Source organism: Zea mays, chromosome 2 (assembly GCF_902167145.1).
Source record: "Zea mays cultivar B73 chromosome 2, Zm-B73-REFERENCE-NAM-5.0, whole genome shotgun sequence".
NCBI lineage: Eukaryota > Viridiplantae > Streptophyta > Magnoliopsida > Poales > Poaceae > Zea > Zea mays.
The window spans coordinates 21,223,178-21,294,648 of record NC_050097.1 but is presented as its reverse complement, the minus strand read 5'-3'; the positions used below and the strand labels follow the sequence as shown (position 1 = coordinate 21,294,648).

The 71,471-nt window shown below is 48.8% G+C and overlaps 2 protein-coding genes across 2 annotated transcripts; both read left to right on the top strand.

The window, feature by feature from the left end:
- Window positions 1-27,245: 27,245 nt before the first annotated feature.
- On the top strand, window positions 27,246-32,257 carry LOC100274578 (Polyketide cyclase/dehydrase and lipid transport superfamily protein). The gene is made up of 6 exons (NM_001148931.1): window positions 27,246-27,725; window positions 28,999-29,158; window positions 29,981-30,157; window positions 30,233-30,316; window positions 31,362-31,443; window positions 31,584-32,257. Exons 1-6 carry the CDS (start codon window positions 27,349-27,351, stop codon window positions 32,018-32,020), a joined length of 1,317 nt encoding a protein of 438 aa, NP_001142403.1. The 5' UTR covers window positions 27,246-27,348; the 3' UTR covers window positions 32,021-32,257.
- Window positions 32,258-34,957: 2,700 nt separating this feature from the next.
- Window positions 34,958-36,199, top strand: LOC103646110 (aquaporin TIP2-3-like). Its single transcript, XM_008670832.4, has 3 exons — window positions 34,958-35,135; window positions 35,239-35,489; window positions 35,592-36,199. Exons 1-3 carry the CDS (start codon window positions 35,009-35,011, stop codon window positions 35,958-35,960), a joined length of 747 nt encoding a protein of 248 aa, XP_008669054.1. The 5' UTR covers window positions 34,958-35,008; the 3' UTR covers window positions 35,961-36,199.
- The last annotated feature ends 35,272 nt before the right edge of the window (window positions 36,200-71,471 follow it).

Sequence of the window (71,471 nt, the reverse complement as noted above, 5' to 3'; positions counted from 1 at the left end):
CGTTATGTTATTGATTCACGTAGTTAATTGTTTACCCTGTGCAATGTTGATCAACTAAAAGTGATTAGGTTTCCATCAGTATGTATAAATATATATAACAGAATTATTTTGTTAAAAACCAATTGTGTCATTAGTGCATAAGATTTAACCCCCTGCGAGACCTTTCCCGTTTCTTTCTAACCATAACAAATGCGTTATCGAATGTCATACTTGATGCATATTCGCTTTATTTCTTATCTTGTATGGTGTACTGTTCTTTTGTATTAAATATGTGGATGGATGTATGTATGTTTGCGCTCGCATAGAGAACGATCCGGTCGAAGAGCCCGAGGAACCCGCAGGAGAAGCCCCTGAGCAGCAGTCGTTTGGTGGAGGCAAGTGTCCTTTGACCTATATATGTCCTATTCATTCTTTAATTCACCTCCCGCATTACACCTTTATACCTAAGGATTGACTAGCTTTTGTTATCCATGTCCTTGTTTACCTATTTGGGTCGGATTATTACTACTTAGTCTGATGCTATCGCTCAACTCTAATCAATGAACATGATGTGATTATCTATGATACGCTGTTTTCCCTTCTCTTATTATGATGTTGTACTTGTGGTATTCAAGGGGGCTCGAGCGGTTTCTCGAGTGCCTCTCCGTAAGGACCTGTTCTATGGATGACCGCCCGGGAAAACAGTGCAACCATGAGGGTGGAATGGGGTGCCCTTAGCTGAATAATTAGAGGATCCGGGGTGTAGTTCACTTAGCCGTCGTGCCGTCAATGGGGCTCGGTGTATGCGGCTCGCTCTGCCAAGGTTGATTTGTCCCTTGGGGAGGAGTGCGGTGCATTTAGGAAACCTAACGGGTGGCTACAGCCCCGGGGAATCTTTGTAAAGGCTTCGTAGTGAATCCTTGGCCATTCACCTCGGGAGTGAATAAGGGTCTTGCAAGCCCGGGCCAGAGAGGGAATCACGGCTTGTGGGTAAAGTGCACAACCTCTGCAGAGTGTTATGAAACTGATATATCAGCCGTGCTCGCGGTTATGAGCGGCCAAGGGAGCTCCAGAGATTAGTGATACTTGATCAGAGATATTTTGGTACAGGTGGCAATGAGATTGATGGTTCTGGTTATGACTATGGTGCTGGTAAGTGGTATTCTTTCCGTTTGGAAAGGGTACATCGGGTTAATAACTTGGGTAATGCTAAAACTTGGCTTTCTACTAGTAAATAATAATCTGACCAACTAAAAGCAACTGCTTGACTTATCCCCACATAAAGCTAGTCCACTACAGCCAAACAGGATACTTGCTGAGTATGTTGATGTGTACTCACCCTTGCTCTACACACCAAACCCCCCCCCAGGTTGTCAGCATTGCAACCACTGCTCAGGAGAAGATGAAGCTGTGGAAGGAGACTTCCAGGAGTTCCAAGATTACGACGAGTTCTAGGTGTGGGTTAGCGGCAACCCCCAGTCGGCTGCCTGTGAAGGCCGTGTTATCTACGTTTCTTTTCCGCACTTTGATTTATTGTAAGAACTATATGGACGTCTCAGACGTATGATGTAATCGACTATTTCCCTTATTAATACTATTTTGAGCACTGTGTGATGATGTCCATATTATGTAACTGCTGTGTACGTGAATAACTGATCCTGGCACGTACATGGTTCGCATTCGGTTTGCCTTCTAAAAACCGGGTGTGACATAAGTGGTATCAAAGCCGTGCTGACTGTAGGACCGCTAACCTAGAGTAGAATGGTCGTTCTAAGGACTATAGACCTCTGTCTCTTCCTTGACTTTGATATCCCTTCAAAAGTTGGTCCTACCGACCAAACCTATGTTCTACTATATATTATACCTTGCTAAAAAAAATTGTGTTTCATTCTGATCCTTCATTTACTTATTACTTGCTGGTCATATTAATTCTGTTCTCACCCTTTTGCTTGCGATGTCTTTTGTAGATGGCTCGACTTAGACACACTGCACGAAAGTCAGTCATCCCCTTCTTACCTTCCCGCCTTGCTGAGCGTCCGCTTCGCCGTCCCGTGGCCGGACAGTCCAGCCACTTGGAGAGACTACACCACCGCCTGCGTGAGGAGCAGGAGCGTCGACGACAGGAGCAGCAGAGCTCTTCCCTCTCGCTCCACCAGGAGATAGAGTCCGTGAGGAGCTGCTCCCCTGTGCTTCCTCTGGAGCCGCCCCCTGCACCACCACTGGGCGCCCCAGCCTCTGGAGTAGCTGCTGGAGGAGACCCAGACGACGGAGATGGCGACGACAGCTCGAGCCACGACACCGACTTCTCTGCTAACCCTGAGCCGGAAGGATGGGTTGCTCGACCCATCACTCGCGACGCTGCTCGCGGGTGTCACTTCCATGATGCGCTCGACACCCTGCTACGTCGGGCATTTGACCGGCATACTTGGTCCGTCGAGTATCGCTGTGTGGTCTACCAGCATAGTCGCGGGGTCTACCCGGACCGCTGGGAGGCAACTTGCTTGGTGCGCTGCCCGGAGGACAGTCTCCAGGGTGCAGAGGCCTGTTCAGAGCACTATTCTATCTCTGAGCGGGACTCAGCTGAGGCAGCCATGCAAGATGCTGCACGGCGTGCGCTTTCGCACTACTGCTCGGTTTTCGGTGGGGCAGCTGACGGTCTTGACCTGAAGTATTACCCCCGCCGTTCATCCGGCAGCACAGGAGGCGTGATTGTCTCACCTGTCGGTGAGGGCAATCCTAGGTTGAGCAGCACAGTCAACCTAGCCGCCGTGCTAAACACGGAGCTGGACCATGCATTAGACGAGCTGAGTAGGGCTCGTGCTGAGATCGCCCTGCTGCGGGCTGAGCGTGCGGAACGTCGTTTTCTGGACGGTGGTTCCCCCGCTCCCGTTGGGACTCAGCACCCGTACCGCTCACCTCAGCGTGGACACCAGTCTTATGGCAATCCCGCCTGCAAGACCAAGATAAACCTAGAACCATAGATCGTTAGAGTTGGATCTTGTAATTAATACGAAATAAATATATACATGGAAGCTTCAGTCTTAGCGTTAGTCTCGGTCTTAGTTAGTTTTAGTTAGACAGGGTAGTTTGCTATATCCTGTGCATTTATGTTTGTCATGATGAACTATGTTTGGTTTGGATCTTTGTAATGATTGTCACCAGAGTGTGGGTATCCCCTGCATTTTGGTTTACATACTATGTCAATAAAGTTAGTTATATAGTTGGGAAACCCATTATTCTCCTTTCCTCTTTATCTGAGAAGCTGTGTGGTCCGTGTTGGAGATCAGTGAAGATGCTCATCTGTTCAGTGCTGTTGGAGAATTCTATACTCTTTTCTTATGCTGCAAGCTTTGCCAGATCAGTTCTGATGTGTGGTTGCGTTCTGCAGATGTCAGAGAACAGGCGTAGAGGAGGAAGGCGTGCTCAGCAGGAGCGAGCCGCTCCGCAGGATGAGGTGCCCCAGCAGCAGCACCTGCCGCCCCCGCCCCCGATGTCGATTGAGCAGATGTTTCTGATGCAGACTCAGGCAGTTCAAGCCATTGGTCAGACTCTGGCCGCCATTCAGCAGCAGCAGCAGCAGCAACAGCAGCAAGCACCACCCCAGCCTCAGATGCCTCAGATGCCTAGAGACAAGCGTGCTGAATTCATGAGAGGTCATCCACCAACGTTCGCTCACTCTTCTGACCCCATGGATGCTGAAGATTGGCTGCGCACTGTGGAGCGGGAGTTGCATACCGCTCAGTGCGATGACCGGGAGAAAGTTCTGTATGGTCCCCGTCTGTTGAGAGGAGCAGCCCAATCATGGTGGGAGTCTTACCTCGCCACCCATGCCAACCCCGACACCATCACCTGGGAAGAATTTAGAGGTAGCTTTCGTCAGTACCATGTGCCTGCAGGTCTGATGACAGTGAAGAAGGAGGAGTTCCTGGCCCTTAAGCAAGGGTCATCGTCTGTCAGTGAGTATCGAGACAGGTTTCTGCAATTGTCTCGCTATGCACCTGAAGATGTCGAAACCGACGCCAAGCGACAGTACCGTTTCCTGAGAGGCTTGGTTGACCCTCTGCAGTATCAGCTGATGAACCACACCTTCCCGACATTCCAGCACCTGATTGACAGAGCAATCATGACAGAAAGGAAGCGCAAGGAGATGGAAGATCGTAAGCGCAAGATCAGTGGACCCCAGCCTGGAAGCAGCAGCCGTCCCCGTTTCTCAGGCAATCAACCCCAGCAGTTCAGGCAGAACCAGCGTCCACCTCAGCAGCATCAGCAGCGTCAGCAGTATCAGCAGTTCCAAAGGCAGTATCCTCAGCATCAGTACCAGAACCGTCAGAGCAATCAGTCAGGAGGTCAGTTTCAAAAGCAGAATCAGCAAGCACCTCGTCTTCCTGCCCCAGCAAATCAGCAGAACAGTCAGGCAGCACCAGCTCAGGTTGGAAACAGAGCGTGTTTCCACTGTGGAGAGCAAGGCCACTGGGTGATGCAATGTCCGAAGAAGGCAGCCCAGCAGCAGTCAGGCCCCAATGCCCCAGCAAAGCAGAATGTGTCTCAGCCTGGAGCAGGCAATCGCTCTCAGCCGCGCTATAATCATGGAAGATTGAATCACTTGGAAGCTGAAGCAGTTCAGGAGACCCCCGGCATGACAGTAGGTATGTTCCCAGTCGACTCCCATATTGCAGAAGTGTTATTTGATACTGGAGCAACACATTCTTTCATTACTGCATCATGGGTAGAAGCACATAATCTTCCAACTACTACCATGTTAACCCCCATTCAAATTGACTCAGCCGGTGGTAGAGTTCGAGCTGATAGCATTTGTTTGAATATAAGTGTGAAAATAAGGGGGATAGCATTTCCCGCCAACCTTATAGTAATGGGTACTCAGGGAATAGATGTCATCCTAGGGATGAATTGGTTAGATAAGTATCAGGCAGTTATCAGTTGTGATAAAAGGACAATCAAGTTGGTGTCCCCACTAGGAGAGGAAGTGGTGACCGAGTTAGTCCCGCCTGAGCCAAAGAAAGGAAGTTGTTATCAGATGGCTGTCGATAGCAGTGAAGCAGACCCAATTGAGAGTATCAAGGTTGTGTCTGAATTCCCAGATGTGTTTCCAAAGGATTTACCGGGTATGCCACCAGAGCGGAAAGTTGAATTTGCTATAGAGCTTCTTCCTGGAACCGCCCCCATCTCTAAGAGAGCTTACAGAATATCTGGACCAGAGTTGGTTGAGCTTAAGAAGCAGATTGATGAGCTGTCAGAGAAAGGTTACATCCGGCCAAGCACCTCGCCTTGGGCCGCCCCTGTCTTGTTCGTAGAAAAGAAAGATGGCACCAAGAGGATGTGTGTTGATGCAAGAGGGAAGAGTTGTGGCTTACTCGTCCCGACAGCTGAAGGTTCATGAGAAGAACTACCCAATCCATGATCTAGAGTTGGCAGCAGTGGTTCACGCACTGAAGTCATGGAGGCACTATCTGTATGGACAGAAATGCGATGTTTACACAGACCACAAGAGTCTGAAGTACATATTCACTCAGTCAGAATTGAACATGAGGCAACGAAGATGGTTAGAGTTGATCAAAGATTATGAGTTGGAGATTCATTACCATCCAGGCAAAGCAAACGTAGTGGCAGATGCTCTGAGCAGAAAGAGTCAAGTCAATCTGATGGTTGCTCGCCCGATGCCTTATGAGTTGGCCAAGGAGTTTGACAGGTTGAGTCTCGGGTTTCTGAACAATTCGCGAGGAGTCACAGTTGAATTGGAACCTACCTTGGAGCGCGAAATCAAAGAAGCGCAGAAAAATGATGAGAAGATCAGTGAGATTCGGCGATTGATTCTAGATGGCAGAGGCAAAGACTTTCGAGAAGATGCAGAAGGTGTGGTATGGTTCAAAGACCGCTTGTGTGTTCCCAATGTCCAGTCTATTCGGGAGTTGATTCTTAAGGAAGCTCATGAGACCGCTTATTCGATTCACCCTGGCAGTGAGAAGATGTATCAGGATCTGAAGAAGAAATTCTGGTGGTACGGAATGAAAAGAGAAATCGCAGAGCATGTGGCTATGTGCGATAGTTGCCGAAGAATTAAGGCAGAGCACCAGAGACCTGCTGGATTGTTGCAACCGTTGCAGATCCCTCAGTGGAAATGGGATGAAATTGGTATGGATTTCATAGTCGGATTGCCTCGCACTCGAGCCGGCTACGATTCCATTTGGGTAGTAGTGGACCGCTTGACCAAGTCAGCCCACTTCATACCTGTCAAGACCAACTACAACAGTGCAGTATTGGCAGAATTGTATATGTCTCGGATCGTTTGTCTTCATGGTGTGCCAAAGAAGATAGTGTCAGACAGAGGAACGCAGTTCACCTCTCATTTCTGGCAGCAGTTGCATGAAGCCTTGGGCACGCATCTGAATTTCAGTTCAGCTTATCACCCGCAGACAGATGGCCAGACTGAAAGAACCAATCAAATTCTTGAAGATATGTTGAGAGCCTGTGCGTTGCAAGATCAGTCCGGATGGGACAAGCGATTGCCTTATGCAGAGTTTTCCTATAACAACAGTTATCAGGCCAGTTTGAAGATGTCACCGTTTCAAGCGCTGTATGGAAGGAGTTGCAGAACTCCGTTGCAATGGGATCAGCCTGGAGAGAAGCAGGTGTTTGGGCCAGATATTTTGCTTGAAGCCGAAGAGAACATCAAGATGGTCCGAGAGAATCTGAAGATAGCGCAATCAAGGCAGCGAAGCTATGCAGACACAAGAAGAAGAGAGCTGAGTTTCGAAGTCGGAGACTTTGTTTATCTGAAAGTGTCACCGATCAGAGGAGTCAGAAGATTCGGAGTGAAAGGCAAGCTAGCACCCCGCTACATTGGTCCGTATCAGATTCTTGCAAGACGAGGAGAAGTGGCTTATCAGCTCAGTTTGCCAGAGAATTTGTCTGCTGTGCATGATGTCTTTCATGTGTCTCAGTTGAAGAAGTGCTTGCGTGTGCCGGAAGAACAGTTGCCAGTGGAAGGTCTGGAAGTCCAGGAGGACTTGACCTATGTTGAGAAGCCAGCTCAGATCCTTGAGGTTGCAGATAGAGTCACCCGAAGGAAGACCGTCAGAATGTGCAAAGTCAGATGGAATCACCACTCTGAGGAAGAAGCAACCTGGGAGCGTGAAGATGATCTGATGGCCAAGTACCCAGAGCTCTTTGCTAGCCAGCCCTGAATCTCGAGGGCGAGATTCTTTTAAGGGGGATAGGTTTGTAACGCCCCGAATTTTGCAGTTGAATTTTTTTTCTTTTCTTTACTCGCCAAAATTCGGGCGTTACCTTTTCCTTTTCTTTTTCCCCTCGCTAAACCTTGACCTTTTCCAAAGTTCTAGCGGGATTCGGTTTGGAATTCCCGTACGTATAAAAACCCTAAATGCTTTATGTTGCTTGATGCACCATGCCGAACCTTGCATTTCTTTTGATTGCTTTGAAAGCGCAATTGCATTCATGTAGAAAGATCGGATTTCGAAAATGTGGAGAAGATCTTTTCTTTCTTTTTTCTCCCTCTCTTTTTCTCTCCTCTTTTTCTCTCTCTCCCGCGCCGTGGGCCGACCCCGGCCGGCCCAGCCGCCCCCTGGCGCCCCCCCCTTGGGCCCAATAGGCCCAGCCGCCCCCCCCCCCCTCTTTCCCTTATTCCCTAACCCTCTCCCTCTCCCCCCTCATTTCCTCCCTCCCCACCTAAGCCGCCGCCCCTACCCCCTACCCGCCCCCTGCCCTAGGTAGCCGCCGCCGCCCCCTGCTTGCCGCGCCGCCCCCTGCCGCCGGCCGCCCCTCGCCGTCGATCCCCGACGCCGGTAAGCCCCCCCCCCCTCCTCCCTCTCTCCTCCCTCCCCCATCCTCCCTCCCCTTCCTCTCGCCGCTCGGCCCCATGGCCGGTTCGGCCGCCCGCCCCACCCCGCCCGCTCGGCCCCTTGGCTGCGCCCCCGGGCCCCCCGCGCGCGCCCCCATGGCCGGCTCGGCCGGCTCGGCCGGCTCGGCCGCTCGGCCGCCCCGCCCCCCCCCCCCCCCCTGCTCGGCCGCTCGGCCGTCCCCTGCCCCGCCGTGGCCTGTGGCCGCCCGCTCGGCCGCCCAGCCCGACCCCCCCCCGCGCCCGCCTGGCCGCCGGTTCAACCGGCCGGCGCAGCGGCTCAGCCGCCCGGCCAGCCCCGCCCGCGCCCCGCCTAGGGCCGGTTCAACCGCCCTAGGGCCGGTTCAACCGCCCCCCCCTTCTTTTTTTTTATTTTTTTTTTATTTTATTTATTTACTTTCTGTGATCATAATTACTGTATTTTAAGTAGGCTAATCACTGTTCATGCTATGGGAAAATAGGAAGTTTAATTTAAAATTCCGTTATGTTATTGATTCACGTAGTTAATTGTTTACCCTGTGCAATGTTGATCAACTAAAAGTGATTAGGTTTCCATCAGTATGTATAAATATATATAACAGAATTATTTTGTTAAAAACCAATTGTGTCATTAGTGCATAAGATTTAACCCCCTGCGAGACCTTTCCCGTTTCTTTCTAACCATAACAAATGCGTTATCGAATGTCATACTTGATGCATATTCGCTTTATTTCTTATCTTGTATGGTGTACTGTTCTTTTGTATTAAATATGTGGATGGATGTATGTATGTTTGCGCTCGCATAGAGAACGATCCGGTCGAAGAGCCCGAGGAACCCGCAGGAGAAGCCCCTGAGCAGTAGTCGTTTGGTGGAGGCAAGTGTCCTTTGACCTATATATGTCCTATTCATTCTTTAATTCACCTCCCGCATTACACCTTTATACCTAAGGATTGACTAGCTTTTGTTATCCATGTCCTTGTTTACCTATTTGGGTCGGATTATTACTACTTAGTCTGATGCTATCGCTCAACTCTAATCAATGAACATGATGTGATTATCTATGATACGCTGTTTTCCCTTCTCTTATTATGATGTTGTACTTGTGGTATTCAAGGGGGCTCGAGCGGTTTCTCGAGTGCCTCTCCGTAAGGACCTGTTCTATGGATGACCGCCCGGGAAAACAGTGCAACCATGAGGGTGGAATGGGGTGCCCTTAGCTGAATAATTAGAGGATCCGGGGTGTAGTTCACTTAGCCGTCGTGCCGTCAATGGGGCTCGGTGTATGCGGCTCGCTCTGCCAAGGTTGATTTGTCCCTTGGGGAGGAGTGCGGTGCATTTAGGAAACCTAACGGGTGGCTACAGCCCCGGGGAATCTTTGTAAAGGCTTCGTAGTGAATCCTTGGCCATTCACCTCGGGAGTGAATAAGGGTCTTGCAAGCCCGGGCCAGAGAGGGAATCACGGCTTGTGGGTAAAGTGCACAACCTCTGCAGAGTGTTATGAAACTGATATATCAGCCGTGCTCGCGGTTATGAGCGGCCAAGGGAGCTCCAGAGATTAGTGATACTTGATCAGAGATATTTTGGTACAGGTGGCAATGAGATTGATGGTTCTGGTTATGACTATGGTGCTGGTAAGTGGTATTCTTTCCGTTTGGAAAGGGTACATCGGGTTAATAACTTGGGTAATGCTAAAACTTGGCTTTCTACTAGTAAATAATAATCTGACCAACTAAAAGCAACTGCTTGACTTATCCCCACATAAAGCTAGTCCACTACAGCCAAACAGGATACTTGCTGAGTATGTTGATGTGTACTCACCCTTGCTCTACACACCAAACCCCCCCCAGGTTGTCAGCATTGCAACCACTGCTCAGGAGAAGATGAAGCTGTGGAAGGAGACTTCCAGGAGTTCCAAGATTACGACGAGTTCTAGGTGTGGGTTAGCGGCAACCCCCAGTCGGCTGCCTGTGAAGGCCGTGTTATCTACGTTTCTTTTCCGCACTTTGATTTATTGTAAGAACTATATGGACGTCTCAGACGTATGATGTAATCGACTATTTCCCTTATTAATACTATTTTGAGCACTGTGTGATGATGTCCATATTATGTAACTGCTGTGTACGTGAATAACTGATCCTGGCACGTACATGGTTCGCATTCGGTTTGCCTTCTAAAAACCGGGTGTGACACCAACCCATGTTAGTCTTAGCAATTAAGCATGTGTTGAGTTCAGCTCTATTAAAATCCACTAAGTATAGCTGACCCTCTAACACACCCTTAAATGCTATTGAATCATCACTTCTTCTAAAGACAGTGACACCTATATCAGTAAAAAGACAGTTGTAGCCCATTTGACATAATTGGGAAACAGAAAGCAAGTTGTAATCTAATGAATCAACAAGAAAAACATTGGAAATGGAATGGTCAGGTGAAATAGCAATTTTACCCAAACCTTTGACCAACCCTTGATTTCCATCCCCGAATGTGATAGCTCGTTGGGGATCTTTGTTTTTCTCATATGAGGAGAACATCCTTTTCTCCCCGGTCATGTGGTTTGTGCACCCGCTGTCGAGTATCCAACTTGAGCCCCCGGATGCATAAACCTACAAAACAAATTTAGTTCTTGACTTTAGGTACCCAAACTGTTTTGGGTCCTTTGGCATTAGATACAAGAACTTTGGGTACCCAAACACAAGCCTTGGAGCCCTTGTGTTTGCCCCCAACAAATTTGGCAACTACCTTGCCGGATTTGCTAGTAAGCACATAAGATGCATCAAAAGTTTTAAATGAAATGGCATGATCATTTGATGCATTAGGAATTTTCTTCTTAGGCAACTTAGCATGGGTTGGTTGCCTAGAACTAGATGTCTCACCCTTATACATAAAAGCATGATTAGGGCCAGAGTGAGACTTCCTAGAATGAATCTTCCTAATTTTGCTCTCAGGATAGCCGGCAGGGTATAAAATGTAACCCTCGTTATCCTGAGGCATGGGAGCTTTGCCCTTAACAAAGTTAGACAAGTTCTTAGGAGGGGCATTAAGTTTGACATTGTCTCCCCTTTGGAAGCCAATGCCATCCTTGATGCCAGGGCGTCTCCCATTATAAAGCATGCTACGAGCAAATTTAAATTTCTCATTTTCTAAGTTGTGCTCGGCAATTTTAGCATCTAGTTTAGCTATATGATCATTTTGTTGCTTAATTAAAATCATGTGATCATGAATAGCATCAATATCAACATTTCTACATCTAGTACAAATAGATACATGCTCAACAATAGATGTAGAGGGTTTGCAAGATTTTAATTCTACAACCTTAGCATGCAGCATATCATTTTTAGTTCTAAGGTCAGAAATTGTAACATTGCAAACATCTAGTTCTTTAGCCTTAGTAATCAACTTTTCATTTTCTACTCTAAGGCTAGCAAGAGAAATGTTCAATTCTTCAATCCTAGCAAGCAAATCATCATTATTATCTCTAGGAGTGGAAATTGAAACATCACAAACATGAGAATCAACCTTAGCATTTAAAATAGCATTTTCATTCCTAAGGTTGTCAATTATTTCACGGTAAGTGCTTAGCTCACTAGATAATTTTTCACATTTTTCTACTTCTAGAGCATAAGCCTTTTTAACCTTAACATGTTTTTTGTTTTCTTTAATTAGACAATCCTCTTGGGAATCCAAAAGGTCGTCCTTTTCATGAATAGCACTAACCAATTCATTCAATTTTTCTTTTTGAGCTATGTTAAGGTTGGCAAAAAGGGAACGCAAATTATCTTCCTCATCACTAGGATTGTCATCACTAGAGGATTCATATTTAGTGGAGGATTTAGATTTAACCTTCTTTTTGCCGTCCTTTGCCATGAGGCACTTGTGGCCGACGTTGGGGAAGAGGAGTCCCTTGGTGACGGCGATGTTGGCGGCGTCCTCGTCGTCGGAGGAGTCGCTTGAGCTCTCGTCGGAGTCCCACTCGCGACAAACATGGGCATCGCCGCCCTTCTTCTTGTAATACCTCTTCTTTTCCTTTCGTCTCCCCTTCTTGTCGTCACCTCGGTCACTGTCACTAGATATAGGACATTTAGCAATAAAATGACCGGGCTTACCACACTTGTAGCAAACTTTCTTGGAGCGGGACTTGTAGTCTTTCCCCCTCCTTTGTTTGAGGATTTGGCGGAAGCTCTTGATGACGAGCGCCATTTCCTCATTGTCGAGCTTGGAGATGTCGATTGGTTGTCGACTTGGTGTAGCCTCCTCCTTCTTCTCCTCCGTTGCCTTGAATGCAACGGGTTGGGCTTCGGATGAGTCGCCAAGCTCGTTGATTTTCCTCGAGCCTTCTATCATGCACTCAAAACTTACAAAATGCCCGATAACTTCCTCGGGGGTCATTTTAGTGTATCTAGGATTACCACGAATCAATTGAACTTGAGTGGGATTTAGAAAAATGAGAGATCTTAAAATAACATTTACCACTTCGTGGTCGTCCCACTTCTTGCTCCCGAGGTTGCGCACTTGGTTCACCAAAGTCTTGAGCCGGTTGTACATGTGTTGTGGCTCCTCCCCTTTTTGAAGCCGGAACCGACCGAGCTCCCCCTCGATCGTTTCCCGCTTGGTGATCTTGGTGAGCTCATCTCCCTCGTGCGCAGTTTTGAGCACATCCCAAATCTCCTTTGCATTTTTCAACCCTTGCACTTTGTTGTATTCTTCCTTGCTTAGAGAGGCAAGGAGTATGGTTGTGGCTTGAGAGTTGAAGTGCTTGATTTGGGCCACCTCATCCTCATCATAGTTTTCATCCCCTATGGATGGTACCTGCGCACCAAACTCAACAACATCCCATATGCTTTTGTGGAGCGAGGTTAGATGAAATCGCATTAAATCGCTCCACCTAGCGTAATCTTCACCATCAAAAGTTGGTGGTTTGCCTAATGGGACGGAAAGTAAAGGTGTATGTTTGGAAATGCGAGGGTAGCGTAGGGGGATCTTACTATACTTCTTGCGCTCTTGGCGCTTAGAAGTGACGGAGGGCGCATCGGAGTCGGAGGTCGATGTTGATGAAGTGTCGGTCTCGTAGTAGACCACCTTCCTCATTCTCTTGTGCTTGTCGCCTTTCCGATGCGGCTTGTGGGAAGAAGATTTTTCCTTCTTCTCTTTGTGGTGAGAAGAAGATTTCTTCTCCTTCCCTTTGTTGGAGGAGCTCTTCTTCTTCTCCCTCCTTTTGGTGCGGGACTCTTCCGATGAAGTGCTCCCGTGGCTTGTAGTGGGCTTTTCGCCGGTCTCCATCTCCTTCTTGGCGTGATCTCCCGACATCACTTCGAGCGGTTAGGCTCTAATGAAGCACCGGGCTCTGATACCAATTGATAGTCGCCTAGAGGGGGGGTGAATAGGGCGAAGCTGAAATTTACAAATATAAACACAACTACAAGCCGGGGTTAGCGTTAGTAATAATAAATGAGTCCGCAAGAGAGGGCGCAAAACAAATCCAAAGCGAATAAGCAAATGAGACACGGAGATTTGTTTTACCGAGGTTCGGTTCTTGCAAACCTACTCCCCGTTGAGGAGGCCACAAAGGCTGGGTCTCTTTCAACCCTTCCCTCTCTCAAACGGTCCCTCGGACCGAGTGAGCTTCTCTTCTCTAATCAAAGCCGGGAACAAAACTTCCCCGCAAGGGCCACCACACAATTGGTGCCTCTTGCCTTGATTACAATGGAGTTGTGATCTCAAGAACAAGTGAGAAAGAAAAGAAGCAATCCAAGCGCAAGAGCTCAAATGAACACGGCAAATCACTCTCACTAGTCACTAGGGTTTTGTGTGGAATTGGAGAGGATTTGATCTCTTTGAATGTGTCTAGAATTGAATGCCTAGAGCTCTTGTAGTAGTTGAGAAGTGGAAAACTTGGATGCAATGAATGGTGGGGTGGTTGGGGTATTTATAGCCCCAACCACCAAACTTGACCGTTGGCTGGAGGCGTCTGCTCGATGGCGCACCGGACAGTCCGGTGCACACCGGACAGTCCGGTGCCCCTGCCACGTCATCACTGCCGTTGGATTCTAGCCGTTGGAGCTTCTGACTTGTGGGCCCGCCTGGGTGTCCGGTGCACACCGGACATGTACTGTTTGATGTCCGGTGCACCGGTATGGGCAAGCCTGACGTCTGCGCGCGCTGCGCGCGCATTAAATGCACCGCAGAGAGCCGTTGGCGCCGAAGAGAGCCGTTGCTCCGCTGGCACACCGGACAGTCCGGTGCACACCGGACAGTCCGGTGAATTTTAGCGGAGCGGCTGCCACGCGAAACCGAGGCTGGCGAGTTCCGGAGGCCGCGCTTCCTTGGAGCACCGGACATGTCCGGTGCACACCGGACAGTCCAGTGAATTATAGCGCGCCGGCTTCCGAGAAATCCCGAGGGTGAAGAGTTTGAGTCTGAGTCCCCTGGTGCACCGGACAGGTACTGTTCACTGTCCGGTGGCACACCGGACAGTCCGGTGCGCCAGACCAGGGGTGCCCTCGGTTGCCCCTTTGCTCCTTTATTGAATCCAAAACTTGGTCTTTTTATTGGCTGAGTGTGAACCTTTTACACCTGTATAATCTATACACTTGGGCAAACTAGTTAGTCCAAAGATTTGTGTTGGGCAATTCAACCACCAAAATTATTTACGAACTAGGTGTAAGCCTAATTCCCTTTCAATGTTGATGCATCAGTACAGTGACTTGAAGCCATGATTTGAACTCACATATGGTGATATGGTACAAGTCACATGGTTTGATTTATGTTTGCTTCAAAAGGTGAGACAAAGATGTTTGTGATCCTTATGAAGCAACGCCATGGAGAAATCACACATGAGACACCAATGACTCAAGGAGTTTACTTAATTATATTTTATTTAACTTGAGTATAGGAATCGTCGTACTATAAAGAGGGATCCAAAAAGAAGGTAGGTGTTTGCCAAAGCTCAAGCCTCTATATTCAAAAGCTATTTTTTGAAAACCAAAAATCTCTTTAAAATTCTATGGTTGACTGTGGTTAGGTTTGAGAAACCTAGAGTGTTCTTGTTGAAAAGCAGCTGAACTTCTTAAACTGCAGCTGAGCTTTTCAGCTGAGCTGAACTTCAGCTGAGCTGAGCTTCTTCAGCTGCAGCTGAGCTTTTCAGCTGAGCTGAACTTCAGCTGAGTTGAGCTTTCTCAACTCCAGCTGAACTTCAACTTCAACCGGGGTCCAGGGCAAGTTCAACCGGGGTCCAGAGAGGTTCAACCGGGGTCCAGGGCAAGTTCAACCAGGGTCCAGAGAGGTTCAACCGGTGTCCAGGGAAAGTTCAGCCTGGGTATTTTCCTCGGACCTCACTGGTCAAAACCGGTTGAACCGGTCCTAGGGGAGGTTCAACCGGTGTCAGGGTCACCTGACCGGTCTGACCTCCTGACTGGCAGACTGACTGCCAGTGTGACCCCCAGGCGGTTGAACCGGCCCTAGGGGCGGTTCAACCGGTGTCAGGACCTATTTTTGCAGTCTGACCTGCAGTCTGCCAGTCTAACTGGCAGACTGTCTGTCAGTCTGCCCCAGGCGGTTGAACCGGTCTTGGTCAACTTGACCAGTGTTGGGGGCCTTCGGCTTACGAAGGTCCTCAAAAACAGTATTTAACAGTATTTCTGGAGTATAATGTGTGAACAGGTATCTTCGGACTCAAGTCGGTATCACAGCAGACCAGAATAATACGAAGGTTGATACAGCGCCGAAGGTGTGAGCAGGAAAGCTTCGGCGTGGTAGCAAAAAATAAAACCGACTTAAAGATGAAAAGGCTATTCAGACCTCGATAAATTACTATAGAATTATTATCAAATGTAAAGGGCATAAATGTAATTTTGTATGGGCTGTGTCCTGTGCCTATAAATAGGTGAACAGTACCCCCGTACTGTTCACGCTGATTTGACATTCGCTTTTGCGTCACGCTTGTACTTCCATCTCCTTCAAGTTGAAGGTACATTTGTAATTCGATGTTATTTCTGTTTCTACATAATAATAATGCAAAGATAAATCAATAATAATATGCAATTGTCTATGTTATCCTTTATATTTCTTATAATTCATCCTTCGTCACTGTATTGTGTATTTATGAAGGTACACTTTTCATAACCTTCGTCCGAAAATCATTATATCCTAAGGGGAATAATGCTTCGAAGGACGAAGGACTTTACCGATTAACATTTTCTATGTTGCCTTGTTCTTAACTCATAGCATTTGAGAACAAGTCCCCAACATTGGCGCCCACCTCCGGTGAACTCACTTCCACTCTTTGAGTTTTCTGAACACCTTCGGCGATCATAAACCTTCGCTATGGCGCCGAAGAAAGCTTCAGCAACTGGCACTGCAGCTCTCCAACCGCTGGACCACAATCAGGAGACTGTTTCTCTGCGGGAGGCCCGAAGCCAGAAAAGGAAAGTTGTTAGCCCGACATCACCAGAGGATGAGATAGACCAAGAAATCAGAGACATGGAGATGCTTCATCAACAGGTGCAAAGGAAGAAGGAAAAGATGGCCAGGCTAGCTGAACTGCAAAGGCAGATAGACGAAGCCTCTGAGGAAGTTCGTCATCTTACTCAGGATGAGCAACACCGAAGGCCTCAGCACCAAGACCTTCATCAGGAGGGTTTCCTCAATGAAGATGACTGGTATGACAATTTCCATCATGGGAATTTTGTTTTTGATGATGCTTCTCCTCTGTCCGCTGAGCTGCAGGCTACACCTTGGCCTCCGTCCTACAAGCCGCCTCAGCTTCCCATATTTGATGGCCACTCAGACCCGAAGCAGTTTTTGATGAGCTACGAAGCAACAGTATCTTCGTATGGTGGCAATGCTGCAGTCATGGCCAAATCCTTTGTTATGACTGTCAGGAGTGTTGCTCAAACCTGGTACTCCTCCCTTCGACCAGGAACGATCACTTCGTGGCAGAAGCTGAAGGACTTGTTGTTAACCAGCTTCCAAGGGTTCCAGACGAAGCCGGTCACGGCTCAAGCTCTATTCCAGTGCACCCAGGATCACGAAGAGTACCTTCAGGCGTACGTCCGGAGGTTCTTGCGTTTGAGGGCACATGCACCAACGGTGCCCAACGAAATTGTCATTGAGGCCATGATCAAGGGGCTTCGGCCAGGACCGTCAGCTCAGTACTTCGCTAGGAAGCCTCCTCAAACTTTGGAGAAGCTGCTCCAGAAGATGGACGAGTACATTCGGGCCGATAATGATTTTCGCCAAAGAAGGGAGGAGGCTTTCAGGTTTTCTGAAATGACCAGGGGCTTCGGAGGGAGGTTCTATCCGAGGCACGTTAGATCAATTCATAACTCTACTCAAAATGATGATAGAGGGAGCCAACAGCAAAGGCCACAGTGCTCCTCACAGGCTTCGGGGCAACAGCAAGGCTCCTTTCGACCACCAGCTCCGAGAGGCAGAGGCGTCAGGGGCTTCGGCGGAAGATTTGGCGATCAACCGAGAAGAATCTTTTGCTTATTCTGTGGTGAGAACAAAGGTCATACCACCAGGATGTGCCATGTTACCATCCAGAAGCAAAAGGAAATAGCCGAAGCTGCAGCACAACAGGCTCAGCCGAAGCAGGTCATGCACACTGCTTCGTATCATTCGCCTTACATCCCAGAATATGTAGGCAATCATCCTGCAGTTTCTGTTGCTTCGGCGAGTCAACCTCAAGCTTCTTGGCAACAGCCTCCGCCTCCACCACCGCTGCAACAAGGCCAGCAGCCAGAAGGGAGCCAATATGCTCCACACCAAAGGGACTTCAGAGAACAATCCGAAGCTCGCACAGTCAACAGCACTGTGCCAGAGTCAAAGCACATCTATTGACAAATATCCTACCTTAATAGCAATCTTTTTCATTCAGTTTTATTTTCTGTGTAATAAAGGACATTGTTTAGGTTTCATGTAAATAGTTTCGTTGATTCCCACAAGGAAAATATATTTTCTTCACAGGCTTAAGTTGTTGAAGTTTAAAGATCTGTGATAACAAAGAGGACCTTCGAATTATCGAAAATCCTTCGAAGCAACAAAAAGTCGTTCTAAGGAACGCAGAGTAAGTTTGCCGAAGTCACAAAAAGCCGTTCCAAAGGGAGCGCAGTGTAAGTTTTCTGCTCCAAAGTCGTTCCAAAGGGAATGTAGAGCATACAGCGAAAAGTCAACGCTGATACCGCCTAAGTAAAAGGCGAAGCGCGAAAAGTCAACGCGAATACCGCTGAAAGTAAAAGGCGAAGAAGCTCCTAAGGGAGGCTTACAGCGAAAAATAAACACTGATTCCGCTGAAGTAAAAGGCGAAGAAGCTCCTAAGGGAGGCTTATAAAAGATTATGTGTTTTATTGCAGGGATGTGTGTGTATCTTCGGAATAAACACCACCTCACATAACATAACATCATCGCATCATTTCGCATAGCATAAGCATCATACATCATGTTGCATATGGCACAAGAGGCGGACACAAATATCGATCTGCAGAAGAATGTTTTGAAAAAAGGGAAAAATCATGATGTCACAAGGAAATACATTATTGATCTTCGGAAGTGTAGCTTCGGAAAATATCTTCACGAAGCCGGGATATTATTCATCAGAACACTATGGATATTGTTGTGACAAAGAAAAATTCTTCTTCACGAAGCATGAAAAGAAGGGAAGGTGTTTTTTCGTCAAAGACTCAAAAACGGTACGTATAAAATTTCATGCATCGTAAAGAATTGAACAATAAAAACAGGTATATTACATTCAGGGTTACAAAATGTTACAATATATTACATTTCAGAAGTTTTTACAATAATACTTAATCTTCTCTCAAAACAACTTCTGCAGCCTCGTTCAGGAGCCGATTAACAACGTCATCCATGATAGCTTCAGCCATCTTTTTAATTTCGTCGTCTCCTTTCGGGGGGGCCCGAAGACGCTTTAGTAGGATCTGAAGGAGGACATGATACGGCTACATTGCTATTACAAATTGTGAACAAAGTTTAAAATCGAAAATTACAACACAATAAAAACCATTAGTTGATACCTATTTGCCCTTCGGATTCTGCGTTTTTTTCAGCAACCTCAGCCACTTCTCTAGCATCGTGAATGCCCTTTTCGCTTTTTCGAATAATTTCTCGGGCCATTTCTCGGCCACCATTATCCCAGACGTCGGTGAAAAATTTTCCACCTACCATGCTAGCTTCGGCCGAAGGATCTCTTGCATCTTCGAAGGACAAGCCAGCTTCGGATTGCGCTAAAATTTTTACGTGCTCGCAACCCTTTTTCTCTAAGATGGTGGCAATTCCCCTGGCACCCGAGAAAGCACATATGTCTCCGCGGCTGTTTAAAATTTCCTCGAAAGCCTCAGCTTCGTGATCGATCCATTCGATAGGACCTTCGGGGTTGCCCCTTGTGAAGTTTTCTTCACTCGAGAAGGCGCCGACACTGGCGAAGCTAGTTTTCAACTTCTTGACACACTCTATAGATTTGTTATAACATCTTTTCTTGGATGAACGGAGCTCTTCAACAGTTCCCTCTAAATGATTTGCCCATTGGTCGCTGAGTTCTTGCTTCGTTTCTTCAAGCATGCGTTCCTCTTTGGCTCTGGCCAGTTGTTTCCGAAGATCTTCAATTTCGCGCTTCTGAGCTTCAGCTTGACCTTTAAAAGTAGCTTCGTCTTCCTTTATTCTAGCTATTAATGAATGCAATATCTTATTTTTTTCGAGACCTTCGTTCCTCAGTTCAATTACTTCGGAACGAAGGTTGCTCAGGGCTATAGCACACCCTTCGTCTTCAGCATCTTTTTGGGCCCTGAGGGCATTGCTAAGTATCAGGCCCTGCAAAGAAAAATATGTGTACATCATTAGATTTAAGCAAACGAAAAATTTTGGTCTCAACAAAAAAAATACAAAGATCCCATTTATTGCACCTTTAAGCTATTATATGCCAGGCTGTCGGCCAGATCGTTCTTTGACAGCACCGAGAGCCCGTCTTCAAGTGTTGGGAATCCGAAGCTCTTGCTCATCTCCCGACAGACAGAAATCTCCTTGCTGTCAGGGAGACAATACAAAAAGTCTTCTTCTCCACTGCCATTGAATATTAACGCCCCCTTTGGATACTTCAGTTTTTGGGCGTAAAGCTGGGCCTCTTGTTTTTCTTTTTCTGATAATTGTTTCCCCGAAGCATGACGAACAATATAATCAAGGACTTTGGGGGATGCTTCGGGGGCAATGACACTGATTTCTTCAACAAAAGTTGGCTCTGTTATTTTTTCATCCTCGGTTTCCAAGGATTTTATCTTCGTGGGTTCTGAGGACCCAGCTTCGGCTTCAATTTCTTGCTCTGGAACTTTAATATCAGAAATTTCAGTTTTCGCTTCGGGAATGGCAACAGTTTTCTTCGGAGGTGTGCTTGAAGATTTAATTGTTTCCAGAACATCTAGCACGTTAGCCATTCTCTTTCTTTTCGGAGTCACTGCTGGCACCTTTTGATTTTTTACTGTCTCAACATTTGCTGCAGGACTCAAAACTTCTGATGTTTTTTCCTCAGTTGGTTTTTTCACTTCTTCCATTTTTTCTGTGGATGGCGCTTCGGCCATCTCTTTTGTTTCTGGTAACAAAATCTTCGGTTCTTCCAATTCTATCCTTGTTGGCTCTTCGGCCATTTCTGCGACTTCTGGCAGCAAGGTTGGTTTGGTTGGCTTTCCAGCTTCGGTGGCCGAAGAAGTTTCTCCGGTGAACTCAGGCACCGAAGCTGGTTCAATATAGCGCGGCCGATGTGTGAGGACCTTTATCCTCTTTCTTTTCGGTTCTGGCTCGCTAGGAGCAGTTGCAGCTTCTTCTTTCGCAGAGGTTGTGTTTTTTCTTTTCTGCCCTCGAATGGGATAACGATAGTCAGGGTAGACGAACCCGATTGCATCAAACACCCGATTCAGCCTCTTCTTTTTTCGGCCTCCGAAGGCTGCTGACAGTGCAGTATCTTCGGCCTTCGAATAAGCCCCAAGCAGTTCATCACTTAAATTTTCAATGCTTTTTAACCAATCGTCATCTGGCTCAACGAATTTATCTCCGAACTTAAAAGTATACTTCAGCCTGATAAGTCCACCTTCGTTGGCCTCTTTTATGGTTTCTTCGGCATTTCCCATTTCTCCGCGAGCGGCCATACCCTGAAGGCAATATGCTCTTGTACTAAATCTCTTGTTCCAATAAAAGAACAGATAACGCCGAAGGCTCTCTGGCATTCTTCGGCAGCTTCATTCATTTCAACCTTCGGCCTCCGAAGGCCGAAGCTTTGCCAAATAGGGCGCATAATTATACCTTTGATATCTTCTCGTACTGTCAGGTCATTCTTCACATAAAACCATTCTGTCATCCAGTCGTCGGGCCATCTCTTCCGAAAGGTTGGCACGGGACAGCTTGACCCGGACCGAGAAACGAAACTGTAGCAGCCAAAATTATTGTGATACTGTTCTTTACCCCAAGGTTTTGTTTCGTATGATAATTCGTGTATATTGCAGAAACTTTTTGCATCAGGCTTCAGACCTTGGCTTCTCACGGCCCACACGAAGATATTCAGCCTTATGATTGCCTCGGGGGTAAGTTGGTGAAGATAGACTTCGAATATTTTCAGCACCTCTACGACAAACTCGCTCAGGGGAAATCGTAGTCCAGCTTTCAAAAAGCTTTGGTACACTACGACTTCATTTTCTTCAGGGTGTGGACAAGTTTTTTCCACTTCGTCGGCCCTCACAATGGACAAATCCCGGAAATACCTTCCTCTCATGTTGACAAGATGATTTTCTTTGATAGTTGATTTGCCGAAAACCGCATGGCTTGGTCGCCAAGGGCGATCTTCGGAGTCTTCACCACCACTGTCCACATCATAACTATCGCTGTCACCAGTATCTTCAGACAAACCTTCCAGAATCTCCTTGGTGATTTTTTCTGTGTTGGTCTTCGACATCGCTATAAGAAACCCCAAGTTCTTCTCTTCGTCGAGACTCAGCTTCATCTCAGCAGCAGCCTTCTTATCTTCAGACATCTTCGGAAACGCTAAAAAACTGTTTTCAAAGCCGAAGCTTCAAAATTAAAAGCTCAGCAAATTTTAGTACGCAAGAGCTAAAAATTGAGCGAGCGGGAGCAGATGGCAAGAGAGCGTGCCAAATGAGTTTGCGGTATGACCGTATTTATACGCCCAGTGCGTTGAAAATTGAAAGACCCCGCTTGTCAGTGAATGTTGCTATTCTAGAAAAGGGAAGGTGTTTTTTCGGACCTTCGGCGTAAAGCCTTCGTCCATGTCGCAATCTAAATTTATTATTTTAAACAAATTAATATTGCGAGGGGCTACTGTTGGGGGCCTTCGGCTTACGAAGGTCCTCAAAAACATTATTTAACAGTATTTCTGGAGTATAATGTGTGAACAGGTATCTTCGGACTCAAGTCGGTATCACAACAGACCAGAATAATACGAAGGTTGATACAGCGCCGAAGGTGTGAGCAGGAAAGCTTCGGCGTGGTAGCAAAAAATGAAACCGACTTAAAGATAAAAAGGCTATTCAGACCTCGATAAATTACTATAGAATTATTATCAAATGTAAAGGGCATAAATGTAATTTTGTATGGGCTGTGTCCTGTGCCTATAAATAGGTGAACAGTACCCCCGTATTGTTCACGCTGATTTGACATTCGCTTTTGCGTCACGCTTGTACTTCCATCTCCTTCAAGTTGAAGGTACATTTGTAATTCGATGTTATTTCTGTTTCTACATAATAATAATGCAAAGATAAATCAATAATAATATGCAATTGTCTATGTTATCCTTTATATTTCTTATAATTCATCCTTCGTCACTGTATTGTGTATTTATGAAGGTACACTTTTCATAACCTTCGTCCGAAAATCATTATATCCTAAGGGGAATAATGCTTCGAAGGACGAAGGACTTTACCGATTAACATTTTCTATGTTGCCTTGTTCTTAACTCATAGCATTTGAGAACAAGTCCCCAACAACCAGTCTGCAGGTCAGTCTGCCAGTCAGTCTGCCTGACCCGCCAGGGGCGGTTCAACCGCCCTAGGGGGCGGTTCAACCGGTCTCAGACAGAAAAATCTGCCCAACGGCTAGTTTTGAGCTCCACCTATATATACTCACTCCTACCTCTCTCCCCACACACAAGAGCACGACCCAAACTCCATTTCTAACTTGAAGAACACCTCCCACTCTCTCACACACTTCTCTTGCCTCTCCCATTTCAAATCTTTGGAGAGAAATCTTTGAGTGAGTTTGAGAGCTGCGGTTTTTGTGCTTCATCTCCACATCTCTCTTGCTTTTCTTCATTCGAGCTTTGGTACTACATCGAGTTCTTTGTGGATTCATTACTCTTGGAGCTTCTAGCTCCTAGACGACTAGGTGTCTCTTGTGAGTCTCCAAATCTTGTGGAAGATCACAAGAAAGTTTGTATTACCCGCTCGTTTGAGCAAAGATTAGTGTGTGAGCTTGACCTTTGTGGTCGACAAAGGGAGGATTAGGGTTGAAAGAGACCCGGCTCTTTGTGGGCGCCTCAACGAGGAAGTAGGGCACCATGGTGGTGTGACCGAACCTCGAGATAAATCTTGTGTCTTTTGTGTTCTTGTTCATTGTGCTTATTCGTGTTCTTCGTTCTCTCACCATTGTGTGGAAGATTTGTTTATATATTTTTGGTGTGTGGATTTTGAGAAGTGCCCTTCTCAGATCTACTACTTTGAACCCTGTGGATCAACTAGAACATCTCATTTCCAAAGTTAACTAGGTGAATTTCGAGATCAATTCAGTTTTACCCAGTTTGCTTCTAGTTTTGTTGAAAAAGTTTTAACTTGCCTATTCACCCCCCCTCTAGGCAACTTTCAGTGCGCCCCTCACGATGGCCAGCACTTGCATCTTCCATAGTGCGTGGTTGTGTTTGGTTAGCTTCTCGGAAACAACTTGGCCGACCAAGGGATTAATGGCGGCGACATAGGAGGTTGACATGGTGGAAGATAGATTTAATCTATTTTGATGGCTCTGATACCATGTGGAAAACAATCAGAGGGCTGGAAACGTGCACTTGACCTCGTGCCGTCTACGTGTTATATTTAGCCAGGAAGAGCCCCTGGCGTGGCTTACAATAAAGGAGACAAATCATGTGCAGGGAAGGTTCTTGACTTTCCTGATTACAGAAGATTTATAGCATATTCTATCTATAGTAAAGAACCTTCTGGATACATGCGAACAAATTCATTCAATACACAATACATATTCACCACTGAATGTTTTAAGAGTACTACTTTTTCTTATCCATGAAACATCTTTGCAAGCATATGAATGCGTGTGTGTTTGAGGGTCTTAATCCTAGTGTCCCTTTAGTCTGCCAAGAAGTTGGTAAGGAGACCGATCTTTGTTGTCTTGCTGGTAACACGTCACTCAAGGAGCTGCTTGGTGGGGCGAGTAAGCTGGACACCTAAGTTTATCACGTAGGGTCGTTTGTTTGTCATTGCGTGTGGCGCCCTTGTTCTCTAGAGTGTTGGTGTGGTGAGGGGCAGTCCACATGCCTCCCCTCATGTGATGTACTGTTATCTTTCTTTCTTAATAAAATGACACGTAGCTCTCCTACGTCGTTCGAGAAAAGAAAGCATCACATTGTGTTTTCAGGTTGTCAAGACAGCCTATAAATTACACATTGGTAGGCAACCTTTGTTTTTTAGTAATTATAACTCCTACTATGGTGTCATGCTGATATGTAGCTTTAGTGTTGAAGCATTTGCCAACTGTCTAAATACAAAACAACGGTTCCATGTAGAAAGAGGGAAGTCGTGGAGACTGGTACTGAAAAGAGTGAAGAATCGAATACTGAATCCGAAGAGGAGGAACAAACATGGACTAAATCAAGCATAGTTGAGTAGAAAAACTTGTCTGGAGAAGAGAATGCCCTAGCATATACAAGTGGCCTTTAATCCGATCTTATTTGTTTTTAGTGTTAATAGTTATAACTATTGGAATAACTGCAGGTAGAAAGAGCAAATTGAGCTGGTAATGGAAAGAAAAGGACTGCAGAATGTGCGGCTTCTGGTCTTGAAGGTTTTCCAACATGGTTCGTCAATGGAAAGGTAGTTCCCTGTAGTTTTCATCTTCCCATGAAGACATGATGTGTCCCTTCTGTAGATATCGTTGTGTGCAAACACTATGACACTATGTTGATAAGGCTGCGCAGATACATCATTCGTTCGTTGTCAGTACAGGGCACATCAAGCACTTCAGTGTATCCAGAGCTTTGGTTGATCCCTTACATCTCATAAAAGGTACAACCAAGCTTCGCAGTGAGCTAGAGGAGTTGGCTGCACGTTTTGTTGGAAAGCCTGCTGCTGTCGTATTTGGCATGGGTTATGTTACAAACTCTGCCATCATTCCACGCCTAATTGGAAAGGTTTGATGAAATGCTATGTTATATACACACTTAACTAAAAATGTGGTTAAACTGATGTAATTATTACTATATCTAAATCGATCGTAGTGATTATTTATTTTACCCTTTTGCAACATTCTAGGGTGGTCTGATACTTAGTCAGATTCAAGAAATTAAAGAGGCAGTTGAGCTTCCCTTGACTTTCCCTGAGCTATATTAATACATTGGTATTAGGCCTTCCAAGGGAGTCATATTATAAGGAGAACCTGGAACAGGAAAACCTCTTCTTGCCAAGGTCAGTGTTCTGTCTTACAAGCGTACAAGATGCCAATATATTGCTAAGTATTGCAGGGACAGGCTTCTATCCTCAATGATATCTGCCTTTGTCTATGTTTATCCGAATTACACATTCTTTTTCTACTTTCAGTTTTCAAATGACATGTACTTGGGTAGTGATTAATTGAAACTGTCTTCTGTTATTACATGAATCAGTATCATGAGACTCAGTTCTGTTATTACATTCTTTCGCTGAATGGTGTCACGATCACGAAACGATATACCTGGTTAAAAGCATCATGAGACTCAGTATTGATATTGTTAGTACATGAATCTGGAACAGGATCAGTATCAGGACTAGCCGTGTGAATAGAGTCGGAGCGACGAATGTAGGTCTAGATGACAGGTGGTTTGGAATAGTAAGGTGGAGATAACATGAAGGTGGAAGGCGGTGTTATAGGAATGAGGACATCAGGTGTAGATTTCATTATGGTGTAGATGTAAAATCAGGAATAGAAGGAAGACACATGAATGAGGTGGACTCTGTGGGACAATATGAGGAGTGAGTGAACTTGTTGTAAAAGGAGTGATTTTCATTAAAACTCACATCTCTAGGAATATAAATACGGCGAGTAGATGGATCATAACAACAGTCTTTGTGTTTAGGATTGTATTCAAGAAAAACACACTTAACAGACTGAGCAGTCAATTTAATCCGCTCATATGGTGGTAACAAGACATAACACACACATCCAAACACTCGAAGGTGATCATATCGTGAAGGTATCCAAAAAGAACTTCACTAGGCGTTTTGCTAGAAAGTTTGGATGATGGCTGTTTATTAGTGAGATATACCGCAGTAGAAACAACTTCACCCCAAAAGCGTGAAGGAACAAAAGAAGATATCAAAAGAGTGCGTGCACTCTCAATACTATGACGATGTTTGCGTTCGGTAACGCCATTTTGGGCATGAGCACCACAAAGAAAGTTGATGTAGAGTACCCTCTAAGGACAATAACTCTCGAAAATTATCAGATAGAAATTCAACACCAGAATAAGAAAAAAATATAATAGAAGCAGAAAACTAGATGTGAACCATGCGCGTGAAGGACATATAAACAGAAACCAATTTAGAGTGTTGTTTCATAAAGTAAATATAAGTATAACAATAATGGTTATAAATAAAAACGACATAATATTTATGACCCTAATTCAAAATAAAAAGAGTAAGATCCTACATGAGAGTAAATAAGATCAGAAGATCTAGTAGAATAAGAATCACTAGTAAAATATGAAAATATGAAAGTTATATTTGTTTTGAAAGGTGACAATCTTGCTTTGTCACAAACCATATCAAAACACTCCCCAGCTCATAGTTATCCAGTTCTATCCTATACGAACAGGAGTACGCTACAAAATACAAATGGTAGCCCCTTCCCTTCGTTTCTCATAGCTGAAAAGACTGAGAGCCTGAGAGACGGTTTAGATCGACCCCCACGGGCCCACCCGACCATCTCGCTGGGGCCAGCCAAACCCAAATCACCGCCGCTATGTCACGGTCGATCCCTCGTAAACCCCGCGCCCGGATGTTCCGCGGCATATACCGCTTTGTCCATCCCACCTCGGCACCTCTACCGACACGTGGGTCTACCCGCCAACCTGTCCGTTTCCGCCGCCTCTGACACGCGGGCACAGGCACGGGCCTCCTCCAAAAAACCCCCCCCCTCCCCAGCTTGTCTGCCCCTCTCTCCATTTCGCGGAGGAAGAAAAAGGGGACCAAAAAACGGAAAAGGGGATAGGAGGAACGGATCAGCGGTGGAAGCTTCCAGCCCTAGCGCAGCAATGGCGGGTTGGTGCGAGCAGGCGGTGGCGCTGCTACAGCGCCCCGCGGTGGCGGAGATGGCCGTCGACGTGCTGCTCTGCGCGGTGCCGATCTGGGCCGCCGTCATGATCGGCCTCGTCGTCGGCTGGTCCTGGCGCCCGCGCTGGACGGGACTGCTCTTCCTCGGCCTCCGGAGCCGCCTCCGCATCCTCTGGGTGCCGCCAGGCCTCGGGGCCCGGCGGCTCTGGTTCGCCTGCACCGCGCTCTCCGCCTGCTCCGTCGCGACCAAGCTCATCTCCTCCGCATTCCGCCGCTGCAGAGGCAAGCACCAGGACAGGGCCTCCCCCGACGATGATGCCGCTGCGACCAGAGACGGCGGATGTCGCGCCGACGGCAGGTCAACATCTAGTGGTTGAATCTATATTATACTGTGGCTGGCGGGTTGGCTGGGGACCGAGGTTGGTGGCGGAAATGCAGCGGCTGTCAGTCTCGTCAATTGCCTCTCTTGAAGACTAGGTGTCTTTCAGTTTGGTATTGAATGGAATGACCTTGCGGTTCATTCAGGGGCGACCCTGTCCCTGTGCTAGAAGGCAATTTAGGACCTGTTTGATTGAGGCCTTGAGAGGTGGCTTTTTAAAAAGCTATTGGTACCTATGCCCTGTGGAAAAAACTGCTGGGGGAGGGAGGGCGATGAGGAAGTCGAAAGGCGTTTAGTTGAGGAAAAACTGCCGTCACCTACAGGCTGTGTTTGGAATGTGGGTAGTGAGGAAATCGAAAGCCGTTTAGTTAAGTAGATGTGCCTTCCACAAGAATGTATCCACCCTCAACTTCCTCTTCGTCCTCTCGAAGCCAGGGAAGCTGGCCTGGGGGTGGGGGTCAGAGACATGTCATTGCTGGAGCTGCGTGCCTGCGCTAGAGACACGCCGTTGCCAGGGTAGTGTGCCCTCACACCGGGAGGGAGAGTGCCTCGCTGAATCTGCAACACTTTTTTTACGCGTAAAGAGACGAGTCAGGGCAAATCAAACCGGTACGCACGTAACGGATGATAGGTGGGTAATTTCATGGACTTTGTATTAGCCAAAAGTAGGTGGAAGTAGGGAAGGCTGCAGTGAAATTTGTACTAGGCAAAAGCTGCTTTTGGCTGTGGCTTTAGGTGGGAACCAACCCCTTTGGTTGATTTTTGGCTTTTTAGAAGCCATAGCAGGTTGAAAAGCCCAACCTAAGAAGGCCTTAGGAGTTTTGATCTTTTTTCCCTCATGAAAATTACTCTCTTTAAGCTGACTTGATGAACTGACACATGTCGATAGAGTTGGAGCAGAATGCACGATTGTATTTTGAATTGGTGACATAGGGATGTTGGAAACTTGTGGCTTTGCTGGTAGAAGAGTATGTACTTTTGTCCGGTCCGTGAAAACTTCCTATTTATGTAGGCTATATAGGTTTTGATGATTGATTAGCTCCGTTCGCATTGCACCATGGAAGGATTCGCAACATAAACTTGCCTGCTGCTGGGGTTTCATCGTGGCTGTGGTTTATTTCTTCCTCTTTTGATGGTTTTAGTATGTGTCCTTGCAGTGAACTTGTTCTTGTTGACATAAGAAAGCACCACAATTTCATTTTTTTTCTGCAGTGAAAACTTAGTTCAATTTTTAATATTTTCTGATCGGCAGAACAAATTTTGAGGGTGAGCATGATACAGTCACTGAGAAGGACCTAGAACATCTCCTGCAACTTTTAGATAATAAGGAAAGCGGGGATACAGCTTGGCAGAATTTGATGGAGCGTAGAACCTCCAACATGACATACAATGCCTGGCGGCGTGAGCCTGAGGTTCGTCTTTCCAATTGGTTGTGGAAAAATAGGATATTATAAAAAGTACTTCACTACTACCATGATTCTGAGGTGGCGTATAACATATTAGTGTCTGAAATCTGAACGCAAAGAATAATTCTGCGTGTTAAATTAAAATGACGAAGGGCTATGATTTTAATTTTTGGAAGTTTCTTTTCGGCACATATTGTCATTTCATTGGCCAGTGGCATTACTAACACCACGAGTCCCTTTAAGTTTCTGTTAGTGTACTCTTTGTTAGATTCTAGCATTTTCTTTATTGAAAGTGTTATCCTAAACGGTAAACAGAAACAGTCAGCCATTTACCGTTTAGCCATTATTTGGCGTAAATGGCCATATAAAGTTAGGTGGTTTGAGTAGTACTTATCCGGTCCTGAGTTCAATTCACCATGGAAGCGAATTTTCACGCTGGGGTTAAGGAAACCCTCCCGTATATCCACGCCGAAGCACAGGTGTAACTGTCTAAGGCCAAGCCCTGGACCCCGGTCTTGGTTAGGCTACAATGCCGCCATGTATGAGGGGGACAGGAATTCGACGTTTTTTCGACCTTAGGGAGGTCTTCTTAATACAATGCATGGAGGCTGTCTTATCCCCTGCAGTTTAAGTATTTTATATATTAGCCTTTTCAACTGAAACAGGAATTCTGAGACGAGATTGTTTGATCACCTTCTTTTGTTACTTGATCGGCATAAATTGGCATGAACAGTTAGAAGATTGCAGTAAAATCTGTGTCATGACTAAATGTTTTACCATAATATATTTGTATACATATCCTGAGTTTATTTTAAATACATTTATTAGGAGGGACCTATAATGTACTGCAGCCGCACTATTTTTGAGGATGCTACTCCTGAACTGGTTAGAGATTTCTTCTGGGATGGTGATTTTCGTCTAAAGTGGGATCCCATGCTTGCATATTGCAAATCTTTGGATGAGTTCCCTCAGAATGGAGCAACAATTGTCCACTGGATAAAAAAGGTTTGTCCAGCTTCTGTTGTTCCCTGTGTATGTTCATGTTAAACTCTCAATTCCAACATGTTGTTTGTTTTCCAGTTCCCGTTCTTTTGCAGTGACCGTGAATACATCTTTGGAGGACGCATATGGGAATCTGGGAAGACTTACTATTGTGTTACTAAGGTACATGTACATAGTGTTTTATTAACCGATACTTCTACTCATGTAATGTTAATGCTCCCTCCATTATCTGAAAAAAGAATTCATATAATTTTATAACTGACAAAGGTGAAATGTTTTGTCCCCTTTCCATTTCCTGCTCAATGGCTATGCTTTACTTTTGGCTTTACACCTACTGTGTGAAATTTATGTTCCGTTTTTTCTCCAAGAAATTGCTTACTCTTTATTTAACAAAACATTCTTGTTCTGCACTTCTCTGCTGTTTGATGGTAGTCTGCAGAAATTTTCTCAGGATTGCTTACTCTTTATTTAACAAAACATTCTTGTTCTGCACTTCTCTGCTGTTTGATGGTAGTCTGCAGAAATTTTCTCAGGAGTGGCCTTGTAATTGATCCGGACCTAATGTAAATGCTTAAGAGTGATAATTTTCGTGAGTTTTTTCCCGTCACCCATAAAAGAGTAACCCAAAACTATCAACTACTCAGATAGCAAACTGCTTATTATCTTCCTGCATGATGTGTTGAATTTACCTATCAGTGTCTTTTAAAGTTGAACTGCTTGCATAATTTCATCAGCACCTTTAAGTTTTATGGGATATCAGGTTATTAGATTTCTTGGTTTAGGAGATGAACATACATTAACCGCTATGTTCCTTTTCTGACTAATATGTGCTAGACTTTTTGGAAAACAAACAATGGACCTGTATTACATGAAGAGAACATTACACTGGGTCATTTACTATTGATAGTGGCTGGTTGGAGCACATCTTAGTATTTAAAGATGGATTTAACTGATGACAGTCAAGACTGAATCAATGCATTAAAACATCTTATTTTTAGGCATTAAATTCTCACACACATCTTGCTGAGAAACCAAACTCTGCTCTCCGTAGATTAGAGCGACACGCCTACCTTGTCTGGCATGTTTGTGAAATATGGATTAGATTCACAAGGATTTCAATATATTAAAATCGCTGCCTGTAGAAAATGTTTGCTAACATCCTATGTAAGTGCATATATGTGAGCGCTCAGCAGCCTCCGTTCCGCAGGGTGTTCCATATCCATCATTGCCCAAGAAAGAAAAACCGAGGCGTGTGGAGCTGTACTTCTCAAGTTGGCGTATTAGAGCTGGTAACTTTTTTCTTAGTAGTTAGTATCATTATGGTGTCTAGAGCTGTGTTTGTTCTGAACATGAAAGGTATCCAGTCAGGCTTGAACACAAATGCTTAGGCCTTAACGCTATAATCATATTCTTTGTCTCTGAAATGCAGTTCAATCGCCTAAACATGTGGGTCAGCAATCTGCGTGTGAAGTAACTTTGGTTCACTATGAGGACATGGGTATACCAAAAGATGTAGCCCGGGTTGCTGTTCGTCATGGCATGTGGGGTGCTGTTAAGAAACTTCAGTCTGGATTCAGAGCATACCAGCAAATGAGACACACAGAAACTACCCTGTCACACAGCGTCATCATGGCTCGAATGACCACCAAGATATCCATCACAGCTTCAAATGATCCCTTGGACCATGACCTCTCGGTTGCCGATAAAATCAGTGACGAGAATGACAGCTCCAATGCAGTTCAACATGGTTTTGATTGGAAGTGGTTGGTGGTTGGGGGTGCAGTGGCTGCGGTTTGTGTGCTCAACACCGGTCTGGTAGGCAAGGCCGTCTTGCTTGGAGCAGCGAGAAGGCAAGCAAAGAAGTGATATGAGGAGCAGCCTTCCAGCCAGACATTCATCAGATTGTAGCTACGATCGTACAGGCAAAAAAATGTTGAGAAAATAGGTGGGGTTCAACAGAGATAACTGCTGTTTGAGGCGTATGCAATGGGTCTATCGGATCTAGTTTCACAGTATAGTCTATTTTATTTAGAGATAAAAATCGCTTGTTTAAGAATAAGTAAAGCTCTTTATTTAAGAAGAGGTGTTTGAGAATTAAGACGGAATGACCGTTTTCTTCCTCGCCCCCTCAACCTCTCAACCTTAGCAACTCCAAGAGATTAGCTACAAAGACTAACCAAATTTACTGATTTAGCTACTCTCTAAAATAGATTTTAGAGAAAAAATTAGGCCAATCCAACTCTAAAATAGATTTTAGAGAAAAAATTAGGCTAATCCAACAGACTCGGTAAACCTACAGACTGAATAGAGAGTGAAGCAGTGAAGCAGGCTATCTAAAATTAGAGAGCGAAGATGGATAAATAGAGAGCCACTAAATTTAAAGAGTCGTTTATAGAGTCTATTGGATACAATTTTCTTTATAAAACCATATAACTAGTCTCTTGGAGTTCCTCTTGACCGCTAGCTTTACAGCTATAATGTGTAATTCTAGATTGTGCACTTATGCATTATACTCTCCCCGTAGTGGATACCAAAAGGGACAAAATGAGTTTGACACTTTAGGCGTAGTGTGGCCTATGGTTTTTTAAGTATAGCCATGATAGAATGTGCCATTTGAAAGGAGGGCTCTATGTTTGTCTGTTATTGAAACTTCGCTAACTTATTAGACAAACTTTTAAAAGACTTCGTAGTGTAACTCTGCCATACACATTGAACTAATTTCCGAAGTCAATCTCGAGGGGTTTAGGGTTTCAAACTAGCCATAAAAGTTTATATATACCTAAAATGGTAAAACATCAATAAAGTATGTTTCACTATAAACCAATTCATGAGGAATTTTCAAGCATTTATAATAATTAATTGGAAAAAACGTGTGATGAAAATTGCTTACAATATTGCAGGGACAAGTTATTAGACTTTAGGTCTAGTTTAGTGGAAGGAGAATTAGAGAGATCTATGGAGGGGAATTTTCTCGCAATTTAAAATTGAATAGCTAGAGAATTTCTCCTCGATCTCCAATTTCCATTCCACAAATCAGCCCTTAGTGATGTGTTTCTGATAGAACCCCACGTCACATAGGGTCAGAAAAAGTTCAGGGAATATTGTTACTCAGTGGCCCAACATATTTTGTCTGATACGCATAGAGCACAAAAAAGTTTTTTTATTGAAAAGGGAGTTCTAGGAAACTCTACACACAGAGTGAACAACAGTAATGGATAGCATAAAGAAATAAGGCCGTTTTGGCCTCATCATCTTCGTTTGTGCAATACTGCAACTGCAATGAAGCCACTGCTACTCATAAGAGCTCTGTCATCACCTTGCATCGCAACTGGCAGTTTTCAATTGCTGTACCGGCGCAACATCCGTAGATTAATCTCTTACGTCTCACCTACCCCAATGGAGGATGTTCAGTGGATTGCTGTCGGATTCCAACCTTCTTCTTAACCGCTTTATATCACAGCTTTAACATGAATGATATATCAGACAATGTTTGATTCACTTGTAGATTTCTAAAAAATGGATTCTAGCTTTACAACTGGGAGAAAAATCCTATAAGCTAATAATTATAAAAAAATTAAATTTGTTTGATTGAAACAACTATCAACTATAGATTCTTTTTTTTATTATGGAAAAATAAACTATAGATTCTATAAAAGCATGACAACGTGTAACATGAGTGAAATGAAACTAGAAAATTTGGGATAGGAAGTATGTAGTGACGATTAGGGCATGTACAAACTAGATTTTCCTGACCATGTTTATAAACACAAAAGACACCTAAAAACTGTATGATACAATGGAGTGTTCTTAGAATCAGTCACATTATAAATACAATTAAGAGACTACACATGGAGAGTCGTGTAGAGACACTCTTTAAAAGTGTCTCTCTTCTATTTTTTATTTAACCTCCTAGAGACCCATTAAGACCTTGTTCGGTTGGGATAGGTCGAGATTGAGAGATTAAATATCTTCCTATTTAATTTTGACTAGAAGTGGATTTAATATTCTCTAATTCTCTTTGATGCCTTTCAAAACGAACCAGCCCTAAGAGATATGGAATGAGGTTGTCCATGCCCTTAAATTTCGCGAGAGGTGTTACAATTTCATTAATCTAGGTGATATCTTATTGGGTCAGATACTCAGGCCGAGGCCTGAAGAATATCCCTTTTGTTGCAGGAAAACCAAGAGCCTATGAATGAATCAACACCTAATTATCTACCGACTATGCTACTTCTGCATAGTATTAGTATTCTTTTCTAATACTACCTCCGATTTTTAATATTTATCGTTCACTAGTTTATTTTTAAAATAAAATATGACAAATAAAAAAAACGGATGAAGTATTATATAATAATTTGTAACAACAAAACAAGAACCACGCCACAGAAGAATAGTGAAAAGAAGACTTTGCTAACGTACTATTCATAAATTTGAAGAGTTTGAAATGATGCATCAGTATATGCAAGGTAGAAATAAATGATACGTATTATTCAGATATCACACTGCACCGCCATTGATTTGTTTAGGCATATGATGAGATAATACATGCTCGAAAGTCTTGTTTCTCCTCGCTATCTGGTGGTGCATCCTAACGTGGCTCGGCCTAAACAACCACGATTACACAGCAATTTAGCGAGTTAGGGCGGTGGGTCGGCCAATATGCTCACAAAACAAGGCCAAAATTTAAATTATCATTCTTGTGGTGATCATTGCACGCCGCCCATAGTATTGTACTGCACATCTGAGGCAAGGTACCAGGCCATTAGCGGCTTATGATGTGTATTTAAGCAGACTAAGCTGATAGGCTATGGCCATCTTCTCTAGCCGGAGGACCGAAACACCGTCAGAGAAAAGATGGTGAAGCCTGCATTTGGAAGCTTCGGCGACTCTTTCAGCGCCGCGTCCCTCAAGGCCTATGCGGCCGAGTTCATTGCCACGCTCCTCTTCGTGTTCGCCGGCGTCGGGTCCGCCATTGCCTACTGTGAGCTTCTCTACTGTCACAAGCACCTCCGTCCTCTCATACCTCGCTTCACTTTCCGCACGCACTGACCAGGGATGCCAACCCCCAAATTCGCCTTGTGCAGCGCAACTGACAAAGGGTGGCGCTCTGGACCCCGCCGGCCTGGTGGCCATCGCCATCGCCCATGCGTTCGCGCTCTTCGTCGGTGTCTCCATGGCCGCCAACATCTCCGGCGGCCACCTGAACCCCGCCGTCACCTTCGGCCTCGCCGTCGGCGGCCACATCACCATCCTCACCGGCGTTTTCTACTGGGTCGCCCAGCTGCTCGGCGCCTCCGTGGCGTGCCTTCTCCTGCAGTTCGTCACCCACGGACAGGTTCGACTCGACGAGTTTTCACTGCGCGCCTTCTCCCTCCCGAGAGAGAAAATCCAATTAATTAACTAAAGCGCTGACTCTGAAGCTTAACGAACTGTGCAGGCTATCCCGACACACGGCGTCTCCGGTATCAGCGAGATCGAGGGCGTGGTGATGGAGATCGTGATCACCTTCGCGCTCGTGTACACCGTGTACGCCACCGCGGCCGACCCGAAGAAGGGGTCCCTCGGCACCATCGCGCCCATCGCCATCGGCTTCATCGTCGGCGCCAACATCCTGGCCGCCGGCCCCTTCAGCGGCGGCTCCATGAACCCGGCCCGCTCGTTCGGCCCCGCCGTGGCGGCCGGCAACTTCGCCGGCAACTGGGTCTACTGGGTCGGCCCCCTCATCGGCGGCGGCCTGGCCGGGCTCGTCTACGGCGACGTGTTCATCGCCTCCTACCAGCCGGTCGGCCAGCAGGAGTACCCATGAAAGTCGATCCGGACCCGACCCGACCCGTCGTGTTGATCTCACCATCGTCGTCATGTCATCGCCTTGTGCTTGTGAAGTTGTGATTATGTTTGATCTTATTTGCATTTCCCTTCTGGTTTTCATTCATTCAGCAACGGTGCCAAGATGCTGTAAGCGAGAGGACCGTCGTTCGATCTATATTTATGTATATAAATCTCTATTCTTATAAACCACCGATTTTGACGGTCGTCGTAAACCAATTTTTTTTTTAAAAATCCCTTAGCATTCTTTGAATGAACCCACCATTTCTCCGGATATAATATAATCAGCAACGCCCGGCCATCTAGGGCTAGGCATTCGGTTTGAAATTTCGGTTCGTTTTTTGGTTTTAAAAAACTTCAGTTTTCTAGACATTAGAAATCGATCGGTTTTCTCGAAAATAAAAAACTGAGAAGTTCAGTTTTGGTTTTTTATTTCGGTTTTTCGGTAAAAACCGAATATCAAACTTATACTCAAGACAACACAACATACAACAATTTTATATGATAGATTATACATAATTTTCAAAAGTAAAAATTATATAGGTACAAATATTTAGAGATACATCATACATCACAAATAAATAAGTGAATAACAATTTAATTGCTTCACACATTTAGTTCACATAATCGAATAGTCAAATTTTAGAATCGATAAAGTTTGGTTTTCAGTTTTTTTGGTATTTCGGTTCGGTATACGGTGAAAACCGATTACGATACCGAAAACCGAACTTCTGAGATACAAAAACCGAAACCAAACCGAACCGAACTACCGAAAAAACCGAAATTTCGGTTCGGTACGGTTTGGTTCGGTTCGGTTTTCAGTTTATGGTAAAAAAGTGCCCACCCCTACGGCCATCCCTTGTCCGCATGTCCCAACCAGCCAACCAGCATGCCGCAACCACCCCGCCCCACGCCGCAATAGCTCTTCGCGCATGCTGCAACCATCCCGCCCACCTCTGCGCCAGATCCGACGAAGGCATTCCTGCTTCTCTCTAACAATCTGTTGTACACTCGTGGCCGGCTACAGATAGGATGCAACAGGCAGAAATAGAGCCATAAGCAGCACCGCCGCCGCGACGAAGAGCCACCTTGCGATCCACATCCTCACGACGTGAGCATGGCATAGAGATCACGAAGCACTGCCGGCGGGCCGATGAATCAGCATCGCCACCTCCTTAGCCCTCGCGTTCGCCGCGATCTCCGCCTCCGTTGGGGCCACGACCTCCACCACCGCGTCCTGCGACGCCACTGGCCCCACGATGAGTAGCCTGTAATTCAGTTTCGGATATATGATGATCGATATATTGCAAGGCAATTCCTGCAGTGTGCGCGTATGATTTTGAGTCTCTTATACACTTGGTTATGTGTTCAAACCCTACATTTACATATTTTTACTGAATTATACAATATACTCAGATGATCCAACGTGCTACCGACCAGTCCGGCACGGTTAGCAGGCCCTACTTGAGCCGCTACCGCGGCACGTGGGTCCGTCCAGCACAACGCGGATCATTAACTAGGCGGGTTGGGCCGGGTTGGGCCGGGCCAGCCCGTTTGGTCATCTATAGCTGCGATGAATAGCCACCTCGTGATCCAGGCATAGAGATCACGAAGCACTACCGGCGGGCAGATGAATCAGCATCACCACCTCCTTAGCCCTCGCGTTCGCCGCGATCTCCGCCTCCGTTGGGGCCACGCCCTCCACCACCGTGTCCTGCGGCGCCACTGGCCCCACGATGAGCAGCCTCCGTTGGGTTTCAATTCAGTTTCGGATACATGAAGCGATCGATATATTGCAAGGCAATTCCTGCAGTGTGCGCGTATGATTTTGAGTCTCTTATACACTTAGTTATGTGTTCAAACCCTATATTTATATATTTTTTGCTGAATTATACAATATGCTTAGATTGCCAACGTGCTACCGACCAGTCCGGCACGGTTAGCAGGCCCTACCTGAGCCGCTACCGCGGCACGTGGGCCCGTCCAGCACAGCACGGTTCATTAACCAAGCCGGGTGGGCCGGGTCGAGCCGGACCAGCCCGTTTGGTCATCTATAGCCGCGACGAATAGCCACCTCGCGATCCAGCCATAGAGATCACGAAGCACTGCCGACAGACAGATGAATCAGCATCGCCACCTCCTTAGCCCTCGCGTTCGCCGCGATCTCCGCCTCCGTTGGGGCCACGCCCTCCACCACCGCGTCCTGCGGCGCCACTGGCCCCGCGATGAGTAGCCTCCGTTGGGTTTCAATTCAGTTTCAGATACATGATGCGATCAATATATTGCAAGGCAAATCCTGCAGTGTGCGCGTATGATTTTGAGTCTCTTATACACTTGGTTATGTGTTCAAACCCTATATTTATATTTTTTTGCTGAATTATACAATATGCTCAGATGGGCCTGTCGGGGACCATAATTAGGGGTACCCCCAAGACTCCTAATCTCAGTTGGTAACCCCCATCAGCACAAAGCTGCAAAGGCCTGATGGGTGCGATTAAGTCAAGGCTCGGTCCACTCAAGGGACACGATCTCGCCTCACCCGAGCCCAGCCTCGGGCAAGGGCAGCCGACCCCAGAGGATTCACGTATCGCCCGAGGACCCCCTCAAGCGACGGACACACCTTCGGCTCGCCCGAGGCCCAGTCTTCGCCGAGAAGCAACCTTGGCCAGATCGCCACGCCGACCGACCGTATCGCAGGAGCATTTAATGCAAGGGTGGCCTGATACCTTATCCTGACGCGCGCCCTTCAGTCGACAGAGCCGAAGTGACCACAGTCACTTCGCCGCTCCACTGACCGGCCTGACAAGAAGACAGCGCCGCCTGCGTCGCTCCGACTGCTGTGCCACTCGACAGAGTGAGGCTGACAGCAGCCAAGTCCGGCTTCGGGCGCCATAGGAAGCTCCGCCTCGCCCGACCCCAGGGCTCGGACTCGGCCTCGGCTCCGGAAGACGACGAACTCCGCCTCGCCCGACCCTAGGGCTCGAACTTGGCCTCGGCTCCGGAAGACGACGAACTCCACCTCGCCCGACCCTAGGGCTCGGACTCGGCCTCGGCTCCGGAAGACGACGAACTCCGCCTCGCCCGACCCCAGAGCTCGGACTCCGTCTTGGCCTCAGACGATGGTCTCCGCCTCACCCGACCCGGGGCCCGGACTCGACCTCGACCTCGGAGGAGCCTTCGCCTTGCCCAGGGCTCGGACCGACCACGACACAGGGGGGCCATCATTACCCTACCCCTAGCTAGCTCAGGCTACGGGGAACAAGACCGGCGTCCCATCTGGCTCGTCCAGGTAAACAAATAATGATGGCTCCCCGCGTGCTCCGTGACGACGGCGGCTCTCAGCCCCTTACGAAAGCAAGGAGACGTCAGCAAGGACTCGACAGCCCCGACAGCTGTCCTTCCGCAAGGCTCCAACGCTCCTCCGACGGCCACGACATCACATGAACAGGGTGCCAAGACCTCTCCGGCTGCCACGACGGCATGTACTTAGGGCGCTAGCTCCTCTCTGCTAGACACGTTAGCACACTGCTACACCCCGCATTGTACATCTGGACCCTTTTCTTACGCCTATAAAAGGAAGGTCTAGGGCTCCCTTACGAGGAGGTTGGCCGCGCGGGAGGACGGAACGACGCGCAAAGTCCCTCGCTCTCTCCCACGCGGACGCTTGTAACCCCCTACTGCAAGCGCACCCGACCTGGGCGCAGGACAACACGAAGGCCGCGGGTTTCCCCTTTACGCCTGTCTCCCTCTAGTCTCCCCCTTCGTGCTCCGTCTCGCGCCGACCCATCTGGGCTGGGGCACGCGGCGACAATTTACTCGTCGGTCCAGGGACCCCCCGGGGTCGAAACGCCGACAGTTGGCGCGCCAGGTAGGGGCCTCCTGCGTGTTGACGAATAGCTTCCCGTCAAGCTCCGAATGGGTAGTCTCCAGCAACCTTTCCAACCCGGGACGATGCTCCGTTTCGGGAGTCTTGAGTTCATGTCCCTCGACGACAGCTACGACATGATACTCCTTCCTCCGCCGCGCGGCAGCGACAATGGCGGTCGTCAGCCCGCCCACCGGCGGCGGAATCAACGACGTCTTCCCCACGTGGCGGAAGAACAACATCCGAGTTTATCCCGTCACCTCCCTCGCCGACGGAGGAGGAGGCGGGGCAACCGTGGCCAAGCAGGAGGCGGCACCTCGTCGGCTGTCGAGCGAGTCGACGGCGCCGGCGCCCCGACGGGGGACACGTCGGGCGTCGACCTCGCGTCTGAGACGAAGACGAGCGCCGTTTCCCCGCAACACGCCAACTCCAAGCGGGCGGACGACGCCAGCACGCTCGCGAAGGACTTGCTGGGCGTCACCCTCATACCTGAGACGACGGTGCGGTCCGCCCCTAACGTGACTTCGTCACCGCCTGTCGACCAAGAGGTACCAACCTATTCCCATCTCGTCCCTTTTGGATTCAGCCTCAAACCACCAAGCGACCCCACTTCGGTGGAAGCCTTCATAGAGGCATGCACCAACCCTCCGGGGTATCATATGCGGTCACCCTGGGACCGGCTGACAGCCGTCTCGACCTACGGACCCTCTGGTTCCGAGGAAGATGACGAGCCCGATTTTGGTTGGGATTTCTCCGGGCTCGGAAACCCCAGTGCCATGCGAGACTTCATGACCGCATGCGACTACTGCCTCTCCGATTGTTCCGACGGCAGCCGCAGCTTCGACGACAAAGACTGCGGCCCAAGTCGTGAATGTTTCCACATCGATCTAGGGGGTCCCGACGAAGGCAACCATCTTGGTATACCGGAAAACGGTGATCCCCCTAGGCCTGTGCCTCGCGTTGACATCCTTCGGGAGCTAGCTGTGGTCCCAGTCCCTGCGGGGGGTCAGGACACACAGCTCGAGCAAATCCGCGAGATGCAGGCTAGGCTCGACGAGGGAGCAGGAACACTTGAGCCGCTCCAACGGAACATCGAGCAGGGATGGGCAGACCGAGCTCCGGCCAGAGAAGCGCGTCATCTACCCCAGGGCATCCAGCTCCGCATTGCCGACGACGTCAGGGCAAGGCCGCCACCGGCTTCCAGTGGGGTCGGCCAGAACTTGGCTGCAGCAGCAATACTTCTTCGCGCAATGCCGGAACCATCAACCACCGAAGGGCGGCGAATCCAGGGAGAGCTCAAGAATCTCCTGGAGGATGCCGCGGTCCGACGGGCCGAAAGCTCTGCCTCCCAAAGGCAGGGATACCCCTCGGAGCATCGCGCCGCGAATTCTCGTTTCATGCGGGAAGCCTCGGTCCACACCGGGCGCACGCGCAACACAGCGCCTGCGGCCCCGGGTCGCCTCGGCAACGAGCACCACCACCGCAACCATCGAGCCCACCTCGACGAGAGGGTGCGCCGAGGCTACCACCCTAGGCGTGGGGGACGCTACGACAGCGGGGAGGATCGGAGTCCCTCGCCCGAACCACCCGGTCCGCAGGCTTTCAGCCGAGCCATACGACGGGCGCCGTTCCCGACCCGGTTCCGAACCCCGACTACCATCACAAAGTACTCGGGGGGAGACAAGGCCGGAACTGTGGCTCGCGGACTATCGACTAGCCTGCCAGCTGGGTGGAACGGACGATGACAACCTCATCATCCGCAACCTCCCCTGTTCCTCTCCGACACCGCTCGAGCCTGGCTAGAGCATCTGCCTCCGGGGCAGATCTCCAACTGGGATGACCTGGTCCAAGCCTTCGCCGGCAACTTCCAGGGCACGTACGTGCGCCCTGGGAACTCCTGGGATCTCCGAAGCTGCCGCCAGCACCTGGGAGAGTCTCTCCGGGACTACATCCGGCGATTCTCGAAGCAGCGCACCGAGCTGCCCAACGTCACCGATTCGGATGTCATCGGCGCGTTCCTCGCCGGCACCACCTGCCGCGACCTGGTGAGCAAGCTGGGTCGCAAGACCCCCACTAGGGCGAGCGAGCTGATGGACATCGCCACCAAGTTCGCCTCTGGCCAGGAGGCGGTTGAGGCCATCTTCCGGAAGGACAAGCAGCCCCAGGGCCTGAAAGGGAAATGTGCCCTTGGGCCATTTCTAAGTATTTTGGTGATTGAGTGCAAACACAAGGGCCTAAATGTGAATTTATGTACATGGATGAACAAGGTGAAAATCATGAAGTAAAGGTATGTTTCTAAGCCTTAGTACATTGGTTTTAAGTACTAATATATTTGTCTAAGTGTTAGAAACAGAAAGAAGAAGAATAGAGAAAAGGAGAAGGGACTTGGCTGTGTGCTGCCAAGACCCAGCTCGGTCTGGAGCACCGGACTGTCCGGTGTGCACCGGACAGTGTCCGGTGCGCCAGGCTGGCGCGACTCGAACTGGCCGCTCTCGGGAAATTGGCCGGCGGCGTACGGCTAAAATTCACCGGACTGTCCGGTGTGCACCGGACTGTCCGGTGAGCCAACGGTCGGCCAGGGCCAACGGTCGGCCGCGCAATCCGCGCGGGACACGTGGCCGAGCCAACGGTCGGAAGACGGCACCGGACTGTCCGGTGTGCACCGGACATGTCCGGTGCGCCAACAGCGCCAGATCTGCCAACGGTCTGCAACGGTCGTCTTCGCCGTTTAAGGAAACAAATCGGGCACCGGACAGTGTCCGGTGTGCACCGGACTGTCCGGTGCCCCCGACGACAGAAGGCAAGGATGGCCTTCCGGATTTGCTCTCAACGGCTCCTAGCTGCCTTGGGGCTATAAAAGGAGCCCCTAGGCGCATGGAGGAGACACACAAGCAACCTTTGAGCATTCTTGATCATCCACACTAAGTCTCTGCGCATTCGTTTGTGTTTCTAAGTGATTCGAGCTCTGTTCTAAGTGAGAACTCTGAGATAGTCTTGTGAGCTCGATTCTTGGCCGTGTGTGTGCGCTTTTGCTGTGGATTTGTGTGTGTTGCTTCCCTCCCTTACTCTGTGTTTCATTTGTGATCATATACTTGTAAGGGCAAGAGACTCCAATTTGTGGAGATTCCTTGCAAACGGGATAGTGAAAGGAAAACAAAACACCGTGGTATTCAAGTGGGTCTTTGGACCGCTTGAGAGGGGTTGATTGCAACCCTCGTCCGTTGGGACGCCACAACGTGGAGTAGGCAAGCGTTGGTCTTGGCCGAACCACGGGATAAAACCACTGTGTCACTCTGTGCTTGATTCTCTTGTGGTACTGTGTTTTGTTGAGATTGTTGAGACTTCACCTTAGCCACTTGGCAATAATCGTGCTAACACTTAACAAGTTTTTGTGGCTTAAGTTTGAAGTTTTTACAGGATCACCTATTCACCCCCCCCTCTAGGTGCTCTCAATTGGTATCAAAGCCGTTCTCTTCACAAAGGGACTAACCGCCCGAAGAGATGGATCCTAAGGGGAAGGGTATAGTGATCAACGACTACGAGAGAAGAAAACCGGTTAATTCGAACTTTTCTTTTGATTACTCTCGTATTCCGCAAAGTTCACATTCTCATTTGCTCTCCATTCCACTCGGCAAGCCCCCACACTTTGATGGAGAGGACTACGGATTTTGGAGCCACAAAATGCGTAGTCACCTATTCTCTCTCCATCCTAGTATATGGGAGATTGTAGAGAGTGGAATGCATTTTGATAGTTCGGATAGTCCCATGTTCATTAATGAACAAATTCATAAGAATGCACAAGCTACTACTGTTCTTCTAGCTTCCTTGTGCAGGAATGAATACCATAAGGTGAGCGGCTTGGATAACGCCAAGCAAATCTGGGACACCCTCAAAATTTCTCATGAGGGGAACGACGTCACCTTACTCACCAAGATGGAGTTGGTGGAGGGCGAGCTTGGACGGTTCGCAATGATAAGGGGCGAGGAGCCAACGCAAACATACAATCGGCTCAAGACCCTTATCAACAAGATAAGAAGCTACGGGAGCACGCGATGGACGGACCACGACGTCGTCCGCCTAATGCTAAGGTCATTTACCGTTCTTGATCCTCACTTGGTGAACAATATACGTGAAAATCCCAGGTACACCAAGATGTCGCCCGAAGAAGTTCTTGGGAAATTTGTTAGCGGGCGAATGATGATCAAGGAGGCGAGATATGTGGACGATGCCTTGAATGGTCCGATCAACGAGCCGCAACCTCTCGCTCTCAAGGCAACACGAAGCAAGGAGGCGCTACCTAGCAAGGTGGCACAAATTGAGGCGGCCGGACTCAACGATGAAGAGATGGCTCTCATCATCAAGAGATTCAAGACGGCGCTAAATGGTCGCAAGGGGCAGCCAAGCAAGACCAAGACCAAGGGGAAGCGCTCATGCTTCAAATGCGGTAAGCTTGGTCATTTTATCGCTAACTGTCCCGATAATGAAAGTGACCAGGAAAAGGGGAACAAAAGAGAAAAGAAGAAGCAATACAAGAAGGCAAAGGGCGAGGCGCATCTAGGAAAGGAGTGGGACTCGGATTGCTCCTCCTCCGACTCCGACAACGAAGGACTCGCCGCCACTGCCTTCAACAAATCGGCTCTCTTCCCCAACGAGCGTCTCACATGTCTTATGGCAAGGGAGAAGAAGGTGAGTACTCAAGACTCCACTTATGCTTCTTCTAGTGATAGTGAGTCTAGTGATGATGACATAGATTATTCATGCTTGTTCAAGGGCTTAGATAGATCTAAGATAGATAAAATCAATGAATTGATTGATGCATTGAATGAAAAGGATAGGCTTTTAGAAAAGCAGGAGGATTTATTGTATGATGAACATGATAAATTTGTAGAGGCACAAAAATCATATGCTTTAGAAGTAAAAAGAAATGAAATGCTTTCTTATGAACTATCTACTTGTCATGAAACCATTTCTACTTTACAAGGTGTTAACAATGATTTAAATGCTAAGTTAGAAGTAGCAAATAAATCTAATTCTTGTGTAGAACATGTTAAGATTTGCACTAGGTGTAAGGATTTCGATGTTGATGCCTGTAGTGAACATCTAGTTTTAATTTCCAAATTAAATAAGGAAGTGGCTAGTCTTAATGCCCAACTTAAGACTAGCAAGAATGAAGTTGATAAAATAAAATTTGCAAGGGATGCCTATACGGTTGGTAGACACCCCTCAATTAAGGATGGTCTTGGCTTCAAGAGAGAGGCCAAGAACTTAACAAGCCATAAGGCTCCCATCTTCGTCAAGGAGAAAGGGAAGGCCCCTATGGCTAGTAATGCTAAAAAGAACCATGCTTTTATGTATTATGATAGGAGAAATGCTAGAAATGCTTATAATGATTTTGATTCACATGTTTATGATTCTCATGCCATGTTTGCCTCTAGTTCTTCTTATAAGCATGATAGGGATATGCCTAGGAGAAATATTGCTCATGTGCCTAGAAAGAATGTTATTCATGCTCCTAGGAAAGTAGTGAATGAACCTTCTATAATTTATTGTGCTTTAAACACTTCCTTTGCTATTTGTAGAAAGGATAGGAAAATAGTTGCTAGGAAGTTAGGGGCAAAATGCAAGGGAGACAGGACTTGCATTTGGGTCCCTAAGGACATTTGTGCTAACCTTGCAGGACCCAACATGAGTTGGGTACCTAAGACCCAAGCCTAAATTTGCCTTGCAGGTTTATGCATCCGGGGGTTCAAGCTGGATTATTGACAGCGGATGCACAAACCATATGACGGGGGAGAAGAAGATGTTCACCTCCTACGTCAAAAATAAGGATTCCCAAGATTCAATTATATTCGGTGATGGGAATCAAGGCAAGGTAAAAGGGCTAGGTAAAATTGCAATTTCAAATGAGCATTCTATATCAAATGTATTCTTAGTGGAGAGTCTTGGATATAATTTGCTATCTGTCAGTCAATTATGTCAAATGGGATATAATTGTTTATTTACAAATGTAGATGTGTCTGTCTTTAGAAGATGTGATGGTTCACTAGCTTTTAAGGGTGTACTAGACGGCAAACTTTATTTAGTTGATTTTGCAAAAGAAGAGGCCGGTCTAGATGCATGCTTAATGGCTAAGACTTGCATGGGCTGGCTATGGCATCGCCGCTTAGCACATGTGGGGATGAAGAACCTCCACAAGCTTCTAAAGGGAGAACATGTGATAGGTCTAACAAATGTACATTTCGAAAAAGATAGACCTTGTGCAGCTTGTCAGGCAGGTAAACAGGTGGGAGGAGCGCATCACAGCAAGAATGTGATGACCACGTCAAGACCCCTGGAGCTACTGCATATGGACCTCTTCGGACCCGTCGCCTATCTAAGCATAGGGGGAAGTAAGTATGGCTTAGTTATTGTTGATGATTTTTCCCGCTTCACTTGGGTGTTCTTTTTGCAGGATAAGTCTGAAACCCAAGGGACCCTCAAACGCTTCCTCAGGAGAGCTCAAAATGAGTTTGAGCTCAAAGTGAAAAAGATAAGAAGCGACAACGGGTCCGAGTTCAAGAACCTTCAAGTGGAGGAGTTCCTTGAAGAGGAAGGGATCAAGCACGAGTTCTCCGCTCCCTACACACCACAGCAAAATGGTGTGGTAGAGAGGAAGAACAGGACGCTCATCGACATGGCGAGGACGATGCTAGGAGAGTTCAAGACCCCCGAGTGCTTTTGGACGGAAGCCGTGAACACAGCGTGCCACGCCATCAACAGGGTCTACCTTCATCGCCTCCTCAAGAAGACGTCGTATGAGCTACTAACCGGTAACAAACCCAATGTATCGTACTTTCGTGTATTTGGGAGTAAATGCTACATTCTAGTGAAGAAGGGTAGAAATTCTAAGTTTGCTCCCAAAGCTGTAGAAGGGTTTTTATTAGGTTATGACTCAAATACAAAGGCGTATAGAGTCTTCAACAAATCATCGGGTTTGGTTGAAGTCTCTAGCGACGTTGTATTTGATGAGACTAATGGCTCTCCAAGAGAGCAAGTTGTTGATTGTGATGATGTAGATGAAGAAGATGTTCCGACGGCCGCTATACGGACCATGGCGATTGGAGAAGTACGGCCACAGGAACAAGATGAACGAGATCAACCTTCTTCCTCAACTATGGTGCAACCCCCAACCAAAGATGACGAACAGGTACCTCAAGTGGAGGCGCTTGATCAAGGGGGAGCACAAGATGATCAAGTGATAGAGGAAGAAGCGCAACCGGCACCTCCAACTCAAGTTCGAGCGATGATTCAAAGGGATCATCCCGTCGACCAAATTCTGGGTGACATTAGCAAGGGAGTAACTACTCGATCTCGATTAGTTAATTTTTGTGAGCATTACTCCTTTGTCTCTTCTATTGAGCCTTTCAGGGTAGAAGAGGCCTTGCTAGATCCGGACTGGGTGTTGGCCATGCAAGAGGAGTTAAACAACTTCAAGCGCAATGAAGTTTGGACACTGGTGCCTCGTCCGAAGCAAAATGTTGTGGGAACCAAGTGGGTGTTCCGCAACAAACAGGACGAGCACGGGGTGGTGACGAGGAACAAGGCTCGACTTGTGGCAAAAGGTTATGCCCAAGTCGCAGGTTTGGATTTCGAGGAGACTTTTGCTCCTGTGGCTAGGCTAGAATCAATTCGTATCTTGCTAGCATATGCCGCTCACCATTCTTTCAGGTTGTTTCAAATGGATGTGAAGAGCGCCTTCCTCAACGGGCCAATCAAGGAGGAGGTGTACGTGGAGCAACCCCCTGGCTTCGAGGATGAACGGTACCCCGACCATGTGTGTAAGCTCTCTAAGGCGCTCTATGGACTTAAGCAAGCCCCAAGAGCATGGTATGAATGCCTTAGAGATTTCTTAATTGCTAATGCTTTCAAGGTTGGGAAAGCCGATCCAACTCTTTTTACTAAGACTTGTAATGGTGATTTGTTTGTGTGCCAAATTTATGTCGATGACATAATATTTGGTTCTACTAACCAAAAGTCTTGTGAAGAGTTTAGCAGGGTGATGACGCAGAAATTCGAGATGTCGATGATGGGCGAGTTGAACTACTTCCTTGGGTTCCAAGTGAAGCAACTCAAGGACGGCACCTTCATCTCCCAAACGAAGTACACGCAAGATCTGCTAAAGCGGTTTGGGATGAAGGACGCCAAGCCCGCAAAGACTCTGATGGGGACCGACGGACACACCGACCTCAACAAAGGAGGTAAGTCCGTTGATCAAAAAGCATACCGGTCAATGATAGGTTCTTTGCTTTACTTATGTGCTAGTAGACCGGATATTATGCTTAGCGTATGCATGTGTGCTAGATTTCAATCCGATCCTAAGGAGTGTCACTTAGTGGCGGTGAAGCGAATTCTTAGATATTTGGTTGCTACACCTTGCTTCGGGCTCTGGTATCCAAAGGGGTCTACCTTTGACTTAGTTGGATACTCAGACTCCGACTATGCTGGATGTAAGGTCGATAGGAAGAGTACATCGGGGACGTGCCAATTCTTAGGAAGGTCCCTGGTGTCATGGAACTCTAAGAAACAAACTTCCGTTGCCCTATCCACCGCTGAGGCCGAGTATGTTGCCGCAGGACAGTGTTGCGCGCAACTACTTTGGATGAGGCAAACCCTCAGGGACTTTGGCTACAATCTGAGCAAAGTCCCACTCCTATGTGATAATGAGAGTGCTATCCGCATGGCGGAAAATCCTGTTGAACACAGCCGCACAAAGCACATAGACATCCGGCATCACTTTTTGAGAGACCACCAGCAAAAGGGAGATATCGAAGTGTTTCATGTTAGCACCGAGAACCAGCTAGCCGATATCTTCACTAAGCCTCTAGATGAGAAGACCTTTTGCAGGTTGCGTAGTGAGCTAAATGTCTTAGATTCGCGGAACCTGGATTGAATTGTAGCATACATGTAGTTATGCTTTTGATCATGTTCCTTTTTGCATTATGTTGCTTATTATGGTGCTCAAGTTGTACAAACACTCCCTGGACCTCACAAGTCCGTTGCAAAGTGATGCACATGTGTAGGGGGAGATGTGTTACAACTTGACCCTTTGAGACTAACCATGTGCTTGAGTTTGATAATTTAGTCTCGAAGGAGGATTGAAAGGGAAAAGGTGGACTTGGACCATGAAAGACTTCCACTGCACTCCGATGAGAGGGTAACTAATTCCAAGTTCATCTCATGAAATCTTATTGCCATTTGCTCTTAATTGAAGACTTTGGTGAGGCAATGAGGTTAAAAGGCCAAGATTGATCCCGTTTTGGTGCTTGATGCCAAAGGGGGAGAAAATAAAGGCCAAAGCGATAAATGGATCAGCTACCACTTGAGAGATTTTGAAAATAGTAGAATAGAGTTTTTGTTTTGTCAAAAGCTTTTATTGTCTCTTATTGTCTCTATTTTCAAAAGTTGGCTTCTTGTGGGGAGAAGTGTTGATTATGGGAAAAAGGGGGAGTTTTTGAAATCCGTGGTCAAATTCTTTTGAAATGACTCTCTTTATGCTTCAATATGTGTGTTTGACTTATAGATAGAGATTTGAGTTTGATTTGCAAAAACAAACCAAGTGGTGGCAAAGGATGATCCATATATGCCAAAATTGAATCAAAACCAATTTGAGTTTTTATTTGAAGTGATTTTGCACTTGTTCCACTTGCTTTATGTTGTGTTGGCATAAATCACCAAAAAGGGGGAGATTGAAAGGGAAATGTGCCCTTGGGCCATTTCTAAGTATTTTGGTGATTGAGTGCAAACACAAGGGCCTAAATGTGAATTTATGTACATGGATGAACAAGGTGAAAATCATGAAGTAAAGGTATGTTTCTAAGCCTTAGTACATTGGTTTTAAGTACTAATATATTTGTCTAAGTGTTAGAAACAGAAAGAAGAAGAATAGAGAAAAGGAGAAGGGACTTGGCTGTGTGCTGCCAAGACCCAGCTCGGTCTGGAGCACCGGACTGTCCGGTGTGCACCGGACAGTGTCCGGTGCGCCAGGCTGGCGCGACTCGAACTGGCCGCTCTCGGGAAATTGGCCGGCGGCGTACGGCTAAAATTCACCGGACTGTCCGGTGTGCACCGGACTGTCCGGTGAGCCAACGGTCGGCCAGGGCCAACGGTCGGCCGCGCAATCCGCGCGGGACACGTGGCCGAGCCAACGGTCGGAAGACGGCACCGGACTGTCCGGTGTGCACCGGACATGTCCGGTGCGCCAACAGCGCCAGATCTGCCAACGGTCTGCAACGGTCGTCTTCGCCGTTTAAGGAAACAAATCGGGCACCGGACAGTGTCCGGTGTGCACCGGACTGTCCGGTGCCCCCGACGACAGAAGGCAAGGATGGCCTTCCGGATTTGCTCTCAACGGCTCCTAGCTGCCTTGGGGCTATAAAAGGAGCCCCTAGGCGCATGGAGGAGACACACAAGCAACCTTTGAGCATTCTTGATCATCCACACTAAGTCTCTGCGCATTCGTTTGTGTTTCTAAGTGATTCGAGCTCTGTTCTAAGTGAGAACTCTGAGATAGTCTTGTGAGCTCGATTCTTGGCCGTGTGTGTGCGCTTTTGCTGTGGATTTGTGTGTGTTGCTTCCCTCCCTTACTCTGTGTTTCATTTGTGATCATATACTTGTAAGGGCAAGAGACTCCAATTTGTGGAGATTCCTTGCAAACGGGATAGTGAAAGGAAAACAAAACACCGTGGTATTCAAGTGGGTCTTTGGACCGCTTGAGAGGGGTTGATTGCAACCCTCGTCCGTTGGGACGCCACAACGTGGAGTAGGCAAGCGTTGGTCTTGGCCGAACCACGGGATAAAACCACTGTGTCACTCTGTGCTTGATTCTCTTGTGGTACTGTGTTTTGTTGAGATTGTTGAGACTTCACCTTAGCCACTTGGCAATAATCGTGCTAACACTTAACAAGTTTTTGTGGCTTAAGTTTGAAGTTTTTACAGGATCACCTATTCACCCCCCCCTCTAGGTGCTCTCAGGGCCGCCAGCCGGAAGATGTTCCCGAGGCGTCCACTCAGCGCGACACCAAGAAGAAAGGCAAGAAGAAGTCGCAAGCGAAACGCGACGCCGCCGACGCGGACCTTGTCGCCGCCGCTGAGTACAAGAACCCTCGAAAACCTCCTGGAGGTGCCAATCTCTTCGATAAGATGCTCAAGGAGCTGTGCCCCTATCATTAGGGACCCGTCAAGCACACCCTTGAGGGGTGCGCCATGCTTCGGCGCCACTTTCACAAGGCCGGGCCGCCTGCGGAGGGTGGCAGGGCCCGCAACGACGACAAGAAGGAGGATCACAAGGCAGAGGAGTTCCCCGAGGTCTGCGACTGCTTCATGATCTACGGTGGGCTAGTGGCGAACGCCTCGGCTCGGCACCACAAGCAAGAGCGTCGGGAGGTCTGCTCGGTAAAGGTGGCGGCGCCAGTCTACCTAGACTGGTCCGACAAGCCCATCACCTTCTGAAAGGGAAATGTGCCTTTGGGCCATTTCTAAGTGTTTTGGTGATTTAGTGTCCAACACAAGTGCCTAAGTGTAAAAAGGTGGACAAAGTACAAATCAAGGATAAAGGTATGTTTCTCAGACTTAGTACATTGTTTTATGGACTAATATATTGTGTCTAAGTGCTGGAAACAGGAAAAATCCAATTGGAAATGTCTTGGCTCGAGCAGCCAAGAATCTGCTGAGTCTAGGAGCACCGGACTGTCCGGTGGTGCACCGGACAGTGTCCGGTGCGCCAGGCTGGTTCGAGCGAACTGGTCGCTCTCGGAAATTCACCGGCGACGTACGGCTAAAATTCACCGGACTGTCCGGTGTGCATCGGACTGTCCGGTGAGCCAACGGTCGGCCGGGCCAACGGTCGGCCGCACAATCTGCGCGGGACACGTGGCCGAGCCAACGGCTAGAAGATGGCACCGGACTGTCCGGTGTGCACTGGACATGTCCGGTGCGCCAACGGCTCTCAGGCTACCAACGGTCGGTTTCGCTATTTAAGGAAGGAAATCGGGCACCGGACAGTGTCCGGTGTGCACCGGACTGTCCGGTGCGCCAGTCGACAGAAGGCAAGATCAGCCTTCCTAGATTGCTCTCAACGGCTCCTAGCTGCCTTGGGGCTATAAAAGAGACCCCTAGGCGCATGGAGGAGAACACCAAGCATTCCTACAACATTTCTAAGCACCAAGACATCGATTTCGCGCATTCGTTTCATTGTGATAGCATATAGAGCTCTTGTGGAGTTGTGAACTCATTGAGTTGTGTTGCGAGCTCTTGTTGCGATTTGTGTGCGTGTTGACACTCTAATTCTTGTGTCTTGTGTGCGTTGCTAATCCCTCCCTTGCTCCGTGTTCTTTGTGAATTTCAAGTGTAAGGGCGAGAGACTCCAAGTTGTGGAGATTCCTCGCAAACGGGATTGAGTAAAGCAAAGCAAAACACCGTGGTATTCAAGTGGGTCTTTGGACCGCTTGAGAGGGGTTGATTGCAACCCTCGTCCGTTGGGACGCCACAACGTGGAGTAGGCAAGCGTTGGTCTTGGCCGAACCACGGGATAACCACCGTGCCATCTCTGTGATTGTTTTCTTGTGGTTATTGTGTTTTGTTGAGATTCCTCTCTAGCCACTTGGCATTTACTGTGCTAACGCTTAACCAAGTTTTTGTGGCTTAAGTTTTCAAGATTTACAGGATCACCTATTCACCCCCCTCTAGGTGCTCTCAATTGGTATCAGAGCCGTTCTCTTCAAGAAAAGGGACTAACCGCCCGAAGAGATGGATCCTAAGGGCAAGGGGATAGTGATCAACGATAAGGAGAAAGAGTCCTTCGTCAACGAGCCCAAAGATGACAAGCCTACCGACTCCGGCTCGGGTCATAGACGAAAGGAAGGGAAGAAGAAGAAGGCAAGACGCATCAAGGAGATCGTCTACTACGACGACAGCGATGAGTCTACTTCTTCCCAAAAGGACGACGACCACAACGACTACGAGAGAAGGAAACCGGTTAATTCGAACTTTTCCTTTGACTACTCTCGTATTCCGCAAAGTTCAAATTCACATTTGCTCTCCATTCCACTCGGCAAGCCCCCACACTTTGATGGGGAGGACTACGGATTTTGGAGCCACAAAATGCGTAGTCACCTATTCTCTCTCCATCCTAGTATATGGGAGATTGTAGATAGTGGAATGCACTTTGATAGTTCGGATAGTCCTATATTCATTAATGAGCAAATCCATAAGAATGCACAAGCTACTACTGTTCTTCTAGCTTCATTGTGCAGGGATGAATATAACAAAGTGAGCGGCTTGGATAACGCCAAGCAGATCTGGGACACCCTCAAGATTTCTCATGAGGGAAATGACGTTACCTTGCTCACCAAAATGGAGTTGGTGGAGGGCGAGCTTGGACGGTTCGCGATGATAAGGGGCGAGGAGCCAACTCAAACATACAACCGGCTCAAGACCCTTATCAACAAAATAAGGAGCTACGGAAGCACATGATGGACGGACCACGACGTCGTCCGACTAATGCTAAGGTCCTTTACCGTTCTTGATCCTCATTTGGTGAATAATATTCATGAGAATCCCAGGTACACCAAAATGTCGCCCGAAGAAGTCCTAGGAAAATTCGTCAGCGGGCGAATGATGATCAAGGAGGCAAGGTACGTGGACGACGCCTTGAATGGACCGATCAACGAGCCGCAACCTCTTGCTCTCAAAGCCACAAGAAGCAAGGAGGCGCTACCTAGCAAGGTGGCACAAATTGAAGCGGCCGGACTTAATGATGAAGAGATGGCCCTCATCATCAAAAGATTCAAGACGGCGCTTAAGGGTCGCAAGGGACAGCCAAGCAAGACCAAAGCCAAGGGGAAGCGCTCATGCTTCAAATGCGGTAAGCTTGGTCATTTTATTGCTAACTGTCCCGACAATGATAGTGATCAGGACCAAGGGAACAAGAGGGAGAAGAAGAAGAATTATAAGAAGGCAAAGGGCGAGGCTCATCTTGGCAAGGAGTGGGATTCGAACTGCTCTTCGTCCGACTCCGACAATGAAGGACTCGCCGCCACTGCCTTCAACAAGTCATCCCTCTTCCCCAACGAGCGTCACACTTGCCTCATGGCAAGGGAGAAGAAAGTAAGCACTCATGATACTAGTACTTATGCTTCTTCAAGTGAGGATGAGTCTAGTGATGATGATGAGATAGATTACTCAAGCTTATTCAAGGGATTAGATAGATCTAAAATTAATAAGATTAATGAGTTGATTGATGCTTTGAATGACAAGAATAGATTACTAGAAAAACAAGAGGATCTTTTATATGAGGAGCATGATAAATTTGTTAGTGCTCAAAAATCTCTTGCTCTAGAAATCAACAGGAATGAAGTGCTCTCTAGTGAATTATCTTCTTGTCATGAAACCATTGCGACTTTAAAAAGTGTTAATGATGATTTAAATGCTAAACTAGAAGTAGCTAGTAAATCTAGTTCTTGTGTAGAACATGTTACAATCTGTAAGAGGTGTAAAGATTTCAATATTGATGCTTATAGTGATCATTTAGTTTCAATTTCCAATTTAAATGAAGAATTGGCTAGTCTTAATGCCCAACTTAAGACTAGCAAGAATGAATTTGATGAGCTGAAATTTGCAAGGGATGCCTACACGATTGGTAGACACCCCTCAATTAAGGATGGACTTGGCTACAAGAGGGAAGCCAAGGACTTGACAAGCCATAAGACTCCTATCTCCGCCAAGGAGAAAGGGAAGGCTCCTATGGCTAGTAGTACTAAAAGGAACCATGCTTTTATGTATCATGATAGGAGACAAACTAGAAATGCTTATAGGAGTTATAATGCTTATGATGATTTTGACTCTCATGCCATGTTTGCTTCTAGTTCTTCCTATATGCATGGTAGAAATATGTCTAGGAGAAATGCTATTCATCATGTGCCTAGAAAGAATATTATTCATGCTCCTAGGAAAGTAGTGAATGAACCTTCTACAATTTATTGTGCTTTAAATGCTTCCTTTGCTATTTGTAGAAAGGATAGGAAAATAGTTGCTAGGAAGTTAGGGGCAAAATGCAAGGGAGACAAAACTTGCATTTGGGTCCCTAAGGATATTTGCACTAACCTTGTAGGACCCAACATGAGTTGGGTACCTAAGACCCAAGCCTAAATTTGCCTTGCAGGTTTATGCATCCGGGGGTTCAAGCTGGATTATCGACAGCGGATGCACAAACCATATGACGGGGGAGAAGAAGATGTTCACCTCCTACGTCAAGAATAAGGATTCCCAAGATTCAATTATATTCGGTGATGGGAATCAAGGCAAGGTAAAAGGGTTAGGTAAAATTGCAATTTCTAATGAGCACTCTATCTCCAATGTGTTTTTAGTTGAGTCTCTTGGATATAATTTACTATCTGTTAGTCAATTATGTAATATGGGATATAATTGTTTATTTACAAATGTAGATGTGTCTGTTTTTAGAAGATGTGATGGTTCACTAGCTTTTAAGGGTGTACTAGACGACAAACTTTATCTAGTTGATTTTGCAAAAGAGGAGGCTGGTCTAGATGCATGTTTAATCGCTAAGACTAGCATGGGCTGGCTGTGGCATCGCCGCTTAGCACATGTGGGGATGAAGAACCTTCACAAGCTTCTAAAGGGAGAACACGTGATAGGTTTGACTAATGTTCATTTCGAAAAAGATAGACCTTGTGCAGCTTGTCAAGCAGGGAAACAGGTGGGAGGCTCTCATCACACCAAAAATGTGATGACAACATCAAGACCCCTGGAGCTGCTACATATGGACCTCTTCGGACCCGTCGCCTATCTGAGCATAGGAGGAAGTAAGTATAGTCTAGTTATTGTTGATGACTTTTCCCGCTTCACTTGGGTGTTCTTTTTGCAGGATAAGTCTGAAACCCAAGGGACCCTCAAGCGCTTCCTCAGGAGAGCTCAAAATGAGTTTGAGCTCAAAGTGAAGAAGATAAGGAGCGACAACGGGTCCGAGTTCAAGAACCTTCAAGTGGAGGAGTTCCTTGAGGAGGAAGGGATCAAGCACGAGTTCTCCGCTCCCTACACACCACAGCAAAATGGTGTGGTAGAGAGGAAGAACAGGACGCTAATCGATATGGCGAGGACGATGCTTGGAGAATTCAAGACCCCCGAGCGTTTTTGGTCGGAAGCCGTGAACACGGCTTGCCACGCCATCAACAGGGTCTACCTTCATCGCCTCCTCAAGAAGACGTCGTATGAGCTTCTAACCGGTAACAAACCCAATGTATCTTACTTTCGTGTATTTGGGAGTAAATGCTACATTCTAGTGAAGAAGGGTAGAAATTCTAAGTTTGCTCCCAAAGCTGTAGAAGGGTTTTTGTTAGGTTATGATTCAAATACAAAGGCGTATAGGGTCTTCAACAAATCATCGGGTTTGGTTGAAGTTTCTAGCGACGTTGTATTTGATGAGACTAATGGCTCTCCAAGAGAGCAAGTTGTTGATCTTGATGATGTAGATGACGAAGACGTTCCAACGACCGCGATACGCACCATGACGATTTGAGATGTACGGCCTCGGGAGCAATTGGAGCAAGATCAACCATCTTCCTCAACTATGGTGCATCCCCCAACTCAAGACGATGAACAGGTTCATCAAAAGGAGGCGTGTGATCAATGGGGAGCACAAGATGATCACGTGATGGAGGAAGAAGCGCAACCGACACCTCCAACTCAAGTTCGAGCGGTGATTCAAAAGGATCATCCCGTCGACCAAATTTTGGGTGACATTAGTAAGGGAGTAACTACTCGATCTCGATTGGTTAATTTTTGTGAGCATTACTCCTTTGTCTCTTCTATTGAGCCTTTCAGGGTAGAGGAGGCCTTGCTAGATCCGGATTGGGTATTGGCCATGCAGGAGGAACTCAACAACTTCAAGCGCAATGAAGTTTGGACACTGGTGCCTCGTCCCAAGCAAAATGTTGTGGGAACCAAGTGGGTGTTCCGCAACAAACAGGACGAGCACGGGGTGGTGACGAGGAACAAGGCTCGACTTGTGGCAAAAGGTTATGCCCAAGTCGCAGGTTTGGACTTTGAGGAGACTTTTGCTCCTGTGGCTAGGCTAGAATCAATTCGTATCTTGCTAGCATATGCCGCTCACCATTCTTTCAGGTTGTACCAAATGGATGTGAAGAGCGCTTTCCTCAATGGGCCGATCAAGGAGGAGGTGTACGTGGAGCAACCCCCTGGCTTCGAGGATGAACGGTTCCCCGACCACGTGTGTAAGCTCTCTAAGGCGCTCTATGGACTTAAGCAAGCCCCAAGAGCATGGTATGAATGCCTTAGAGACTTTTTAATTGCTAACGCTTTCAAGGTTGGGAAAGCCGATCCAACTCTTTTTACTAAGACTTGCGATGGTGATCTTTTTGTGTGCCAAATTTATGTCGATGACATAATATTTGGTTCTACTAACCAAAAGTCCTGTGAAGAGTTTAGCAGAGTAATGACGCAGAAATTCGAGATGTCGATGATGGGCGAGTTGAACTACTTCCTTGGGTTCCAAGTGAAGCAACTCAAGGACGGCACCTTCATCTCCCAAACGAAGTACACGCAAGATTTGCTAAAGAGGTTTGGGATGAAGGACGCCAAGCCCGCAAAGACGCCGATGGGAACCGACGGACACACCGACCTCAACAAAGGAGGTAAGTCCGTTGATCAAAAAGCATACCAGTCCATGATAGGTTCTTTGCTTTATTTATGTGCTAGTAGACCGGATATTATGCTTAGCGTATGCATGTGTGCTAGATTTCAATCCGATCCTAAGGAGTGTCACTTAGTGGCTGTGAAGCGAATTCTTAGATATTTAGTCGCTACGCCTTGCTTCGGGATCTGGTATCCAAAGGGGTCTAACTTTGACTTGATTGAGTACTCAGATTCCGACTATGCTGGATGTAAGGTCGATAGGAAGAGTACATCGGGGACGTGCTAATTCTTAGGAAGGTCCCTGGTGTCATGGAACTCTAAGAAACAAACTTCCGTTGCCCTATCCACCGCTGAGGCCGAGTATGTTGCCGCAGGACAGTGTTGCGCGCAACTACTTTGGATGAGGCAAACCCTCAGGGACTTTGGCTACAATCTGAGCAAAGTCCCACTCCTATGTGATAATGAGAGTGCTATCCGCATGGCGGAAAATCCTGTTGAGCACAGCCGCACAAAGCACATAGACATTCGGCATCACTTTTTGAGAGACCACCAGCAAAAGGGAGATATCGAAGTGTTTCATGTTAGCACCGAGAACCAGCTAGCCGATATCTTTACCAAACCTCTAGATGAGAAGACCTTTTGCAGGCTGCGTAGTGAGCTCAATATCTTAGATTCGCGGAACTTGGATTGAAATGTAGCATACATGTGTTTATGCCTTTGATCATGTTCATTCTGCATTTTGTTGCTTATTGTGGTGCTCAAGTTGTACAAACACTCTCTGGACCTCACAAGTCCTGTTTGCAAGTGATGCACATATTTAGGGGGAGCTGTGCTACAACTTGACCCTTTGAGACTAACCATGTACTTGAGTTTGGTTGTTTTAGTCTTCAAAGAAGGATTGAAAGGGAAAAGGTGGACTTGGACCATGCGAGACTTCCACTGCACTCCGATGAAAAGAGTAACTTTTCCAAGTTCATCTTTATACTCTTATTGCCTATTTGCTCTTAGTTGAATATTTTGGTGAGGCAATGGGGTTAAAGGGCCAAGATTGATCCTGTTTTGGTGCTTGATGCCAAAGGGGGAGAAAATAAAGGCCAAAGCGATAAATGGATCAGCTACCACTTGAGAGATTTTGAAAACAGTAGAATAGAGCTTTTGGTTTGTCAAAACTCTTTTGTTGTCTCTCTTGTCAAAAGTTGGCTTCTTGTGGGGAGAAGTATTGATTATGTGAAAACAGTAGAATAGAGCTTTTGGTTTGTCAAAACTCTTTTGTTGTCTCTCTTGTCAAAAGTTGGCTTCTTGTGGGGAGAAGTATTGATTATGGGAAAAAGGGGGAGTTTTTGAAATCTTGAATCAATTTCTCTTGGAATGACTCTCTTTATGTCTTAACATGTGTGTTTGACTTAGAGATAGAAATTTGAGTTTGATTTGCAAAAACAAACCAAGTGGTGGCATAGAGTGATCCATATATGTCAAATTGAATCAAAACAATTTTGAGTTCTTATTTGATCTGATTTTGTACTTGTTCTACTTGCTTTATGTTGTGTTGGCATAAATCACCAAAAAGGGGGAGATTGAAAGGGAAATGTGCCTTTGGGCCATTTCTAAGTGTTTTGGTGATTTAGTGTCCAACACAAGTGCCTAAGTGTAAAAAGGTGGACAAAGTACAAATCAAGGATAAAGGTATGTTTCTCAGACTTAGTACATTGTTTTATGGACTAATGTATTGTGTCTAAGTGCTGGAAACAGGAAAAATCCAATTGGAAATGTCTTGGCTCGAGCAGCCAAGAATCTGCTGAGTCTAGGAGCACCGGACTGTCCGGTGGTGCACCGGACAGTGTCCGGTGGTGCACCGGACAGTGTCCGGTGCGCCAGGCTGGTTCGAGCGAACTGGCCGCTCTCGGAAATTCACCGGCGACGTACGACTAAAATTCACCGGACTGTCCGGTGAGCCAACGGTCGGCCGGGCCAACGGTCGGCCGCGCAATCTGCGCGGGACACGTGGCCGAGCCAACGGCTAGAAGATGGCACCGGACTGTCCGGTGCGCCAACGGCTCTCAGGCTACCAACGGTCGGTTTCGCTATTTAAGGAAGGAAATCGGGCACCGGACAGTGTCCGGTGTGCACCGGACTGTCCGGTGCGCCAGTCGACAGAAGGCAAGATCAGCCTTCCTAGATTGCTCTCAACGGCTCCTAGCTGCCTTGGGGCTATAAAAGAGACCCCTAGGCGCATGGAGGAGAACACCAAGCATTCCTACAACATTTCTAAGCACCAAGACATCGATTTCGCGCATTCGTTTCATTGTGATAGCATATAGAGCTCTTGTGGAGTTGTGAACTCATTGAGTTGTGTTGCGAGCTCTTGTTGCGATTTGTGTGCGTGTTGACACTCTGATTCTTGTGTGCATTGCTAATCCCTCCCTTGCTCCGTGTTCTTTGTGAATTTCAAGTGTAAGGGCGAGAGACTCCAAGTTGTGGAGATTCCTCGCAAACGGGATTGAGTAAAGCAAAGCAAAACACCGTGGTATTCAAGTGGGTCTTTGGACCGCTTGAGAGGGGTTGATTGCAACCCTCGTCCGTTGGGACGCCACAACGTGGAGTAGGCAAGCGTTGGTCTTGGCCGAACCACGGGATAACCACAGTGCCATCTCTGTGATTGTTTTCTTGTGGTTATTGTGTTTTGTTGAGATTCCTCTCTAGCCACTTGGCATTTACTGTGCTAACTCTTAACCAAGTTTTTGTGGCTTAAGTTTTCAAGATTTACAGGATCACCTATTCACCCCCCTCTAGGTGCTCTCACCTTCGACCAGAGCGATCACCCCGACCGCGTGCCGAGCCCGGGGAAATATCCGCTCGTTGTCGACCCCATCATCGGCAACGTCAGGCTCACCAAGGTCCTCATGGATGGAGGCAGCAGCCTCAACATCATCTACGCCGAGACCCTCGGGCTCCTGCAGATCGATCTATCCTCGGTCCGGGCCGGTGCGGCGCCTTTTCACGGGATCATCCCCGGGAAACGCGTCCAACCCCTCGGACAACTCGATCTGCCCGTCTGCTTCGGGACTCCCTCCAACTTCAGAAGGGAAACCCTCACATTCGAGGTGGTCAGGTTCCGAGGAACCTACCACGCAGTGCTGGGGAGGCCATGCTATGCCAAGTTCATGGCCGTCCCCAACTACACCTACCTCAAGCTCAAGATGCCGGGCCCCAACGGGGTCATCACCGTCGGCCCCACGTACCGACACGCGTACGAATGCGACGTGGAGTGCGTGGAGTATGCCAAGGCCCTCGCCGAATCCGAGGCCCTCATCGCCGACCTGGAGAGCCTCTCCAAGGAGGCACCAAACGTGAAGCGCCATGCCGGCAACTTCGAGCCAGCGGAGACGGTTAAGTCTGTCCCTCTCGACCCCAGCAACGATGCCTCCAAGCTGATCCGGATCGGCTCCGAGCTCGACCCCAAATAGGAAGCAGTGCTCGTCGACTTTCTTTGCGCAAACGCTGAAGTTTTCGCGTGGAGTCCCTCGGACATGCCTGGCATACCGAGGGATGTCGCCGAGCACTCGCTGGATATCCGAGCTGGAGCCCGACCCGTGAAGCAACCTCTGCGCCGATTCGACGAAGAAAAGCGCAGAGCCATAGGCGAGGAGATCCACAAGCTGATGGCCTGCAGGGTTCATCAAAGAGGTATTCCACCCCGAATGGCTAGCCAACCCTGTGCTTGTGAGAAAGAAAGGAGGGAAATGGCGGATGTGTGTAGACTACACTGGTCTAAACAAAGCATGTCCAAAAGTTCCCTATCCTCTGCCTCGCATCGATCAAATCGTGGATTCCACTGCTGGATGCGAAACCCTGTCTTTCCTCGATGCCTACTCAGGGTATCACCAAATCAGGATGAAAGAATCCGACCAGCTCACGACTTCTTTCATCACACTTTTTGGCATGTACTGCTATGTTACTATGCCATTTGGTTTGAGGAATGTGGGTGCGACGTACCAAAGGTGCATGAACCACGTGTTCGGCGAACAAATTGGTCGAACGGTCGAGGCTTACGTCGATGACATCGTAGTCAAGACGAGGAAAGCCTCCGACCTCCTTTCCGACCTTGAAACGACATTCCGGTGTCTCAAGGCGAAAGGCGTAAAACTCAATCCCGAGAAGTGCGTCTTCGGAGTCCCCCGAGGCATGCTTTTGGGGTTCATCGTCTCCGAGCGGGGCATCGAGGCCAACCCGGAGAAAATCGCGGCCATCACCAACATGGGGCACATCAAGGACTTGAAAGGCGTACAGAGGGTCATGGGATGCCTTGCGGCTCTGAGCCGTTTCATCTCGCGCCTCGGCGAAAGAGGCCTACCTCTGTACCGCCTCTTAAGAAAGACTGAGTGCTTCACTTGGACCTCCGAGGCCGAGGAAGCCCTCGGGAACCTGAAGGCGCTCCTTACGAACGCGCCCATCTTGGTGTCCCCCGCCGCCGGAGAAGCTCTCTTGATCTACATCGCCGCTACCACTCAGGTGGTCAGTGCCGCGATCGTGGTTGAGAGACGAGAAGAAGGGCATGCATGGATCGTCCAGAGGCCGGTTTACTTCATCAGTGAGGTACCGTCCGAGATCAAGATCCGCTACTCGCAAATTCAGAAGCTGTTGTACGCAGTGATCCTGACGCGGTGGAAGCTGCGACACTACTTCGAGTCTCATCCGGTGACTGTGGTGTCATCCTTCCCCCTGGGGGAGATCATCCAGTGCCGAGAGGCCTCGGGTAGGATTGCAAAGTGGGCGGTGGAAATCATGGGCGAGACGATCTCGTTCACCCCTCGGAAGGCCATCAAGTCCCAAGTCTTGGCGGACTTCGTGGCTGAATGGGTCGACACCCAACTCCCAATGGCTCCGATCCAACCGGAACTCTGGACCTTGTTTTTTGATGGGTCGCTGATGAAAACAGGGGCAGGCGCGGGCCTGCTCTTCATCTCGCCCCTCGAGAAGCACCTCTGCTACGTTCTGCGCCTCCATTTCCCGGCGTCCAACAACGTGGCTGAGTACGAGGCTCTGGTTAACGGGTTGCGCATCGCCATCGAGCTAGGGGTCCGACGCCTCGACGCTCGCGGCGACTCGCAGCTTGTCATCGACCAAGTCATGAAGAACTCCCACTGCCGCGACCCGAAGATGGAAGCCTACTGCGACGAGGTTTGGCGCCTGGAAGACAAGTTCTACGGGCTCGAGCTCAACCACATCGCCCGACGATACAACGAGACTGCGGACGAGCTGGCTAAGATAGCCTCGGGGCGAACAACGGTTCCCCCGAACATCTTCTCCCGAGACCTACATCAACCCTCAGTCAAGACCGACGACACGCCCGAGCCCGAGAAGGCCTCGGCCCAGCCCGAGGCACCCTCGGCTCAGCCCGAGGCACACTCGGCCCCCGAGGGTGAGGCACTGCGCGTCGAGGAAGAGCGGAGCGGGGTCACGCCTAATCGAAACTGGCAGACCCCGTACCTGCAATATCTCCACCGAGAAGAGCTGCCCCTCGACCAAGCCGAAGCTCGGCGACTGGCGCGGCGCGCCAAGTCGTTCGTCTTGCTGGGGGACGGGAAGGAGCTCTACCACCGCAGCCCCTCAGGCATCCTCCAGCGATGCATATCCATCGCCGAAGGCCAACAGCTCTTACAAGAAATACACTCGGGGGCTTGCGGTCACCACGCAGCGCCCCGAGCCCTTGTTGGAAACGCCTTCCGACAAGGTTTCTATTGGCCGACCGCGGTGGCCGACGCCACTAGAATTGTCCGCACCTGCCAAGGGTGTCAATTCTACGCAAGACAGACTCACCTGCCCACTCAGGCTCTGCAGACAATACCCATCACCTGGTCGTTTGCTGTGTGGGGCCTAGACCTCGTCGGTCCCTTGCAGAAGGCACTCGGGGGCTACACGCACCTGCTGGCCGCCATCGACAAATTCTCCAAGTGGATCGAGGTCTGACCCCTAAACAGCATCAGGTCCGAACAAGCGGTGGCATTCTTCACCAACATCATCCATCGCTTTGGGGTCCCGAACTCCATCATCACCGACAACGGCACCCAGTTCACCGGCAGAAAGTTCCTGGACTTCTGCGAGGATCACCACATCCGGGTGGACTGGGCCGCCGTGGCTCACCCCATGACGAATGGGCAAGTAGAGCGTGCCAACAACATGATTCTGCACGGACTCAAGCCACGGATCTACAACGACCTCAACAAGTTCGGCAAGCGATGGATGAAGGAGCTTCCCTCGGTGGTCTGGAGCCTGAGGACAACGCCGAGCCGAGCCACGGGCTTCACACCGTTCTTTCTAGTCTATGGGGCCGAGGCCATCTTGCCCACAGACTTAGAATACGGTTCCCCGAGGGCGAGGGCCTACGACGACCAAAGCAACCGAACAAACCGAGAAGACTCACTGGACCAGCTCGAAGAGGCTCGGGACATGGCCTTACTACACTCGGCGCGGTATCAGCAGTCCCTGCGACGCTACCACGCCCGAGGGGTTCGGTCCCGAGACCTTCAGGTGGGCGACTTGGTGCTTCGGCTGCGACAAGACGCCCGAGGGCGGCACAAGCTCATGCCTCCCTGGGAAGGGCCGTTCGTCATCGCCAAGGTTCGGAAGCCCGGGACATACAAGCTGGCCAACCGCCAAGGTGAGGTCTACAGCAACGCTTGGAACATCCGACAGCTACGTCGCTTCTACCCTTAAGATGTTTTCAAGTTGTTCGTACACCTCGTTCACATACAAAGTCTAACCATCAAGGAAGGGTCAGCCTTGCCTCGGCAAAGCCCGACCCTCCCTCGGGGGCTAGAAGGGGGGAACCCCCTCTGCGTCAAAATTTTCCTCGGAAAAGATCTTTTCTGCCAGAACGTCTTTCGTGCTTTTCGGCTACTTCGAAAGTGGGATCCTGAAAACGACGGAGTACACGTAAGCAGCCAAGGCTGACCGAGCCGAGGGACTCCTACGCCTCCGGGATACGGATACCTCACTCATCACCTTCTGCGATAAGTAACTCACGCTCGGATAAGCGATTCTACGGACCGAACAAGTCTTATCGCTCGAAAACTCTTCTGCCAAAACGATTTTTCGTGCCTTCTCGACTATATCGATAACAGAATCCTACGGACGAGTAAGAGTACACGTAAGCGGCAAGGCCGACCGAGCTGAGGGACTCCTACGCCTCCGGGATACAGATACCTCACTCGTCACCTTCCGTGAGAAGTAACTCTCGCCCGCACAAACAATTCTGTTACCGACAAATAAGTCCAGATACTCGAAACAAGAGGCAAATAAACGCAGCTCTACAACACGACGACAGTATGTTTGGGCCTCGGCGGTCGCAGAAAACATACACACACTACAAGATGAATCGATCCTGCAGGCTCAGACGACGACGGAAGGGGAGCAGCAGCACCCTCGGCGTCAACTCCACCTTCGGCGAAGTCCGACCGAGCCTCGGACGTCAACGCGGTCGGAGGATCTCAACTCCGAAGGACGACGTCAGCACCACGCCCAGGCCATCGCCGCTAGGGTCTCCTCCAGGAATCCGGCCCGAGCAGACGGCTCGGCCGGCCGCCCCGAAGCCTCAGCCAGCTGTCCTCTGAGGACACCATCCCGGCTCGTGGCTTCGGCAACTCGACTCCGGCGTCGATCCCGCCAGTGGACGGCCCGGCCAGGCTTCGGCCGACGAAGTCTTCTTTTCAAGCCAACTCTGCCTCTGTCCATGCTAACACCGCTGCCTCCGGCTTTGGCTCATCGAAGAGCGGCCGAGGGTTTCCTTTAACCAAGCAAGAGAAGCCTCGGGCGGCAAGGCCGACCGAGCCGAGGGACTCCTACGCCTCCGGGATACAGATACCTCACTCGTCACCTTCGCACGAGGCAACTCACGCTTGGTGAAGCGGTTCAGTTAGCCGACAGGCGAGTCCTAGTGCTCGAAATGAGGAAAAAACACGGCTCCGTGCCAAAAATACATACATGTTCAGGCCTCGACAGCCACAATGAACAAACACCGGCACTCAAGATGCCATTACAAACGGAACTCCGGTTCCGCCTCCGCAGGTACGAACAATCCCCCACGTTGGAGGGCCTGCGGAGCAACAGAAGACCGACGGATGGCTCGCCGTCGCCCGAAGAGCAGCAGCGACAACAACTTCTGCTCCGAGCAGCCGAACAGCAGAAGCGATGACCTCAGGGCGGATGCTGCTGCCACAAGGCCCTCGCCCACGTCCCCACTCGAGGGGCGAGGACAAGCAGAAGGCCGTAGAGTTGGAGGTCAGTCCGCGGGCGGCACCGACTATCTCGTCGGCGGAGAAACCTCTTCCGGTTGCCTCGGCGGGAGGTGGCACCGGAAGCGGCGCCGAAGCCGCTCGGGCCGGAGAGCCGGACACGCGGTAGCTGCCAGCGCCACGAACGGCGAACGCCCTTCCCCACGACCACTGAGGGAAGGAGCGGGCCACTGCCCGCGCAGAGACAGGCCCCAACTCGGCGCACTCCCCTCCCCAGCACTGATGATGAACATCCTTGAAGCTGAGGGAGGGGCAGAGGCCGCAGCCCGGCTTGCTTCTCCCCACCCTGGAACTGGTGGTCACCGTCTTGGGTGACCACCGGGGAGGGGATGCAGCCGGTCTGCCTGATGAAAATCCTTGAAGCCGAACGATGGTTGAAAGGTACCAACTTCCGCGAAGTTGCGTTCCTCCAACGACGACAAGGCGGAAGAACCGCGGGCGCCCCCCATCTGGGGGCTCGGAAGGTGGAAAGACGCGATGCATGAGGGGAGCGCGAAGACATGGTTGCCTTTCAAGGGGGTCACCCTCCTTTTAAAGGCAACTCTCCCCACTTACGTCCTCAGCCGTCGCGGGCTGAGTCTTCTCCAACACGCTCCAAGGTCTTCCTCCTACGACACGGGGGCTGGGTCCCACGCGTCATGCAAGCTGGCCCAGGGCAGAAGAAGCCAAACCGCCGCGCACGGTGCGCGCAACTGCCCAGCGGTTACGAGCATTCCTCCACTTTCGCCCAGGCCAGCGGGTGAAAGGGCGGACCGCCATGCAGGCGGCATGCAACCGCACCTAGGGGGGCGCACCCTTTCGACTTTGACATGTTTAGCATGAGGGCCCAGGCCCACACGTCATGTAACCGGCGCGCCGGTTACTACGTACAAGAAACTGCACCGCCACTCGCGCCACTACCGCGCCTCCTCGACTGCGGAACCGGTACCGCGACTCGAGGCAACCCTGCGCATGACCCAACAGTGCCAACCACGCACATCGGTCACGGGTCAGTCAGCCGCGGGAGAAGGCGCGACGGTCGATACGGCCAGAAATGGGCCGACAGTAATGGCGGTGGTAGGCGGGCGGAAGCCGCCGTCACGTCGTCAGCAAGCTCGCGCCCCCTCCTGGGACAGCGAGAGGACCCTCTCCCACGGCGTGAAGACGACGCGTCCGCGTTCCGTTCCTCGAACGGCTCGCGCACGCACAACGACCGCCCCGTGAACCACTCGTCCAGTCGCATTAACTCTGCGACAGGACAGGCAACACCTTTGGTAGGCGAAGCAGGCGACGCTTCACCTCCGCCATAATGACCGCGTCAAAAAAAGGTGCGCCACGTCGTTCGATTTCGTATCCTTTTCCACTTCCTCTTTCTCTCTCTTGCCTCAGGGATCGGGAAAGGGGATACTCCGAAAGGGATCCTTCTCCGCGAAGGAAGCGGGCCCCGAGCCCCCTACTGATAAGAGGTTCGAAGGCTGGCCCCTCGGAAGGGTTCAACAGCCGCCTCAGAGCACTCGGGTTCTGCGCCCACTACTGGTCAGAGGTTCGAAGGCCGGCCCCTCGGAAGGGTTCAACGGCCGCCTCAGGCCACTCGGGCTCTGCGCCCACTACTGATCAGGGGTTCGTAGGCTGGCCCCCGAAGGGTTCGACAGCCACCTCAGACGCAGAGCGAGGGATGACCCTGGGTACGTTCGATACATAACCGAGGCTCGGGCTACGCTCCCGAGGTACCCTAGGACATTTCCGAGACCAACGGGAACGATTTTGTAACGGAATCCCACCAGAGGGAGGCATCGAGCCCTCGGACCCCGTCAAAAGGGGACCGGGTCCGGCAAATCACCCGCAGGTACTTTTGGAGCGCGCCTCCAGGCCACTAGCCGACCCCTAACAAATGGGGCACGTGCGTCCACTCGGATTACCCGTTAGCAACTCACTGGAGACACCATGTTCGGCGCCCTCCGAGGGCAACATGGCGCTTTCCCCCCTCCTCCTTGCGGAAAGGCGACGCAGGGGCGTATGTAAAAAGCCGAGTCTGTCCCTGACCGTCCTCTCGCTCTGTGCGGAGGCTCGGGGGCTGCTCTCGCAAACCCGGCTCCGGCCAAACCGTTGACAGCGTCAACATACCAGCCCGAGAACTTGGGACTCGACTGTGCACCCGGGCTACGACCAGTTCGCATGAGGGAACAACCAGACCGATCGAAGCATTACGAAACGTACTAAGACCTCGAAGGAGTCAAACTACTCCTCCGAGGCCTCGGGGGCTACACCCGGCGGGTGCGCTCGCGCGCACCCACCGGAACGAAACGCAACCGAGAAAGGCCGGTCCCCTTGCAAAAAAGTGCGACAAAAGCCTCCAAGCGAGTATCAACACTCCCTTCGAGGCTCGGGGGCTACTGTCAGGGACCATAATTAGGGGTACCCCCAAGACTCCTAATCTCAGCTGGTAACCCCCATCAGCACAAAGCTGCAAAGGCCTGATGGGTGCGATTAAGTCAAGGCTCGGTCCACTCAAGGGACACGATCTCGCCTCACCCGAGCCCAGCCTCGGGCAAGGGCAGCCGACCCCGGAGGATTCACGTCTCGCCCGAGGACCCCCTCAAGCGACGGACACACCTTCGGCTCGCCCGAGGCCCAGTCTTCACCGAGAAGCAACCTTGGCCAGATCGCCACGCCGACCGACCGTATCGCAGGAGCATTTAATGCAAGGGTGGCCTGACACCTTATCCTGACGCGCGCCCTTCAGTCGACAGAGCCGAAGTGACCGCAGTCACTTCGCCGCTCCACTGACCGGCCTGACAAGAAGACAGTGCCGCCTGCGTCGCTCCGACTGCTGTGCCACTCGATAGAGTGAGGCTGACAGCAGCCAAGTCCGGCCTCGGGCGCCATAGGAAGCTCCGCCTCGCCCGACCCCAGGGCTCGGACTCAGCCTCGGCTCTGGAAGACGACGAACTCCGCCTCGCCCGACCCTAGGGCTTGGACTCGGCCTCGGCTCCGGAAGACGACGAACTCCGCCTCGCCCGACCCTAGGGCTCGGACTCGGCCTCGGCTCCGGAAGACGACGAACTCCGCCTCGCCCGACCCGGGGCTCGGACTCGACCTCGACCTCGGAGAAGCCTCCGCCTCGCCCAGGGCTCGGACCGACCACGACATAGGGGGGCCATCATTACCCTACCCCTAGCTAGCTCAGGCTACGGGAACAAGACCGGCGTCCCATCTGGCTTGTTCCGGTAAACAAATAATGATGGCTCCCCGCGTGCTCCGTGACGACGGCGGCTCTCAGCCCCTTAGGGAAGCAAGGAGACGTCAGTAAGGACTCGACAGCCCCGACAGCTGTCCTTCCGCAAGGCTACAGCGCTCCTCCGATGGCCACGACATCACATGAACAGGGTGCCAAGACCTCTCCGGCTGCCACGACGACATGTACTTAGGGCGCTAGCTCCTCTCTGCTAGACACGTTAGCACACTGCTACACCCCCCGTTGTACACCTGAACCCTCTCCTTACGCCTATAAAAGGAAGGTCCAGGGCTCCCTTACGAGGAGGTTGGCCGCGCGGGAGGACGAGACGACGCACAAAGTCCCTCGCTCTCTCCCACGCGGACGCTCGTAACCCCCTACTGCAAGCGCACCCGACCTGGGCGCAGGACAACATGAAGGCCGCGTGTTTCCCCTTTACGCTTGTCTCCCTCTAGTCTCCCCCTTCGTGCTCTGTCTCGCGCCGACCCATCTGGGCTGGGGCATGCGGCGCCAATTTACTCGTCGGTCCAGGGATCCCCCGGGGTCGAAACGCCGACAGGGCCAACGTGCTACCAGCCAGTTCGGCACGGTCAGCAGGCCCTACCTTAGTCGTTACCGCGACACATGGGCCCGTCCAGCACAACACGGTTCATTAACCAGGCCGGGTGGGCGGGTCGGGCCGGGCCAGCCTGTTTGGTCATCTATAGCCGCGACGAATAGCTACCTCACGATCGAGGCATAGAGATCACGAACTGCTGGCGGACAGATGAATCAGCATCGCCACCTCCTTAGCCCTCGCGTTCGCCGCGATCTCCGCCTCCATTGGGGCCACACCCTCCACCACCGCGTTCTGCGGCGCCACTGGCCCCATGATGAGCCGCCTCCATTGGGTTTCAATTCAGTTTCGGATACATGATGTGATCGATATATTGCAAGGTAATTTCTGCAATGTGCGCGTATGATTTTGAATACTGAATGTGTGTTGCGTTCTCTCGGTTCGCACCTCGACAATTACAGCGACATATCTTGACCTAATTTGATCTCGTAAAAGTTCGGCGTACTAACAATGACTTGACTGATTGCTGCTAATCGTATGGTTCCTCTTGCTCATCCCATCAGGAGGCACTGCCATTTGCCTGGAAGTGGATTGTTTAGCAGATGAGCGTTTGATCAGACATTCAGACCGCGAGCACGGAGTATGAAGTCCACGCTTAATTCGTGGTGCGGTGACCGTGCTTCTCCCGACTGCCCATAATAAAAAAGTGAAAAATTAAGAATTGAACTGCATTGTGTACGGTGGTTCGAGAAAGGGCCTAATAACATTGATAGCGGGACGAAGATCGCTTAAGATAGATGCTCAAGGGTTACTTAGGGACGACCAGAGCATTAAGAGGATGTTTGCTGCAAAGAATGAACAAATCCTTGCTTGGATGGATTCATGGATAGCTGCGTGGCAGGAAACAATTATACTAAGGATTCAACCTCACAGTCCTCAAAACCGATTAGCAAGTTCTTAAATATTGTTGTTATTTTTTTGGAAGGAAGGTTTCCTCTGCTTTTGTATTTAAAAAAACATAATGTTTTAACATTGCTATTGCCGTTATTTTCATTTTGCTTTTCCATTTGGCACGCATGTTTTCGTCAAAAGAGATCGATCAACCAAGCTCTAAAACTTAGGGGTTGTTTGTGGGCTTCGAGTCAGATTTCACCGAGATTTTCTTATGTATTAATATTTTGTCGAATATTTTTTTATGTTGTTGAGCACTTAACTATTGTGCCCTCATAGGGTAGTCAAGGCTGGCTATTGGCCCTAGGAGCATGTTTGCTGACTTCGTTGTTAATGAAAAAAAGGCTTGGTCTGAGTGCCATTTTTGGATAATATCATGGGTTCTGACCTAGGCTAGTTTTGGCTAGAGCTATGACTTTGAAAATATCCTGCTATGACTGAGCGTCGTTCGGCAGACTATAGAACGATTCCAGGCGGGGAATGTGACCAGCCCAAGAATTAGTGGGCCACTCATTCCAGCCCAAGAATTATCTTGCAATTCTTGTTCGGTACCACATGTTCGGTTCCACCTGAGTACCTGACCACACATATAATTAGGCCTTGTTCGGCTTGCTAGTATTTAATACACATTAGGATCTAATACACGGCGGGATTGAGTGAATCCATGTCATGTCACATAAACCATGTATGTTTTCGTTACGGCTGGGATTTAATACGTGGCTTATTTTTCACTATTCGCTTAGACTATCCGCAACCGTTACCCCTAAATTTTTCCCCCTATATCACTTTTTCCCTCTATTTTCCCCCCTATTTTTTCATCTCCCGCAGCGGTTCCCCCTAAATACTCCCCCTATACCCCACTACCACTATAAAATATCATTTTCTATACCAACTATCAATTTTTTATC

Coding starts and splice junctions, on each gene's coding strand:
- LOC100274578 (NM_001148931.1), top strand. CDS start 27,349: ATGGCGGGTTGGTGCGAGCAGGCGGTGGCGCTGCTACAGCGCCCCGCG. Junction 30,158..30,232: donor TTGTCCACTGGATAAAAAAG/GTTTGTCCAGCT, acceptor TTTGTTTTCCAG/TTCCCGTTCTTTTGCAGTGA. Junction 30,317..31,361: donor CTTACTATTGTGTTACTAAG/GTACATGTACAT, acceptor TCCGTTCCGCAG/GGTGTTCCATATCCATCATT.
- LOC103646110 (XM_008670832.4), top strand. CDS start 35,009: ATGGTGAAGCCTGCATTTGGAAGCTTCGGCGACTCTTTCAGCGCCGCG. Junction 35,136..35,238: donor CGGGTCCGCCATTGCCTACT/GTGAGCTTCTCT, acceptor CGCCTTGTGCAG/CGCAACTGACAAAGGGTGGC. Junction 35,490..35,591: donor AGTTCGTCACCCACGGACAG/GTTCGACTCGAC, acceptor CGAACTGTGCAG/GCTATCCCGACACACGGCGT.